A 72,089-nucleotide genomic window follows, 5' to 3' on the forward strand; every position below is an offset into this window, starting at 1 on the left:
TGGTGGTAGTGGCTTGAGCTCGGGTTTAGGAGGCTTATCTTCTTCCTGAGGAATTTTCAGAATTTCTTTTATTTCCTTTAGTTCCTCCAGATCAGGCTGAACATCTTTAAAGATGTCATCTAGCTCTGATTCAAGACTTTCAGTCATATTGACCTCCTCCATCAAAGAGTCAATAATATCAGTGCTCATGTAGTCATTTGATGTGTCTGGATGCTGCATAGCTTTGACAACATTAAACTTAAACTCATCCTCATTGACTCTCAGGGTTAATTCCCCTTTTTGGACATCAATGAGGGTCCGTCCAGTTGCTAGGAAAGGTCTTCCTAGAATGAGAGTTGCACTCTTGTGCTCCTCTATTTCCAGCACTACAAAGTTAGTGGGAAAGGCAAATGGGCCACCTTGACAATCATGTCCTCAATTATGCCTGATGGGTATTTAATGGAGCCATCAGCAAGTTGGAGACATATCCTGGTTGGTTTGACTTCTTCAGTCAAGCCAAGCTTTCTGATAGTGGATGCAGGTATTAGGTTGATACTTGCCCCAAGATTACATAGAGCTTTCTTGGTACAAGTACCCTCTAATGTGCATGGTATCATAAAGCTTCCAGGATCTTTAAGCTTCTCTAGTAAGCTCTTTAATATGACTGCACTGCATTCTTCTGTAAGAAAAACTTTTTCAGTTTTTCTCCAATCCTTCTTATGACTTAAGACCTCTTTCATGAACTTAGCATAAGAAGGTATTTGCTCAAGTGCCTCTGCAAACGGAATCTTTATTTCAAGAGTCCTTAGATAATCTGCAAAGCGGGCAAATTGCTTATCCTGTTCCGCTTGGCGGAGTTTCTGAGGATAAGGCATCTTGGCTTTATATTCTTCAACCTTAGTTGCTGCAGGTTTATTTCCTACAGAAGTGGTTGGAGAAGCCTGCTTAAGGGGGTTGTTATCAGCACTTGCAAGTGTCTGACCCCTTTGTGGCGTTTGAACACCAGGATTGGGTGCTTTTTGGGCGTTTAACGCCAGATTGCAACCCTTTTCTGGCGTTTGAACGCCAGAAGTGACTACCCATTGGGCGTTTAACGCCACTTTCTTACCCTTTTCTGGCGTTTGAACGCCAAAATCATTCCTCTCTGGGCTCTTACTGTCCTCAGAGGGATTTTGGGTAGTTGGTTGGTCATCCTCTGTCAGTTGTTCCTTTCTTAGCTTTCTGCTGCTTTGAGTTGATACATTCAATGTCTTCCCACTCCTTAATTTAACAGCTTGGCATTCTTCTGTTATCTGTTTAGATAGTTGCTGTCTTGTCTGATTCAATTGTGATTCTATGTTCTTGTTAGCAATTTTAGTTTCTTGGAGCATCTCTTTAAATTCTGCTAACTGTTTTGTCATCAGGTGTAATTGCTGATTAAGCTCAACCATCTATTCTTGAGGATTAGGATCAGTGGCTACTGCCATAACTTCTTCTTTTGTAGAGAACTCATTGCTAGAGTACAAATATTGATTTCTAGCAACAGTATCTTTAAGCTCTTGAGCCTCTTTAATCGTCTTCCTCATATGTATAGATCCACCAGATGAGTGGTCTAGAGACATCTGAGCTTTTTCTGTAAGCCCATAGTAGAAGATGTCTAACTGTACCCACTCTAAAAACATTTCAGAGGGGCATTTTCTTAGCATACCTCTATACCTCTCCCAGGCATTATAAAGGGATTCATTATCCTCTTGTTTAAAGCCTTGGATGTCCAGCCTTAGCTGTGTCATCCTTTTTGGAGGGTAAAATTGATTCAGGAATTTGTCTGATAACTGTTTCCATGTCTTTATGCTTGTTGTAGGTTGGTTATTCAACCACCTCTTAGCTTGATCTTTTACAGCAAATGGAAATAGTAATAGTCTGTAGACATCCTGATCCACCTCTTTATCACGTACTGTGTCAGCAATTTGTAAGAACTGTGCCAGAAACTCAGTAGGTTCTTCCTGTGAAAAACCGGAATACTGGCAATTTTGCTGCACCATGATAATGAGTTGAGGATTTAGCTCAAAGCTGCTTGCTTTAATGGGAGGTATACAGATGCTACTCCCATATGCAACTGTAATGGGGTTAGCATATGACCCTAGAGTCCTTCTGGACTGCTCACTTCCACTTAGGTCCATGATGGAGAAAGGGAGATGATGCGAATATTATTTTATTTTTATTTATTTATTTATTTATTTTTTTAGGAATAACCGAAAATAATAAAATAAAATAGAAAAGAAGATAAAATAAAATTTTGAAAACTAAAAGAAAATAAAATCAAAGCAAATTGAAAACTAAATTAATTAATTAATTAAAAATATTTTGGAATTAGCAATTAAAAAGATATGATTGAAAAAAAAAATTAAAAAGGTTTGATTTTTGAAAAAGATTTGAAAAGATCAATTTTTGAAATTAGAATTTTGACTTGACTAAAAAAAGATATGATTTTGAAAGAGATTTAATTTTTTTTTGAAGTGAGGAAAGAGAAAAACAACAAAAAGACACCAAACTTAAAATTTTAGATCAAAACAAAGAGAACAAACAAGCAAACTTTGAATGTTAAGATGAACACCAAGAACACTTTGAAGGTCAAGATGAACACCAAGAACAAATTTTTGAAAAAATTTTAAGTGAATAAAAGCACAAAAGACACCAAACTTAAAATTTTTAGAAAATCAAACACAAATTTTCGAAAACTTAAAGGAAAACACAAGGAAGACACCAAACTTAAAATATGAAACTAAAATCAAATAAAAGACTCTAAACCAACAAAAATAAAACAGTCCTAATCTAAGCAACAAGATAAACTGTCAGTTGTCCAAACTCGAACAATCCCCGGCAACGGCACCAAAAACTTGGTGCACGAAATTGCAATCACACTTTTGCAATTCCGCACAACTAACCAGCAAGTGCACTGGGTCGTCCAAGTAATACCTTACGTGAGTAAGGGTCGATCCCACGGAGATTGTCGGCTTGAAGCAAGCTATGGTTATCTTGTAACTCTTAATCAGGATATCAATAATTATCGGGGTTGATTATAAAAAGCAAAAGAACATGAAATAAATACTTGTTTTGCAGTAATGGGGAACAGGTTGAGGTTTTGGAGATGCTCTATCTTCTGAACCTCTGCTTTCCTACTGTCTTCTTCTTCAAGCACGCAAGGCTCCTTCCATGGCAAGCTGTATGTAGGGTTTCACCATTGTCAATGGCTACCTCCCATCCTCTCAGTGAAAATGTTCAACGCGCTCTATCACAGCACGGCTAATCATCTGTCGGTTCTCAATCGGGTTGGAATAGAATCCAGTGATTCTTTTGCGTCTGTCACTAACGCCCAACTCTCAGGAGTTTGAAGCTCGTCACAGTCATTCAATCCTTGAATCCTACTCAGAATACCACAGACAAGGTTTAGACCTTCTGGATTCTCTTGAATGCCGCCATCAATTCTAGCTTATACCACGAAGATCCTGATTAAAGAATCCAAGAGATATCTACTCAATCTAAGGTAGAACGGAGGTGGTTGTTAGGCACACGTTCATAGTTGAGAATGATGATGAGTGTCACGGATCATCACATTCATCAGGTTTAGGAACAAGTGATATCTTAGAATGGAAGCAAGCATGATTGAATGAAAAATAGTAGTAATTGCATTAATCCATCAAGACACAGCAGAGCTCCTCACCCCCAACCATGGGGTTTAGAGACTCATGCCGTAGAAGATACAATGAGAAACGTGTAAAGTATCATGAGATAGAGATACAATTTCAAAAGGTCCTATTAATAGTGAACTAGTAACCTAGGGTATACAGAAATGAGTAAATGACGTAAAAATCCACTTCCGGGGTCCACTTGGTGTGTGCTTGGGCTGAGCATTGAAGCTTTCATGTGTAGAGACTTTTTCTGGAGTTAAACGCCAGCTTTTATGCCAGTTTGGACGTTTAACTCCAATTTTTGTGCCAGTTCCGGCGTTAAACGCCGAGAATTCTGAAGCTAATTTGCAACGCCAGTTTGGGCCATCAAATCTCAGATAAAGTATGGACTATTATACATTTCTGGAAAGCCCAGGATGTCTACTTTCCAACGCAATTGAGAGCGCGCCAATTGGGCTTCTGTAGCTCCAGAAAATCCACTTCGAGTGCAGGGAGGTCAGAATCCAACAGCATCTGCAGTCCTTTTCAGCCTCTGAATCAGATTTTTGCTCAGGTCCCTCAATTTCAGCCAGAAAATACCTGAAATCACAGAAAAATACACAAACTCATAGTAAAGCCCAGAAAAGTGAATTTTAAATAAAAACTAATAAGAACATACTAAAAACTAACTAAAATATACTAAAAACATACTAAAAATAGTGCCAAAAAGCGTATAAATTATCCGCTCATCAGATTTGAAGATAAATTGAACAAGAAAAGATAAAGTTTGCAGAAATTGTAAAATTGAAAAGTAAAGACAATGGAAGGAACCCTACAGAAATCGAACTTGAATGCAGACTCAAAAATTCGCTAGGGATGTGAGTGTGCTTGAGTGTATTTCTGGAGAAAAGTTCCAACCTCTGTGCCGTACTACTTCCTGTTATTTATAGCCCTTTTTCCATAACTGATCATTAAAGAATTCGTGCCCCTTCACGTGAGGAGATTAAGGTAACCGTTCTCGCTCTTTTGCCCAAGAATATTACCAACAAATCCTTAAATTCAAAGAAGGCCCTTGATTCCCTTCATTCGTGTAACTGCTCGATTTACCAAAATATCAAAATCAAATCAATACCAAATAATCTCCACTTAATGCTTGCACGTGTATTTCTTTTAGTCCTTGCTTCCATCTCGACACTTTATCAACTTTTCGAATCGGCTTAACCTTTCGAAAATAATTATTTCGACTAACACCCACTCCTAGATATTACTTTTAAGTTTTAACTTCATAGCAGAATGGTTGTTCCATTTACTTATTAATTTTTGTGATGACTTTATAATTCTTAAAAGAAAATAAAATAATGGGTAAATTACTGAAATAAACCAACTGCGGCCCAAAATTGCTCGAATCCCTCAAAACAAAATTTTCTTTGTGAATGTCCCAAGATACACTTTTATATAAATCGAAATTAATAAATTTGATTTGCAGAAAATAGTACTAAATCGAATCAAGTAGATTCGAATTACATGCAACCTGAGAAAGGCCATAAATCGAAACAATAAAGTTCGAACTAGAAATGATCATAAATCAAAACAACTGCATTCGATTTTTAAATGCATGTAAATCGAACCAAATGAATTCAATTTACAAAGATTCAAGAACAACAAGGTGATTCGAATAAAATGGATTCGGTTTAGTGTTTGTTTCAATATGTGATTAAATCAAATCCATTTAATTCGATTTATACATAACTGATCTCTATATATTTAGTGTTTGTTTCAGAATACTCTTATTATTATTATTATTATTATTATTATTATTATTATTATTATTATTATTATTATTATTATTATATGATCAATTTTTTATTTACTTTATCCAAAGAGGATCAACAATTTATACATAATAATCTTATTATTGAGAGTACTTAAAAAAAATACTAAACTATGTTAATTTATATGTTATTTTTAATTTAACAAATAAATATTAATTTTGAAAAAGTATTGTAATTAAATATTTTATTTACTTTGCCCAAAAAAGTGTATTTACCTAAGTGTTTTATAGTACTAACATCTTTTTAAGTCATTTTTTAAAATTATTTTGTATGGAATAAAATATTTTCTTGTGGTATAATATAAATAAATTTATTAAAGAATATATTTACTCAAATTTCAAATACAATACTCTTCTAATCAATAATAATTTAAAAATTAAAAAATATTTTATTTCATATATTAATAAAATAAGCTAACAAAATATTTAATTACGAAATTTTTTTAAAATTAATATTTATTTATTAAATTAAAATTAACATATATTAAATAATATATTTTAGTATTTTTTTAAGTATTCTCGATAATAAGATTATTATATATGAATTATTGACTCTTTTCGTAAAACCCAATCAAACTGTAATTAATTAAATAATAAATTAAATAGGAGCGAATATGGTTAGAAAACTTGGCAATTAGAATTTAATAATTTAACTATGATATTTGGATTTGGTGAATTTTTTTGAGTTGGAAAACATAGTTTTTTGCGTAAAAACGCGCATTGGAATTTCGACTGGCAGTACCGGCTGAGATCTGTCTGGTACTGCAGCTAAGAAAATTGATTATAAGTAAATAATGTTAAGAAATTAAGAATTTTAATTAGGGAATGTAGAAATATTTAAAGTGCGATTTAAAGCGCTAATCTTAAAGGTTTTGGCCCAAAATTGGGCCAACAGACAAAAATAAGTGAATCGGGCCCAAGTGGGCCAAGATCCAACATATATAAATATTAGTTATGAGAATTTCAGCACATTTATCCTAAAGGAAGAGGGTAGGGGCGCAGCTTTGGAGAAGAGAGAAGAGAGGAGAAAACCTAATCTAAGTTCCAACTTTAAATCACCATAACTTGAGCTACGGAACTCCGATTGACAAGCCGTTTGCGGCCACGCGTCACTCATCTCATTCTCTATAATTCTATTTAAGTTTTGTGGTGAGTATTCTATTCATTTATGCCCATTTTTTCAAAATTCTCCATTATTACACGTTTTTGAGTAGTTAGTGTTGAAATCTTGTGATTTTGGTTGTTTAGGAATACTCTAACATGAATTCTAAGTGGATTCGATCCCTATTTCATATAGACTGAGGTAAGAAGTACTCAAACCCTTGTGATTCATCATTTTCATGAACCTTAGGTTGATGTATATATGTAAAATTGGTTATATTAGTGTATTTGGTGATTTTGGTGCACAATTAGGAGGTTGGTGTTACTTGAAGAGCTTTGGTGAGGCTTGGAGTTAAGAGTTGGTGGAGACTTCCAAAGAAGAGGCTCAATTAGTTTGGCTTCAAGAGGTACGGTTTAAGTTTCATTTAAGTACCGTGTGGTGTGATGAGAATTCCTAGGCTAGATGCTCCTAGGGTTAAGTTTGGATTGTGTGAATGGTTGGTGCTAATATGCATAGTTGATATGTAATGTAAATTAATGATTGGGTTGAGAATTGTGTGAATTTGTATGTTTGGTGTGTTGAGAATATGATGAATTGGATAACGAGTATTGGTTTGTGGAATATGCAATTAATTTGTGAATTTGGACCGGAGACCGTGAATTTTGGTCTGGAGGCCGGAAAGAGGTAAGGAAGGTAAGTTGATGTGTGTATTGTGTGATGATATAAGTAATTGGATGGATTTTAGATATTGAATGTGTGAATAATTGGTTTGGTTATTAAATAATATGATTTGAGGAATTGAAGTGTGCAATATGATGGTTTTGGGTGAAATTGTATAGATGAGGTAGGTTTGGTTTTTGTTGAGTATAATTATGTGAATGTGATTGGGTTGTAGTCATTTGCATGAGTGGAAATGAATTTGGCTTGCGAATATTGGAAAAATTGGTGATTTCTAGTTTTGGGTAAAAACTGATTTTTGACCAACTTTGGTGGTCCATAACTCGGTCCGCGGAGTTTGGAATTCTTCGAAATTAGACTTTTATGAAAGTTTATTCAACGATTTTTCTAACAGTTCAGAAATGGTGGAAAAAGGAATTTTCTAGAAGAAGTTATGTGTGTTGGAAGTTTGGGGTTTGAAACTGTGAATTCCTCAACTTTTTAACTTAGTACAATTTTTGGCAGAACACACTTCCACGCGTAGGCGTGGTCGACATGCATGCGTCGTTTTCAAATGTTCACTTCCCACGCATGCGCCTGGCCAACGCGTACGCGTCGATGTGCTGATCCAATTGTCCAGCCAAATTTCCGAGAGTTGTGCGAGAATTGCGCTGGCTTTGTGCATGGGGCACAAAACGCAGCCACGCGTACGAGTGGCTGACGCGCGGTCGTCGCTTGGATTTTCTCCCACCCACGCGTATGCAACGCGTCACTATCCTTTTTGGCTTTCCACACATGCGTATGGGTGACGCGCACGCGTGACCCTGTTTTCAGCAAAAGTTGGTTTTTGAGTTTTTAAAGCCGAATTTCAGACTTCTAAGCCTCTATTTTCATCCTCTGGGTCCTAAATCTTTATAGCATGCCTAGTGATGAAAAGAAGTTAGGACATGTGGTAACGTGTGGATGAAGTAAAGTAAGAGTCAATGATGAATGATGAGTAATGACAATTGTATGAGTTGCTGAGGATGATGGTGAGGGTGCTGTATATGTTATGAGCCGGATGTTTATGACAAGCATTGTGATGAGCAGATAATTTATACGCTTTTTGGCATTGTTTTTAGGTAGTTTTTAGTAAGTTCAAGCTACTTTTAGGGATGTTTTCATTAGTTTTTATGTTAAATTCACATTTCTGGACTTTACTATGAGTTTGTGTGTTTTTCTGTGATTTCAGGTAATTTCTGGCTGAAATTGAGGGACTTGAGCAAAACTCTGAAAAAGGCTGACAAAAGGACTGCTGATGCTGTTGGAATCTGACCTCCCTACACTCGAAATGGATTTTATGGAGCTACATAAATCCAATTGGCGCGCTCTCAATGGCGTTGGAAAGTAGACATCCAGAGCTTTCCAGCAATATATAATAGTCCATACTTTATTCGGAAATTAACGACGTAACTTGGCGTTGAACGCCAAGTACATGCTGCTGTCTGGAGTTAAACGCCAGAAAAACGTCATGATCCGGAGTTGAACGCCCAAAACACGTTATAACTTGGAGTTCAACTCCAAGAAAAGCCTCAGCTCGTGGATAGATCAAGCTCATCCCAAGCATACACCAAGTGGGCCCCATAAGTGGATTTATGCATCAATTACTTACTCATGTAAACCCTAGTAGCTAGTCTAGTATAAATAGGATAAGTTACTATTGCATTAGACATCTTTTGACAGTTTAATCTTTTGACTTTGTAGTCTTTGATCATTCGGTCTTTTGATCATGGAGAGGGCTGGCCATTCGGCCATGCCTGAACCTTTTACTTATGTATTTTCAACAGTGGAGTTTCTACACACCATAGATTAAGGGTGTGGAGCTCTGCTGTACCTCAAGTTTCAATACCATTATTATTACTTTTTATTCAATTATCTTCTATTCTTATTCCAAGATATACGTTACACTTAACTTTGATGAATGTGATGATCCGTGACACTCATCATCATTCTCACCTATGAACGCGCGTGACTGACAACCACTTCCGTTCTGCTTTAGGCCGGACGCATATCTCTTAGATTCCCCAATAGAATCTTCGTGGTATAAGCTAGATAGATGGCGGCATTCATGAGGATCCGGAAAGTCTATACCTTATCTATGGTATTCCGAGTAGGATTCTGTGATTGAATGACTGTGACGAGCTTCAAACTCCTGAAGGCTGGGCGTGATGACAACCGCAAAAGAATCAAGGGATTCTATTCCAACCTGATTGAGAACCGACAGATGATTAGCCGTGCTGTGACAGAGCATAGGAACGTTTTCCCTGAGAGGATGGGATGTAGCCATTGACAACGGTGATGCCCTACATACAGCGTGCCATGGAAAGGAGTAGGAAGGATTGGATGAATGTAATAAGAAAATAGAGATACGAGAGGAGTACAGCATCTTCACACACTTATCTGAAATTCCCACTATTGCTTTACATAAGTATTTCTATCCCTTTTTATTGTCTATTTATTTATTAATTTTCGAACTCATCATAAACCATTTTAATCTGCCTAACTGAGATTTACAAGGTGACCATAGCTTGCTTCATACCAACAATCTCTGTGGGATCGACCCTTACTCACGTAAGGTATTACTTGGATGACCCAGTACACTTGCTGGTTAAGTTGAACGGAGTTGTGTCCACACATAGTTGAAAAAGCAATGAATTTTACAAAATACATTAACAAAGGAATCACAATTTTGTCCACCAAGTTTTTGGCGTCGTTGCCGGGGATTGTTCGAGTATGGACAACTGACGGTTCATCTTGTTGCTCAGATTAGGTAATTTTCTTTTCAAAAATCTTTTTCAAAATTTTTCTTTTTCGTTTTTCCAAAAAAATATTTTCGAAAAAAAATTAATAAAAATCCAAAAAAAATCATAAAATCAAAAAAATCAAAAATATTTTGTGTTTCTTGTTTGAGTCTTGAGTCAATTTTTAAGTTTGGTGTCAATTGCATGCTTAAAAATTTTTCTTGCATTTTTTTTCGAAAATCTCATGCATTTATAGTGTTCTTCATGATCTTCAAGTTGTTCTTGACAAGTCTTCTTGTTTGATCTTGATGATTTCTTGTTTTGTGTTGTTTGTTGTTTTTCATATGCATTTTTTGTTTGTTAGAGTCCATGCATTAAAGATTTCTAAGTTTGGTGTCTTGCATGTTTTCTTTGCATCAAAAATTTTTCAAAATTATGTTCTTGATGTTCATCATGACCTTCAAAGTGTTCTTGGTGTTCATCTTAACATTCATAGTGTTCTTGCATGCATTATGTGTTTGATCCAAAATTTTCATATTTTGGGTCATTTTTATGTTTTTCTCTCTCATCTTTAAAATTTCAAAAATAAAAAAATATCTTTTCCTTATTTCCCTCCAAATTTTCAAAATTTTGGGTTAACTTGGTCAAAATTTTTTTAAAATTAGTTGTTTCTCACAAGTCAAGTCAAAATTTCAATTTTAAAAATCTTATCTTTTCAAAATCTTTTTCAAAAATTATATCTTTTTCATTTTTTTTCTATTTTTCAAAAATTCCAAAAATCTTTTTCAAAATATTTTCAAAATCTTTTTCCTATCTTTACATCTAATTTTCGAAAATTAGCTAACAATTAATGTGATTGGTTCAAAAATTTGAAGTTTGTTACTTGCTTGTTAAGCAAGGTTCAATCTTTAAATTCTAGAATCTTATCTTGTAGTTTCTTGTTAGTTAAGTCTTCTCAAAAATTAAATCTTTCTCAACAAATCTTTTATCTTTTATCTCATCTTTTTCAAAAATTTTATCTTTTTCAAAATTTGATTTCAAAATATCTTATCTAACTTCTTATCTTATTATCTTTTCAAATTTGATTTTAATATCTTTTTCAACTAACTCTTTGACTTTTTGTTTGTTTCTTATCTTTTTCAAAACCACCTAACTACTTTTCCCTCTCTAATTTTTGAAAATATCTCATCACTTTTTCAAAAATTCTTTTTGTTTTAATTTTTAATTTTAAACTTATCTTATCTTTAATTTTCGAAAATTACTAACCCCTTTTTCAAAATTGTTTTCAAAATTCTCCCTTTCTTTTCTCATTCTATTTATTTATTTAATTACTAACACTTCTCTTCACCCCTCTCTATCTAATATCCGAATCCCCTCATCTTCATTCTTCACTTTTCTTTTCTTTTTCTACTAACATAAAGGAATCTCTATACTGTGACATAGAGGATTCCCCTTTCTTTTCTTGTTTTCTTCTCTTTCATATGAGCAGGAACAAGGATAAAGGCACTCTTGTTGAAATTGACCCAGAACCTGAAAGGACTCTGAAGAGAAAATTAAGAGAAGCTAAGTTACAACAATCTAAAGGTAACCTTTCAGAAATATTAGAACAAGAGAAGGAGATGGCAGCCGAAAATAATAATAATGCAAGGAGAATGCTTGGTGACCTCACAAAGCCAACGTCCAAGTTTGATGGAAGAAGCATCTCCATTCCTGCCATTGGAGCCAATAACTTTGAGCTGAAACCTCAGCTAGTTGCCTTAATGCAACAAAACTACAAGTTTTATGGACTTCCATCTGAAGATCCTTATCAGTTTCTAGCTGAGTTCTTGCTGATCTGTGAGACTGTAAAGACGAATGGAGTTGATCCTGAAGTCTACAGACTCATGCTTTTCCCTTTTGCTGTAAGAGACAAAGCTAGAATATGGTTGGATTCACAACCTAAGGATAGCCTGGACTCCTGGGATAAGCTGGTCACTGCCTTCTTGGATAAATTCTTTCCTCCTCAAAAGCTGAGCAAGCTAAGAGTAGATATTCAAACCTTCAAACAAAAAGATGGTGAATCCCTCTATGAAGCTTGGGAAAGATACAAGCAGCTGACCAAAAGATGTCCATCTGACATGTTTTCAGAATGGACCATATTAGATATATTCTATTATGGTCTATCTGAATTTTCAAAAATGTCATTGGACCATTCTACAGGTGGATCTATTCACCTAAAGAAGACGCCTGAAGAGGCTCAAGAACTCATTGATATGGTTGCAAACAACCAATTCATGTACACCTCTGAGAGGAATTCCATGAATAATGGGATATCACAGAAGAAAGGAGTTCTTGAAATTGATGCTCTGAATGCCATATTGCCTCAGAACAAAGTGTTGACTCAGCAGGTCAACATGATCTCTCAAAGTCTGAATGGATGGCAACATGCATCCAACAGTACTAAAGAGGCAGCTTCTGAAGAAGCTTATGATCCTGAGAACCCTGCCATGGCAGAGGTTAATTACATGGGTGAACCTTATGGAAACACCTATAACTCATCATGGAGAAATCATCCAAATTTCTCATGGAAGGATCAACAAAAGCCTCAACAAGGCTTTAACAATGGTGGACGCAATAGGCTGAGCAATAGCAAGCCATATCCATCATCTTCTCAACAACAGACAGAGAATTCTGAACAAAACACTTCTAATTTAGCCAATCTAGTCTCTGATCTGTCAAAGGCCACTTTTAGTTTCATGAATAAAACAAGATCCTCCATCAGAAATCTGGAGGCACAAGTGGGCCAGCTGAGTAAGAAAGTCATTGAAACTCCTCCCAGTGTTCTCCCAAGCAATACAGAAGAGAATCCAAAAGGAGAGTGCAAGGCCATTGATGTGATCAATGTGGCCGAATGCACAAGGAAGGAGGAGGACGAAAATCCTAGTGAGGAAGACCTCCTGGGATGTCCTTCAAACAAGAAGGAGTTTCCTATTAAGGATCCAAAGGAATCTGAGGCTCATACAGAGACCATAGATATTCCATTAAATCTCCTTCTGCCATTCATGAGCTCTGAAGACTATTCTTCCTCTGAAGAGGATGAAGATGTGACTGGAGAGCAAGTTGCTCAATATTAGGAGCTATCATGAAGCTGAATGCCAAGCTGTTTGGTAATGAGACTTGGGAAAGTGAACCTCCCTTGCTCATTGTGAACTAGATACTTGGATTCAGCAAACTCTACCTCAAAAGAAACAAGATCCTGGCAAGTTCTTAGTACCTTGTACCATAGGCACCATGACCTTTGAAAAGGCTCTATGTGATCTGGGGTCAGGGATAAATCTTATGCCACTCTCTGTAATGGAGAAGCTAGGAATCATTGAGGTACAACCTGCCTTGTTCTCATTACAATTGGCAGACAAGTCATTGAGACAAGCTTATGGAATAGTGGAGGACGTGTTAGTAAAGGTTGAAGGCCTTTACATTCCTGCTGATTTCATAATCTTAGACACTAGGAAGGAAGAGGATGAATGCATCATCCTTGGAAGACCTTTCCTAGCCACAGCAGAAGCTGTGATAGATGTCAACAGAGGTAAATTAGTCCTTCAATTGAATGGGGACTACCTTGTGTTTAAGGCACATGGCCATCCCTCTGTGACAAAAGAGAGTAAGCATGAAGAGCTTCTCTCAGTTCAGAGTCAAGAAGAGCCCCCACAATCAAACTCTAAGTTTGGTGTTGTGAGGCCACAACCAAACTCTAAGTTTGGTGTTAAGATCCCATATCCAAACTCTAAGTTTGGTGTTGGGACTATACAACATTGACCTGATCACCTTGTGGCTCCATGAGAGCCACTGTCAAGCTATTGACATTAAAGAAGCGCTTGTTGGGAGGCAACCCAATTTTATTTATCTAATTTTTATTTTATTGTTATTTTATGTTTTATTAGGTACATGATCATGAGGAGTCACGAAAAAATCATAAAAAGTAAAAACAGAATCAAAAACAGCAGAAGAAAAAAATTCACACCCTGGAGGAAGCACATGCGGGCGTTCAACGCTAGTAAGATGCATCTAGCCGGCGTTCAACGCCAGAACAGAGCATCATTCTGGCGCTGAATGCCAGAAACAAGCAACATTCTGGCGCTGAACGCCAGGAATGTGCCTAGAGAAGAAAAGCTAGCGCTGAACGCCAGTAACAAGCATGAAACTGGCGTTCAACGCCAGAAACATGCTTTACATGAGCGTTGAACGCCCAGAATGTGCACCACACGGCGTTTAAATGCCAGAATGGTGTGCAAAGGCAATTTACATGCCTATTTGGTGCAGGGATGGAATTCCTTGACACCTCAGGATCTGTGGACCCCACAGGATCACCTCAGGATCTGTGGACCCCATAGGATCCCCACCTACTATATTCCCACCTTACCTCCTAATCCTATTTTTGTGATTACTCTTCCCCATGTCACACTTCCCAACACCCTTCACCAATCACCTCAATTCCTCTTCCCAATCACCCCTTTCACCACTCACATCCATCCACTCTTCCCCATAAACCCCACCTACCTTCAAAAATTCAAAACCATTTTCCCACCCATTCCCACCCTAAATGGCCGAATACACACTACCCCCTCTCCCTATATAAACCCTTCCATTCTACTTCATTTTCACACAACACAACCCCCTCTTCTTCACCTTGGCCGAACCTACATCTCTCCCTCTCTACCATATTCTCTTCTTCTTCTTCTTCTTCTCTTCTTTCTTCTATTGCTCGAGGACGAGCAATATTTTAAGTTTGGTGTGGTCAAAGCACAATCTTTTTTGTTTTCCACTACCATCAATGGCACCTAAGGCCGGAGAATCCTCTAGAAAAGGAAAAGGGAAGACAAAAGCTTCCACCTCCAAGTCATGGGAGATGGAAAGATTCATCTCCAAAAGCCATCAAGACCACTTCTATGATGTTGTGGAAAAGAAGAAGGTGATCCCTGAGGTCCCTTTCAAGCTCAAGAAGAATGAGTATCCGGAGATCCGACATGAAATCCGAAGAAGAGGTTGGGAAGTCTTAACCAACCCCATGCAACAAGTTGGAATCTTAATGGTTCAAGAGTTCTATGCCAATGCATGGATCACTAGGAACCATGATCAAAGTATGAACCTGAATCCAAAGAATTATCTCACAATGGTTAAGGGGAAATACTTAGATTTTAGTCCGGAAAATGTGAGGTTGGCGTTTCACTTGCCCATGATGCAAGAAGATGAACGCCCCTACACTAGAAGGGTCAACTTTAATCAAAGGTTGGACCAAGTCCTAATGGACATATGTATGGAAGGATCTCAATGGAAGAGAGACTCCAAAGGCAAGCCAGTTCAATTAAGAAGACTGGACCTCAAGCCTGTGGCTAGAGGATGGTTGGAGTTCATTCAACGCTCCATCATTCCTACTAGCAACCGATCTGAAGTTACTGTGGATCGGGCCATCATGATTCATAGCATCATGATTGGAGAGGAAGTAGAAGTTCATGAGGTCATCTCCAATGAAATATACAAAATAGCCGACAAGCCCTCCACCATGGCAAGGCTAGCTTTTCCTCGCCTTATTTGCCATCTATGTTACTCAGCTGGAGTTATCATAGAAGGAGACATCCCCATTGAAGAGGATAAGCCCATCACCAAGAAGAGGATGGAGCAAGCAAGAGAGATCCCTCACGGTTCTCAAGAGATGCATGAGGAAGCTCATCATCAAGAAATCCCTGAGATGCCTCAAGGGATGCACTTTCCTCCCAACAACTATTGGGAGCAACTCAACACCTCCTTAGAAGATTTGAGCCACAATGTGGAACAATTAAGGGTGGAACATCATGAGCACTCCATCATTCTCCATGAAATAAGAGAAGATCAAAGAGCAATGAGGGAGGAGCAACAAAGGCAAGGAAGGGACATAGATGAGCTTAAGGACATTGTTGGTCCTTCAAGAAGAAGACGCCACTAAAGTGGATTCATTCCTTGTTCTTATTTCTCTGTTTTTTTATTTTTTTATGTTATATGTCTATCTATGTTTTGTGTCTCTACTTCATGATCATTAGTATGTAGTAACTATGCCTTAAAGCTATGAATAAAATCCATTAATCCTTCACCTCTCTTAAATGAAAAATGTTTTAATTCAAAAGAACAAGAAGTACATGAATTTCGAGTTCATCATTGAATTTAATTTAATTATATTGATGTGATGACAATACTTTTTGTTTTCTGAATGAATGCTTGAACAGTGCATATTTTTGATCTTGTTGTTTATGAATGTTAAAATTGTTGGCTCTTGAAAGAATGATGAACAAAGAGAAATGTTATTGATGATCTGAAAAATCATGAAAATTGATTCTTGAAGCAAGAAAAAGCAGTGAAAAAAATGGCGAAAAAAAATAGAAAGAAAAAGAAAAAGCAAGCAGAAAAAGCCAATAGCCCTTAAAACCAAAAGGCAAGGGTAAAAAGGATCCAAGGCTTTGAGCATCAATGGATAGGAGGGCCCAAGGAAATCAAATCCAGGCCTAAGCGGCTAAATCAAGCTGTCCCTAACCATATGCTTGTGTCATGAAGGTCCAAGTGAAAAGCTTGAGACTGAGTGGTTAAAGTCGGGATCCAAAGCAAAAAAAGAGTGTGCTTAAGAGCTCTGGACACCACTAACTGGGGACTCTAGCAAAGCTGAGTCACAATCTGAAAAGGTTCACCCAGTCATGTGTCTGTGGCATTTATGTATCTGGTGGTAATACTGGAAAACAAAATGCTTAGGGCCACGGCCAAGACTCATAAGTAGCTGTGTTCAAGAATCAACATACTTAACTAGGAGAATCAATAACACTATCTGAAATTCTAAGTTCCTAGAGAAGCCAATCATTCTAAACTTCAAAGGAAAAAATGAGATGCCAAAACTGTTCAGAAGCAAAAAGCTACAAGTCCCGCTCATCTAATTAGAATTAATATTCATTGATATTTTGAAATTTATAGTATATTCTCTTCTTTTTATCCTAATTGATTTTCAGTTGCTTGGGGACAAGCAACAATTTAAGTTTGGTGTTGCGATGAGCGGATAATTTATACGCTTTTTGCCATTGTTTTTAGGTAGTTTTTAGTAAGTTCAAGCTACTTTTAGGGATGTTTTCATTAGTTTTTATGTAAAATTCACATTTCTGGACTTTACTATGAGTTTGTGTGTTTTTCTGTGATTTCAGGTAATTTCTGGCTGAAATTGAGGGACTTGAGCAAAACTCTGAAAAAGGCTGACAAAAGGACTGCTGATGCTGTTGGAATCTGACCTCCCTGCACTCGAAATGGATTTTCTGGAGCTACATAAATCCAATTGGCGCGCTCTCAATGGCGTTGGAAATTAGACATCCAGAGCTTTCCAGCAATATATAATAGTCCATACTTTATTCGGAAATTAACGACGTAACTTGGCGTTGAACGCCAAGTACATGCTGCTGTCTGGAGTTAAACGCCAGAAAAACGTCATGATCCGGAGTTGAACGCCCAAAACACGTTATAACTTGGAGTTCAACTCCAAGAAAAGCCTCAGCTCGTGGATAGATCAAGCTCAGCCCAAGCATACACCAAGTGGGCCCCGGAAGTGGATTTATGCATCAATTACTTACTCATGTAAACCCTAGTAGCTAGTCTAGTATAAATAGGATAAGTTACTATTGTATTAGACATCTTTTGACTTTGTAGTCTTTGATCATTCGGTCTTTTGATCATGGAGAGGGCTGGCCATTCAGCCATGCCTGAACCTTTTACTTATGTATTTTCAACAGTGGAGTTTCTACACACCATAGATTAAGGGTGTGGAGCTCTGCTGTACCTCAAGTTTCAATACCATTATTATTACTTTTTATTCAATTCTCTTCTATTCTTATTCCAAGATATACGTTACACTTAACTTTGATGAATGTGATGATCCGTGACACTCATCATCATTCTCACGTATGAATGCGCGTGACTGACAACCACTTCCGTTCTGCTTTAGGCCGGACGCATATCTCTTAGATTCCCCAACAGAATCTTCGTGGTATAAGCTAGATAAATGGCGGCATTCATGAGGATCCGGAAAGTCTAAACCTTGTCTATGGTATTCCGAGTAGGATTCTATGATTGAATGACTGTGACGAGCTTCAAACTCCTGAAGGCTGGGCGTGATGACAAGCGCAAAAGAATCAAGGGATTCTATTCCAACCTGATTGAGAACCGATAGATGATTAGCCGTGCTGTGACAGAGCATAGGAACGTTTTCACTGAGAGGATGGGATGTAGCCATTGACAACGGTGATGCCCTACATACAGCGTGCCATGAAAAGGAGTAGGAAGGATTGGATGAATGTAATAAGAAAATAGAGATACGAGAGGAGCACAGCATCTTCACACACTTATCTGAAATTCCCACTATTGCTTTACATAAGTATTTCTATCCCTTTTTATTGTCTATTTATTTATTAATTTTCGAACTCATCATAAACCATTTTAATCTGCCTAACTGAGATTTACAAGGTGACCATAGCTTGCTTCATACCAACAATCTCTGTGGGATCGACCCTTACTCACGTAAGGTACTACTTGGATGACCCAGTACACTTGCTGGTTAAGTTGAACGGAGTTGTGTCCACACATAGTTGAAAAAGCAATGAATTTTACAAAATACATTAACAAAGGAATCACAATTTCGTCCACCACATTGAAATATGGCTGAATATGTGCATGTATATGATTAATGATTAAATGATTATGATTGATTCAGGAAGCTTGAACATGTGGCGAGTATGCCGGAGATGCATATATGATTAATGAAAGTGGTAAATGAATAATGATGGAAAGTGTTGAATGTGACGTGTGACCCCAAGTAGTAAGCGGTGGCATTGTCCACTTGCTCCGGGTATGAGATGGGAAAAGAGGATTATGATGAATGAGTTTAATTATGGAGATTTGAATAAATGTGTATCTGTGATACCTAGGTAGTAACATGGGTTGTGGTTCGTCCCGCTTGCTCTGGTTCATTGTCTGAGAATTAATAATAATGAAGGGTGATTATAAATAAATGTGTATTTGTCATACCTAGGTAGTAGTAAGGGTGGTGGTTTGTCCCGCTTGCTCCAGGTTAATGTTTGAGATTTGATAACAATGATGATTGGTTTAAAATTGAATGAATGTATGTTTTGAGATCCTGGGCAGTAGCAAGGGTTGTGGTTCGTCCCACTTGCTCCAGGTTAGAGATTGTGACGCCTGGGTAGTAGCGGCAGTAGTGGTGAATCCACTCGCTCCAGGTTGAGCTTTTTAACACCCACCTGGGTAGTAGCCACAGTAGTGGTTATTCCACTGGCTCTAGGTTGAGTGGGTAGTAGCAAGGGGGTTATAGCTCAAACCTACTTGCTCCGTGATGGGTGTTTCTGTCCATGGTTAGCTACCAGGACGTGTCGGATTGGCTATATAACCGACAGATGATATCATCAGCCATATGGCAGGCATACATCATTTGCATATGTTTGAACTGTTTGGGTTTGCCTACTTGTTTGGATTGTTATACCATATATGCTATGTTACCTGATTATGTGCTACTTGTTCTACTTGTACTTTAATTGTGTGTTACTTGCCTGTATTGCTTGTGTTTGTACAACTGAGAGATCCCTCATGCTGGTGTCGGTGGCCGCTGAGGGCTGTTCTTGATGAGATGAATTGATGATGTGATTGAATAACGATGATGATTTTTGAATGAGATAATTTGAGTTCCCTGGATAGACGCAGTGAAGTGATTTCACTTGCTCCAGGTGAGAGTATGAAGTATTGATATAGAATTGTTGAGACAAAAATAATTGGTGATGGTTTTGTTTATGACCCTGATTCTAATTCGTTGGGGGAGTTAGAAAGAGTTCAAAAAAAACATGAAAGATATGATTTAGAGTTAGCATTCCCTTATGACAGTTGCATGTTTATAGATTTGTGAGAACATAGGGTGAATATTCGGTGAAAGGAAGTTTAGGATGCTTAGTGAGTTTTTATTGCAGTGCATTGTATTTATTTGGCACTTTTACCGTACTGAAAACCCATGGGTCGAGGGTTCTCATTCCGTATATATCTCTTGTTTTTCAGATACAGGTCAGGTGCTCAGAAGTGAGCTGTGGTTCATCTGAGAGATGGCGAAGATCTTTACATTCTCCACTTTATATTTTGCTTAGAATCTCTCCACCTTTATTTTGAAGAACTTATATTATGTATTGAACTCTTTTAAATTTGCCTATAGAGGCTCTTATGTTTCTTTTGGGAGAGATTAGGAGATAGTGTTGTCAACTACTTTCATACTGTACCCTAGCCGGCCTAAACTTTGTGGGTTGCGACTAGTGGCTATTTACTTATGTTATATATACCTATCTGTTGTTATCTCGTAATCCCCTTTATGCCTTTATCCTTATATCGTTTTTGATTTCATGCTTGATCTTTTAGTTGTCGAAACGTGAGTGATACGTCTTCGCGATTTTATTTTACTCCATTTCCAGGCTTCTCGATTAATACTCCTTTCGAAATTACCTATACTTATGTATTAAAAATCCACCTGAGAGTCGTACCACCGTAATATCATTGACTTATGACTCGAGCATAAGGGTTTGAATATTAGGGTGTTACACTTTTTGGACAAAGTAAATAAAAAATTGATCATATATAATAATAATAATAATAATAATAATAATAATAATAATAATAATAATAATAATAATAATATTGAGAGTATTTAAAAAGAGTACTAAAAGAGTACGTTGAGTAACTAAGTCCTTAATAAATATATAATTTATTTTTATTAAAATTAATAAATTTAATATAACTTTATATATTAATAAATATATAAATTTATTTAAAAGTTATATATTTATATTTATAATAAAATTTTAAAATTAAAAAGTTATTTATTAAATATAATTATTATTAGTTATGCTTATTAAAAATTATTGAAGGAGATGTTGCTTGTAAATTGAATCTATGGGTTTCGATTTCCATAAACCATTAAATCGAAGCTAATTTTTAGTTCGAAGCTTATTGTTTCGATTTATAGCTTTTTCAAGTTGCATGTAATTCAAATATACTTGATTCGATTTAGTACTATTTTCTGTAAATTAAATTTATTAAATTTGATCACTACAACAATATAGATTATTTTTTAGAGTTATATGTGTAAAAAAAATTAAAATTCGTCAAAAAATAAATTTTGACACTATTTTAACTATGAAAATATGTTAAAAAAAGTTTTGTCAAAAATAATATTTTTAACATATAAGTAATTGTGAAAAAAGTTTAAATCTTATTTTGATAAATATTGGTTGTTAAAAATAATTTGTTAGAAAAGTTTGAGAATATATTTTCTATGATACATTTTAACCGTCAAAAATACTATTTATTTTGACAATTATTAATCATAAAAAATTTTTAACAAAATTTTTTGACAAAGAATGAGATGAGATCTTGAAATTGAAGAATAAACTGAGATTTTGAAGATAAAGAATGAGTAGTATAATCCCAAACTGAGAGCAGTGTGATGCCAAAATTGACGAAGCCCAAAAAAGAAGAGGATGCCAAAATTGACGGAGCCTAAAGAAGAAAAGGAACAGTGGAGTAAATTGAAAACAAATGTGCGTCAAAATTGAGGAGTAATTTTCTACGGTCAAATTATTTATCAAGAAAACATAAAAAATTTGACATTTATGATATTTGTCAAAAATATATATTAATTTTTACTCTTAATATGGCTGTTAAAAAAGACAATGATAAAATAGCTCTCTTTTCTTGTAGTGGATTTATATAAAAATGTGTCTTGGGACATTCACGAAAAAAATTGTGTTTTGGAGGATCTGAGTAATTTTGGGCTGCACTTGGTTTATTTCAGTAATTTACCCTAAAATAATGAGTCTAGATGAAAATATCGAAGAAAAATAAAGAGCATTAAGGTCCAGTTTAGATAAATAACTTAATTAGATTCTTTTTGGCAAAATAACTTAAACAATAAATGACTACATTAGAACTAGCTTATAAATAAATTATTTTGTGTTTAAATTTTTAGTTCTAAAAGTGTTTATTTTATAAAAATATGATAAAAAATGATAATATTATACGAGAAGTCAATTTTTTTTAACTTTTCTATAAATTTTTAAATAATTTCTTAAAAAACTACATTTTAATTTAAAAATTATACCAAACATTAATATTATTATTTTTTATAAATTAAAAATATAAAAAATTACTTTTAAAACTTCCCCACGAACTCTAAATAAATCTCTGAATTACCATTCACTTTTGGTGAACATTCAATAATCTTGCGATTTTCGAACAATTTGGCGGTAGGAACAAATGAAGTACCCGAGGTTAGCATAATCTTCACCGCCATTTAATACTTTTTATACAATTTAATATTTAAGGTGAATATTACTTTTTTAAGAAGTATGAAACCTAAAAAAAATATCTATTTCGGTCTCTAATAATTAATTTTGTAAAATCAATTTGTCTTTTTGTTAATTATATCTTTTTAAAACATGTTTATGTGATTTATTAATTATTAATATATTTTTTATTTTTTTATAAATAAAAATAATTTAAGAATTATTAATATTTTTAATTTTACATAATAAATTTAGTTTATGTATTTAAAAAAAATAAATTTAATTCATATATTTAAAAGATAATAAAATTTTTAATAAAAAATTATTAATTTTAATTATTTTTTAATAAATAAATCAATAATTTAATATGTTAGATAAAAAATTAATTAATTTTACAAAAATAAAAAAATATTTTTTTATTAAAAATTTATTATTTTTTAAAATAATTGTCAAAAGTTCGTTTAAATATTTTTTCTAAAAATTTAATTAGAAAATTCCATTTGATCATCACCTAAACCATTAGCTCCAAGTAGTTCAGTTACAATTTGTCCACCTCGACTAAATAATGAATCTGATATTGCGCCACTACCAGACGTGGCTGCTGCTTGTTTAACTAGTGGGAGTGGATCTTCATAAACAATATTATTTTTTAGCATTTAAGATATGGCTAAGTGTTATAAAGTAATAATATTCAAAATCACCATTCCAAGGCTGTGTACTTCAATCTTCAAATTCTGGAGAGAGAGAAAAAAAAAGTTTCACCGGTGAATCTATACTATAGAAAACCTAATTTAAAATTAGCAAGTTTTACTTTTTTTATCAAGAAAGTTAGTATGAAATATAATCATAAATATATTTGAATTATACTATGGTAGTTCTACGGAAAAATATGTTCAGTCGAGTCAAACTTTGATTTTGATGAATTTGGCTCATATTATAAATTTGATGGTATAAATTTATGTCGTTGTTTTTTTTGAATCTTTTTCATGCTCAAACCTGATATGTTTAAAGTCTAACAAGTTAATGAATATATTAAAAGAACCTATTTCGTAAATTAAAGTTTAAATAATACACTTAAAAGATCTAAATTAATATTACATACATTCTAAAATTTATAATTCATAATTTATATAGCATAATTTATTTATACATTAATTTGTAGTCACATATCATAATCATATTTATAATTTATAAACTTTTTCTTTAACAAAAAATGTTAACAAAAGTCCAAACCCTATGACCTATGACCTAATCTTTTTAACTAATAGTCTTTTTAGAAAACTCAAACCTAACATGTTTAATCAAACGAGTCGAGCCAAATTTAAAACGAGTTGGGTCACGAACTCCCGTTAGGTAGTCAAGTCCACTTTCACCCCTAACTATGATGACTTTTATTCACACTTGTAACATATTCAGACAAAAATGACCTAACTAAATATTAAAAAAAAATAGAAACTAATAGATATATTTTTAAAATTGATCTGTATATTAAACTAAAAACTATGAACGTTAAAAAAAACTCAAAACTTTGTTAAGAAAAAAAATCAAAGAGTTAAAAATATGGAAAATTAGTGAGTTAATATTTAAAATGGGCCCTGAAATTTGATCCCGACGTAATTTAGCCCCTTAATCTTTCACTTGACTCAAATTGTACCCTGAAATTTTGACCCGTGCCTCAATTTGACCCTTTCGACGTTTTTCATCACCAGAAAGCTGACATGGCAATTTTAAATGACACATGGCACTGTAACGGTTAGATGACATGGTCAAATTGTTCAAGGCATCAATTTAACCCCTCACAATTGGAACATAAAACCTAGCACATCTCCAATTCTCCCAAATCGTAGTAGTCTCACCAATCTTAAAGTATGATGCTGGGTTCAAAGTGGCATCTCATGATAATTCTGATTGATGAATTAGTGCAGACTCCCCGTCAAACTATACGCATGCACAAACATCAAAAAAAGAAAAGATTAAACAAGGTACTTCTGCTTCTCGTTGCTTTAATAAGACAACGAATTAAGATTGTCAAAAATATATACAATTATAATGGTAATTTCATATACCTTTGCGGCTTTTTCTGTAGTGCAACTTGTACAGACAAGTCCACTTTACCTTTGTTGGGTTTTTCAAAATACTTTTATTGACATTCCCTGCATTACTCTATTGTTGGCTCGGTTTCTTAATCTCCAATGGAACTTTGTTATCACTGGATTGGAAGGTTGTCCCTTTAGCCGGAATAGGCCGCACCAAACCTAAACCATCCAATTTACTCGATGGCTTACTTTCCTTAGAACCTTTAAATGGAACTTCCTCCACCTCAACGTGTTTTACCTTCTTATAATACGATTTTTCAATATCAAAAAAAGTAGCATCAGGATTAGCTTTTCTTTCCATTATCTGAAACAAGTACCACAACGAATATAATTCATCAACAAGCATATACACAGAGCAAAATCAATAAATATAATTCTCTATACAAATCATTTTTTTCACCCAACCACCATGAAAATGAGCTTTGCTAGAACTACCTAAGCCTTGGCTGCTACTCCCCAACTCTTGGAGAACTACTATGATTTAGGAGAATTGGAGCTGTGCTAGGTTTTATGGTCAAATTGTGAGGGGTTAAATTGATGCCTTGAAAATTTTGACCACATCATCTAATCGTTACAATGCTACGTGTCATTTAAAATTGCTATGTCAGCTTTTCGGTGACAAAAAATGTCGAAGGACTAAATTGAGGCATGAGTCAAAATTTTAGAGTTTAATTTGAGTCAATTGAAAGTTTAAAGGATAAATTACGTCGAGTGTCAAATTTTAAGAGTCATTTTGAGTATTAACTCAAAATTAGCTAATGAGTATCTTAAGAATATTGATTTCTTTTATTATGAAATAAACAGGACTAACACTCAAACTACATCATCAAAATAAGGCGGGGTAAAAAAACCTCTTAGATCATCTAGGACAATATTAATGAGTTCAATCTAAGGTGTATATGTAATGTTGGTTAAAGAGATAATAAAGTCAAAACTTAACTTATGCTAGATATTCTGAATGTTTCCTTAGCTTTGGACTTCATTTTTTGTTGTTAATTTTTTTTATCCTGCAGTATCTCTTAATTTAGCAAACTAAAGATGAATTAATTGTAAATTTAAGTTGTATTTAGAAGTTTGTTATTAGTCAATAAATTACTACATGCACAAGGTTAAATTTGAATCCTTCACATTTAAATAGATCTTTGATGCTAACTCACTCAGATTTGGATCTTCTAAAGTTTGAATTTCACTTTAGAGAGTAAAGTGTGATCTTCTATCCTTGAATAGTTTCTCTTTCATATTTATTCTTTGTCCCACCTATAAAATAAATGGTGAAAAATCACACTTTACTCTCTAAAGTAAAATTCAAACTTTAGAGAATCCAAATCAAACTCACTCAACCCATGATGCTATTTAACACATGACCTAAACCACAAATATTTTCCAAGCCTTGAAAACAACCTTATCAGCTTTACATATTTAAACTCCACCATATTTCAATCTTGCTTCATCTTTTCGAAACTCTCTAAAATTTTGGGAAATGGATCAAATTGGACGAATAAGTCCACAACTAATATGATTTAACGCTCCGTATGCTTCTACAATACCCATATTTCACATCTAAAAGTTTTTTAATTTGAGTGTTAGAATCTTTTTGTAGGTACTACTATTCCTTACTGATAAAATGAACTATCACCGTACCAATCTAGAAGTCTTTTTGGAATTTTTTCCAAACAAATCTATTGTTCATGTAATCTGTTGAACACCCAGTATTTAATGTTTTCATAAATTTACATTACTTTATTAAAAAGTTAGATAAAATTCACCTAATTATTATATAAGATGTATATTTTATCAATTTAACTTTTGAATGACAATAATATATAATGAAAATTATTTATACCACATTTTATTGAAATTAAGGAGTCTACAATATTTCCATCATACTCTGGTTTGGGAGTATCTTCTTTCTCTAAGTTTTGGTCATCAATATCCTTAGATTTTGATAGGAGATCTTAATAAAATTTTGCATCTAGAAGAAGTAATAGGCAAATTTTTTTATGAAATCAATTCCAGTATCTTTGCTGATACGTTAGATGCTTGTGGTCTTCTTGACTTGCCTTGTACAGGTAGAAGTTTTACTTAGTATAGGAAAACTCATGGATGCTAAAATATTGCCAAAAAACTTGATAGGACAATTTTAGATGTTTCTTGGAGATACTCCTTTTCAGAAGCTTATTTAAAAGTTCTATCTAAGCTTCATTCAGATCACTGTCACATTCTTCTTAGATGCTTTGCTTTGGTATAACTAAAAAGAAATAAACCTTTCAAATTTTAACAAGTTTGGAGTACTCATCCTAGCTACAAGACAATAGTGCAATAGGCATGGAGTAGAAAAATGTCTCGAATAACTGATTATTTAGTTGATATGCAAAAGAGTTTGTTGGAGTTTAATACAGAGACCTTCGACAATATCTTTGTGAGGAAGCGAAACTTGGAAAAGAAGATAGATGACATTCAAAAACAGCTTGAATATTTAGATAGTCTATCTCTCAGAGCAAAGAAGAAAGAGTGCCTTGATTAATATAATGTTATCCTGTTTCAAGAAGAGATGTTGTGGGCTCAAAAATCAAGAAAAAAGTAAATTCTTTTGGGTGATAAAAACACAAACTTTTTTCACACACAAACATTTGTGAGAAAAAAATACTACAAAATTCATGGTTTATTTATCAACGATGGAACTTGGGTAACGGAGGCGGATATTCTTCAAAAAGAAGCAAGCGTTCTTTTAAAAATATTTTGTTCCACAAAAAATGTAGTGTTGGACAACATAGGTAAGTACCCATTGCCTTTTCTCCTTCATAAAGCATGTGAAGCTTTGACAGCTCTTTAAAGGTTTGAAGAGGTGAAGTCAATTCTGTTTAGTGTGAGTCCCCTTAAGGCTTTAGAACCTGATGGATTCCAAGCTATCTTCTTCAAGGAATATTGGAATATAGTGGAAAAAGATGTTTGGGTTTTGGTTAATAGTAATTTTTTGTGTGCTATCATTGATTCTTCAATTTTTAAAACTTTAATTGTTTTAATTCTAAAAGTTAATGCTCCAACTAGTTTGAATGAGTTCAGACCTATCAGTTTATGTAACGTAGTTTATAAGATTATTACAAGGTCTTGATTAATAGACTGCGTCCTTTTCTAACTGATGTTGTTGGCTTGTTGCAAGGTGGATTTATTCCGGGTAGAGGTTTTACAACAACATTATAGTTGCTCAAGAGGTCTTGCATTTTATAAAACATACCATGTCTAAGAAAAGCACTCTAGCCTTCAAGATTGACCTTGGAAAGACTTATGACCGAATTGATTGGAAATTATTAGAGTAGACTTTACAGCTTTTTGATTTTCTTACAGCTACTATCTACCTTATTATGTTTTATGTTCGATCATTCTTTTTATCTATTATGTGAAATGGCTCCAAACTTGAAAGATTTTCTCCTTGTAGAGATCTTAGACAAGGAGACCCTATATCTCCTTATTAATTCATTCTTTGAATGGAGTGAATAGCTTGTCTTATTAGTAAAAAGGTGGAAGATGGTTTGTGAGAGTCGGTGTAGTGTCTAAAGAAGGGACTCGAATTTCTCACCTTATGTTTGTTGATGATCTACTTTTTTTTTTTTTACAAAGCAACAAAATCCTAGGTTCAGCTTGCATTGTCATGAATGTGCTTCACCTCTTCAGCAAGGCCTCAGAATTGAAGGTGAATGTGGATAAATCAAAGGCTTTTTGCTCCAGAGGTATTTCAAACAGAAGAAGAGACCTATTTACTGCCATTTTATCTATTCGTTTTACTCAAAATCTGAAAAAATATTTGGGGGTAAACTTGAACCATGAGAGGGTTAATAAAGTTTCTTTTCAAGGATTTTTAGACAAGATTCGGTCTAGACTAGCCGGATGAAAAAATAAGCTTCTTAATAAGGCAGGCAGACTTTATCTCTTTAATTCTGTTGTTGCATCTATTTCTGTTTATCATATGCAAATTGCTTTCTTTCCTGATTATGCCTGCAATAAGATAAAACCTATGATGCGTCAATTCTTGTGGAAGAGAAATACTGAGAAGAGAGGCTTTAACTTGGTTAACTGAAAAATTGTTGTTACTCTCAAGAGGTACCGTGGTCTTGGTGTCAGGGATGCTCGCTGTGTTAACATTGCTCTCTTAAAAAAACTGGTTTTACATCTTTTATATAGCAAAGAGAAGCTCTAAGTTCAAATGATGATAGTTAAGTATTTATTTAATACTTCACTTTGGGAGCTTCCTTCTGTCCATAACCCATCTCATACTTGGCGTAGTATTTAGAAAGCTAGCAAATTGCTTAAAGAAGGGTATTCTTGGTGTATTGGACTATTGGAGCAATCTTTCTAGTTCGACAAATGAAAACCAGAGAGTCCTTTGACAGTGAATGTTCTTTATGTTCATATTAGTGATTCAAATTTCAAGGTGTAAGATGTTTGGAGAGATGGTAAGTGGTGTTTAGAGAAGTGTTATTCTTCTATTCCTAATAATGTGCGAGTTGAGCTCAGCAAATACAATCCTATTGCTCAATGTGGACTACAAGCTGGTTGGATCTGAAAATATTCTAACTTTTATATAGCCAAGAATTGGTATGATTGGGTTGCGCATAAGATCTTTAATTGGTAGCATAACAATAATTGGCAGTGGGTATGGAGATTAAAAATTTCAGAGAAGATCAAATTTCTTATATAGCTTGCTCTTCATGAGGCTTTGCCTACTGTATTTTTCTGAGCTAAAAGAGATCTTACTAATTTTGATATTTGTCCTTGTTACTACAATAGAATAGATTTTATTTTTTATTGTTTGCATGACTGCAGTATGGCTAAAAATATTTGGCATATGATTGATTTTTCCTCTCAATATTTTTTTCTTGAATTATAACTTACAAGATTGGTTTGCTTTAAATGTTAAGAAGGATGATTTCTTTTTCTTGTCTGCTGTGTAGTGGATTTGGCGAAGTCGCAATAAGGATATTTTTAATTCTGATCAACCTTGATCTCCAACTAAACTTCAAATCCTTATATATAATTCTTGTCAAGATTTTAATAAATCAGTTTATACCCGAGAAGTTGGTGCCCCTCCTTCTTTGTTAATTGATTGAGTAGTTCCATTAGTGAATAAGCTCAAGATAAACTGTGATGTCAGTTTTATGGGAGATTTTGGTTTAGCAGATTTTAGTTGTATTTTGAGAAATTTAGCTGGCAGGTGCGTAAAATGTTGTGTTGGTTCTCTTCCATCTAGCTCAGTTCTTAGAGAGGAGCTTTTGCTATTTGGCAGAGTTTGACTCTGGTTTGAGAGATGGGTCTTCGTGATGTCATTTGTGAAACGGATTGTCTCGAGACTGTTCTTTTTATACAAACTACAAATGTCTCTGTTCATGTTTTGGATAAAGATATTGTAAAAAAAATTCAACATATATTAATTAGAGACTGACATACTTCTCTTAATTTAATATTGTGTTAAAATATATTAAAAGACACATAAAAGTCACAATAAAAACTAAAGTTAAAATACCGATACCCCCCCCCCCTTCCCTTTTTTTTGACACACATAAGGTGGCTGTCAATATGCATGTCAATGGTGGTTGGGGTTCAGAAATGGATCAAAATAATCCCTCAAGATAATCATATCATATCATATCAACTTTGCTATAGTCTACATGCATATGTACGTGTCACGGTTCCAATCCCTTTCGAAAAGTGGACTAACACATTATAACACTACCCCTGGTTTTACCTTGACCCAAGCCACTATAAATATATGACCCTCCAATGTTTTGATTCATAACTCATTATTAACCCTTCTATCACTAATAGCTATTCGTTCTTGCTTCTCATATATACTTTATTTGCATTACCAAAAATGGAACTTAGTTTAAAGCACCAAGTTGGGCTTATGTGTGTTATATTACTCTTACCTTCGCTATGCAGCTCACAGGATTCTTTCACTGATTCCAGAGCAACCTATTATGGCAGCCCTGATTGCTATGGCAATCCAAGTACAATTAATTTATTTAGATACAAATGCATTCTAATATGTTAATTTAGTTGAAGCAACGTTTATTTTAAATAAGGAAGAGTACCATTTTCTCAGTAGCAAGAGAAAATTTAAGAATTCTATTTTTGTGGAAGTGAAATGTGTACTATGTAATATCAGTGTTTGGCATAACATTATTATATTACTTTAGCAATCATTATATACATGTGATTACTCATTTGATTTATTTATAAATATAAATATATATTTATAGGGGGAGCTTGTGGCTTTGGAGAATATGGAAGGACAGTCAATGATGGCAGTGTTGCAGCGGTGTCTAGGCTATGGAGGAATGGAACTGGCTGTGGTGCATGCTACCAGGTACTCTTCTTTCTCTTTTTACTTAGAAAAAGTTGCTTTTTTCCATACATATTACAAATCTACTAGATATACAGAGAGAGAAATCAACATGTGTGAGTCTCTCTTTTTTATTTTTTTATTATTTTTTTCTCTTGCAATGAATACACTCTGTATTTTATGCACAATTTGCTATTTATGTATAAATATATTATTTCATTATTGAACTTGTAAATGTTTGTACCTGTAATTCACGGTTTGAAAATCAGCCCGGTTTTTAACCTTGATTCACACAATATTTGATGTCCTTAATTAGTTAGAATGATTCATGATATGCATATTTGTCCTTAGCCACCAAGTATTGAATGATTCAGGCAAGGTGCAAATTAGAGCAATACTGCGACGAGGAGGGAACCTACGTGGTGGTAACAGACTACGGCGAAGGAGACAGAACAGACTTCGTTTTGAGCCCACGCGCCTACAAGAAGTTGGGACGAAACGATGAAGCTGCAGCAGAGCTATTCAAATATGGTGTGGTTGACATTGAATACCGAAGGGTCCCTTGCAGATATGAAGGCTACAACATTGTCTTTAAGGTCCATGAACGAAGCAAGAATCCTGAATACTTTGCTGTTGTCATTCTCTATGTTAATGGTGCTTATGATGTAACTGCTGTTCAGTTGTGGCAGGTACGTAATTACATATATGTTTTAATTTGGCTGCACCTATACTTGTTTTTCTTCACTAATGTAGCGATATCTCTATGTTGAGATATGAATTTTGTCATTCATAATATTAGTATTAGTTAGTTATGATCCGGCTTCACCTCAAAACAAACTTATTATATTTAAAGTTTTTAGGTTTTAAGTTTGAATCCATGTGTTTTGAAGCTAGATCTAAAATATATCTTTACTAGATATATACTACAATCAGCCACTAGTATAAAATACATATAAAACTATATTTTTAGTAGTTGATTTTAGTGTATACATAGTATTGCTGTTTAAAATACTTTTGGTTGATCGAGCATTCTAACTAATTGATATTATATAATTATTATTTGAAGATTATATAATAAATTGTAAGAATTTTATATATAAATGTTTTACATCACAAATCACATTTTTGCATTGAAATTATTCATTTTCATTGATTTATCGTAAATTATTCATTGAAATTAATTTCTAATTCTAAAATTTAGCTAAACTATATGTAATAGTGTAATACTTAAACTCATGTATGATCTAAATGCCGAGCTAACTTGGCTTGTCGTAATCATTTTTCAAATTATTATTGAATTGGAATTGATGTCTAAAAAATGGCCTAATAAAAAAAAATCCTTACTTATGAGAATGCACCCATTAAACTACTAAACTTGTGTTCTTGCTATGATTTTAATTAATTTCTTGATTATGTGGTGGAATGGAGCAGGAAGATTGCCAAGAATGGACAGAAATGAGGAGGGTTTATGGGGCAGTGTTTGATTATGCCAATCCACCAAGTGGTGAAATCAATTTGAGGTTCCAAGTGAGTGGCAGTGCAGGTATCTATTGGGTGCAATCCCAGAATGCTATTCCTAGTGATTGGACTGCTGGAGCTGCTTATGATTCACAGGTTCAGCTTACTTAAAAAATAAATAAATAAATAAATAAAATAAACAAAAGAGGAAAAACTTTTGGTATCTTATTGTTGAGATGCCAGGATCAAGATAACAAATCGATAGGCACTACTAGTATTCAATTGTTTACTCTTACGGATGTTGATGTTAATGTTAGTAGTGTGTCCTCTTTGTGTTTAGGGACTAGAATAAATGAGGATTCATGTACTTTTCTTATGAAAAATTCATGGAATATGAATAATATAAAAGCATTAGCCTTTCTCCTTTATTGCTGTTTTGCTGTAACAAATAAATAATTGCCTTGATGTTGTTTTAAGTTAATTTGATATTGACAGGTAGGAAAGCTGGTAAAATGTTGGAGTTCATAAAGGGTAAATTTGTTCAACAGAAATGCTATTTGTGCAATCCTTGAAATAGTGACCAAGTCTTACAAACTACAAATAGATTGTAATTTCTGAAAAATGAAAATTTGTAAATTGTGGATTCATGACATCTGATGACAACAAATGGTAAAATCACAAAAATTGCTGCATCAGCCATATTGTCTAAGCTATTTGTTCAATCAGATATGTACATAAAAGAAAAAAAGATCACTATCAAAATCAACTTTCAACTGTAATAAAATTTCAATAAGAAAGCTACGGTCACTTCTCTAGTCTATACTTCATTGATTATCCTAACTAGGCCTTAAAATCAATACATCCTACCAGTGCATTCCATGGAACCACAATAGCAATTCTTCCTCTTGATGTTCCCATGAGAGTCAAAAACCTCATCTATCTTGTAATTGTAATCATAAGTCAACTCTTGCAATGGTGGAATATTTTCAGTCGCAAACAGCATTATGTGGGGAATCCTCTTATCATCATGATCATAAAGCACACTCTGTGCATACAGATTAGGTGAGCAACTATGGTTGATGAATCTTCCAACATTACCATAGTGTGCAGCATCAATGGTGAATCCACCATCCTCCACAACTTCACAAGAAGAATTTGAGTGTGCATCAGGCATAACCACTGAGAGTTCATCCCAAAGGGCATGGCTCTTTTGGTTATTATTGCCGATATCGAAAAGATACTCATCATTGTCAACTCTTTCTTCAGCTTCATCCTCTCCAAGAAGCTCCCCCATATACTCACAGATAAAACTCCCTGAAGGGATTGAATTCAATGATCTCACACCCCAACCTCTTGAATCGGTTTTGAAGACTTCAAGTTGGAACTTCACGCCATGTTGGCTAACTCTATTGTGGCATGTTGAAGGGCACTTGCAAGAAAGTCCACACTCATAGATTAGAGGCTTTGCTTCTACAATGGCCCCATCATGGTTGAATGGGATATCACCACCATTTTTCGCAGCACAAGGACATTTCTCTGATTCTGAACATGTTCCAACACAATTACAGCCTTTCCGAGGAATAGGATTGCACCAATTTGGATATATCATTCTTGTAACATACACAAATGATGGAACATTTTGGTCATCTATGGTGTTGAGAGCATGAATTGGAATTAGCTCTTTCCCATTTGAAATGTCATGAACAAATAGACCTTCTCTATCTCTCAAATTTTCAGATTTCTTTACTTCTTTCCAAGAAGGCTCCGGTTGATCTGGGATCCTTTGCAGCCGATATCTAAGAACCGGCGAACCGTGCAGCCCCTCATCCTGCCAACAATTCTCAACCACATATTGTCCATCATAGACATATTTCTTATCCTTTCCGTGCATTGATTCAGTGGCCCTTATCACCCTAACAGGATTCTTTTCCTCAATGCTGTTCCTTAAAGCACGGTTGCACTGCTCAAGCTTCTGATCTTCGACTTCTTTATCAGTATTATTTCCAACCAAACTTGTGTATATCAAGACATTTGAATCATCTAACTCGTCCTCATAGCCTCCCAATGTGATAACACTCATGGCGAGGGTCTTCCCATTATGCTTAACATAATCTATGTCGCTTTGAATCCGCTGATGTAGGCCAACCATGGCAAGCTCTACCCTATACTGAAATTCGTCGCCAACTTCGACCCCAGGGACAGATCCCAATATCCTGTTGGTGTTAAGATATTTCCCTTTGCCCATAAGGATCTCAGCTGCTCGTAAATCAACACTCCTAAAGCTACTTGCCTTACCTTCTAGCTTCGCTTCTTCTTCGTGTACAAGCTTTCTATAAACCGCCTGAAAAAGGCGCAATGTTTCCCTTACCTTATTTCTAGTCACACTTGAATCATTGTCCAGATGACCATTGAAATCAATCAAATCATGTTGATCAAAGGCCGGATTCTTTACCTTGGAACCATGTGATTTGTTGACAACTTGAAATTCATCAATGTTTTCAGAATTATCATTCCCCGTTTTCTTCTTTAAAGGCTTCTTTGACCGATTCAACGAGAATCTAGTCCTGGTATTCGCATTAGACATGTCAACATGCAACCGAAAACCGACTTTCTTTCCCTTTTTTCTTGCAGCATTCCTCCAAGGACATTCAGATTCAGACATCAGTGCTAGCACCACCCTGCGAGATGAAACCTTCAAATTATAAGAATTCATTTCAACCTTATCCCGGTTGCCATCCTTAGGAACCGTAACACATGTTCGAATTACATCAAGCTCCTCCTCTTTTTCTACACCATTCCCACCAGAATCACCTTGAACTAGATCCAGTACCTTTCCACCATCACAATGAACATTCTTTTCCACCTGTTCTTCTGCATCAATTGCTGTTTCACCCTCACCTTCACTAAGATGTGAAGAAGCATCTGGTCCACACAAAGGAGGAAAGTCTCTAAAAGCCGGAACCCGTTTATACTGGTTCCCAGGGACAACCTTTGCAGCATCACCGTGTGCGGTTCTTGAAGGGTTTGAGCCACACCCTTTCGGAAAATCACGGACGGCAGGAACTTTGTGCCGCTTATCCACCATCACTAGTTTCTAATCTTGACAACAAAATCTTTTTTTTTTTTTTTATCTCAATACAGGAACTTTGGTGTCACTCAATTCGGTACCCAAACTCCACCCTGTTCCTGATTATCAATACAAAAACGATCACGGATTATGAATTAATACAAGATTCTTTCTTCTCCTGGGAAAAAAAATAGTAAAGAAAATTTATGAAATATTCCAATAGGTATCAATCAATTGTGCTTCCTAATTTCCCGTAATAACAACGTAAATAAAGAACATGATTTATTCATTTATTATAAGTAAAAATAACTCATGGAAGAGAAGGAAGAAAGGGAACCTTCCAAGTTGCAGTTGCCGTGTGCACAACAGAGATTGAAGTGAAGTGTTGTTTTGTGTGTTTTTTATATAGAAACAAAGGTACACAGATTTTATGCTAACAACGGAAACAACTTTGAAATGGAGTGTTAGGCATTACTTCGAGTTCGAGGCAATTAAGTTCTAGAATATTCCCTTACTTGCAACGACGGTGGTTACCGTGAATGATGGGGCCGCAACATGTATCCTGTCTGCGAGTCGGATGAAATTATCAGTCCGATTCGTAACGAGTTAAATATAACAATCCAAATTTCAAAAATTAAATAAGGAGTTATTTATAATTTATTATATTTATTAATAATTTTATTTTAAAAAATTATTTTTTAAAAATAATTAAATTAAATTTTATGATTATTTGAGTTTAAAAATTATTAGGATTAGACCTTATTTATAATTTATTATATTTATTAATAATTTTATTTTAAAAAATTATTTTTTAAAAATAATTAAATTAAATTTTATGATTATTTGAGTTTAAAAATTATTAGGATTTCTAAAATTTTTTAAATAGTTGAGTATTTTTATATTAAAAATTTAAAATTTTAGTAATTAAAAATAATAAAAATTTTATATAATTTAAATTGAATAATTAAAATTTTTGATTAATTTTATGAATTAAAAAATTATTTATTTATTTTTATTTTAAATTAGAGTACTTAATTAAAAATAATTTGTAAATAAAAGAATAAATAGTATTCTTAAAATTAATTATATTAGATTAAATTTAATTTTAAATTAATAATCTACCCAAATTTTAAATTCTCAATACCTTAATTTTTTTTTATCCAACACATATACACAACACTAATTCCTTTCATATTCACACACACGTTTCACTCTAAACCACTCCCTCACATATAAAAACACGCTACACGGGCGCAGAAGGAAAACCAGAGAAGAGAGAAAGAGGCTGAGAACCTACAAGGACAATGTTCTCACTTTCCTATAGATTTTTTTTTACGATAGGTTCAGGAATCTTTGGCGCGAAACCGCGACCAAATTACAGAGCTTTATGTACATATGTATTCGTATTTTCTGTATTTACTTTAGTCTTAAATTTATCCCTTCGTTGTTTACTGGTGCACGCAACTGACTCCACACGTTTCGCATAGATAGACCGGCAAGTATACCGGGTCGTCCAAGTAATACCTTAGGTGAGTGAGGATCGATTCCAAGGAGATTGTTGGTTTGAGCAAGCAGTGGTTACCTTGCAGATCTTAGTCAGGCGGATAAAAAATACAGTTGTCACAAGAAAATTCATAAAACAGATAAATAAATAAAACGTTACTAGATAGGTATGAAATCAATGGTATGAGAACGGTTGAGGCTTCAGAGATGCTTCTTTCTTCTGGATCAACTTTTCTCACCATCTATTCCAACTTCTGATTGATTCATTCCATGGCAGGCTGTATATGATTAACACCGGGTCAGCGGTCATTAATCTCCTCTGCCTCAGATCAAATGCTGGATCAGCGGTCATCCAATCTGAATGGGGGTGAAGCTTTAGCAGTACATTCCCTTGGTGATCCTACTTAAAGTACCACAGACAAGGTCGGATCTTCCGGATCAGAGAACGATGCTCCTTTGGTTCTAGTCTATACCACAAAGGCCCTAATCGCTCCGCACCTCGACTGAACTGATGTCTCGAGAAGTCCCCAACGAAGCCGTGGATTAGCCATCTAAGAGATGTATAATCAAGTTTGTGGTTCAATACTATCCCGTCAAGGACTCGCAAGAACCGATGTAGAATGAGGATGATTGTCACGGGTCATCCGATTCATAAGGTTGAAGAATGAAGATACATCTTAGAATAGAATCAAGCATAGATTGAAGTAAAATAGTGATATTATTAATACATAAGAATCAGCAGAGCTCTTAACCTTAACCTTAGGAGGTTAGTGACTCATACTGTACAATATGATGTTCGAAAATAAAGTGGGGGAAGAAGAAGATCCTAAACAATGATGATCTCCTCATATATATACTAATCTGCTAACTAAAAATTACAGAAATATGACAGACTAGACTTAGAGGTGCGAAAATCCACTTTCCGGGCCACTTGGTGAGTGTTTGGGCTGATTTTGGAGTGTCTCCATGAGCTAGTACCCCTTAGGGGTGTTGAACGCTGGCTTGGGACTCCCTTATGGGCGTTGGACGCTAGCTACCCTCTTTTGGGCATTGGACGCCAGGAATGGGGCTGGTGGCTGGCGTTGAACGCCAGTTTTGAGCCTTCATTTCCAAAGCAAAGTATAGACTATTATATATTTCTAGAAAGCCCTAGATTTTAGATTTTCATAGCCGTTGAGATCGCGCCATTTGGACTTCTGTAGCTCCAGAAATGCTTCTTCGAGTGCACGGAGGTCAGATCTTGACAGCATCTGCAGTCCTTTCTTTGTCTCTGAATCAGACTTTGCCAAAACTCCTCAATTTTATCCAGAAAATACCTGAAATCATTATAAAATACAAAAACTCAAAGTAGAATCCAAAAATATGAATTTTGCTCTAAAACCTATGAAAGCATAATAAAACTTAAACAAAACATATTAAAAACTATATGAAAATGATGCTAAAAAGCGTATAAAATATCCATTCATCAGAACACCAAACTTAAATTGTTGCTTGTCCTCAAGCAACCAAAAACAAGTAGGATTAAAAAGAAGAAAATGATACAATAAATCTCAGAGTTCTCAATAAAGCTCAGTTTCAATTAGATGAGCGGGACTAGTAGCTTTTTGCTTCTGAATAGTTTTGGCATCTCACTTTCTATTGAAGCTCAGAATAGTTGGCATCTTTAGGAACTCAGAATTCAGATGATATTATTAACTCTCCTAATTTAGTTCTTTTTTATTCTTGAACACATATTCTTTTGAGTCTTGGCCGGGACCCTAAGCACTTTGTTTTCCAATATTACCACCGGATACATAAATGGCACAGACATTTAAATGGGTGAACCCTTTAGGATTGTGATTCAGCTTTGCTAGAATCCCCAGCCAGTGGTGTCCAGAGTTCTTAACTGCTTAGTCTCAAGCTTTTCACTTAACTGCTCAGTCTCAAACTTTTTACTTGACACCTTCACACCACAAGCATATAGTTAGGGAAGCAACTCAATTGAACTGTTTAGGCTAAGATTTTGTTTCTTTTAGGCCCCTTAACCATTGATGCTCAAAGCCTTGGATCCTTGCTCTTGCCTTTTGGTTTAAAGAGCTATTGGCTTTTTGCTCTTGCCTTTTGGTTTAAAGAGTTATTGGCTTTTTCTTTTCCTTTCTCTGCTTTTTTTTTCGCATATACATTTTTTTGTTTTTGCTGTTTTTTCTTACTTTAAGAATCAATTTTTTGGATTTTCAGATCACCAATAATACATCACTTTTATCATCATTCTTTCAAGATCCAACATTCTGAACTCCAACATCAAATATGCACTGTTTATTCATGCATTTAGAAAGCAAAAGCAATGCCACCACATCAAATAATTGAACTATTCTTAATATATAACTCGAAATTCATGCATCTTACTTTTTTTTCAATTAAAATTTTCTTTTAAGTAAGGTGAGAGATGCATGGAATATTTCATAGCTTTAAGACATAAAGATGATCATGCACTAAAAACAGACAATCAAACAAAATAAATGGAAAACAGAAAAATAACATAGGCAACAGAGGTTTAAGGAAACGAATCCACCTTAGTGATGGTGGCTACTACTCCTTTTGGAGGATCCAATGGAGTGATTGATTTCTTCTATGTCATTCTCCTGCCTTTATTTCTCTTCCTTCATGGCTCTTTGATCTTCTCTCATGGCCCTTTGGTCTTCTCTTATTTCATAGAGGATGGTAGAGTGCTCTTGATGTCCCATCCTTAGTTAGTCCATGTTGGAGCTTAATTCTTCTAGAAAAGTGTGCAATTGGTCCTAGTAGTCTTAGGTCCATATAATTTACCTCTTTCATAGTGGGTTGATCTGGATCAAAAGCATCTCCATCATAGGAGGTGTCTTGAGTGCTGCCAGCTGCAACTTGCATTTTAGTCAAATGCTGAGAGATCATATTGATTTGTTGGGTCAAGATCTTGTTCTGAGCCAATATGGCATTCAGAGTGTCAACTTCCAGGAGTCCTTTCTTTTGAGCTACCCCATTGTTCACAGGGTTTCTCTCAGAAGTATACATGAATTGGTTGTTTGTAACCATTTCAATGAGTCCCTATGCCTCTTCAGGCATTTTCTTCAAGTAGAGTGATCCACCTGCAGAATGGTCCAAAGACATCTTGGACATCTCATATAGACCATCATAGAAAATTCCTAGGATAGTCCATTCTGAGAGCATGTCAGGAGGGCATCTCTTGATCAGTTTCTTGTATCTTTCCCAAGCTTCATAGAGGGATTCACCCTCTTTTTGTCTGAAAGTTTGAACTTTTCACCCTTAGCTTGCTCATCTTTTAAAGTGAAAAGAACTTGGCCAAAAAAGTATTGACCAACTTTTTCCAAGAGTCTATGCTTTCTTTAGGTTGAGAATCCAACCATATCCTAGCTCTCTCTAACAACAAAAGGGAAAAGCATAAGCTTGTAGACCTCAGGATCCACTCCGTTGGTCTTAACAGTATCACAGATTTGCGAGAATTCAGATAAGAATTGATGTGGATCTTCCAGTGAAAGTCTATGAAATTTTCAATTCTGTTACATTAGAGAGACTAACTAAGGATTAAGCTCAAAGTTATTTGCTCTAATGGCAGGTATGGAGATACTTCTTCCATAGAAGTTAGAAGTGAGTGCAGTAAAGTCACCAAGAACCTTCCTTGCATCTCCTCCATTATTTTGTTCGGCTGCCATGTTTGTATTTTCAGCTTCTTGTTCGAAAAATTCTGTGAGATCTCTTCCGGAGTATTGTGCTTTAACTTGTTGCAAACGCTTCCTTAGGGTCCTCTCAGGTTCAGGATCAAGATCAACGAGAGGTTCTTTATCTCTGTTCCTGCTCATAAACAAGAAAAGAAAACAAGAAAGAAAGAGAATGGAAGTTTCTATGTCAAAGAATAGAGAACTCCCTGTGAGATGTGAAAAAGAAAGAAGAATGAGAGTAGAGAAATGAGAAAAAGAATTCGAATAAAGGGGGTAAAGATTTCGAAAATTAAGAAGTAAAAAGAGAAACTATAATTAAAATATTTTTGTTTTTATTTTTTTATTTTTTTAATTTAAAAAACAAGAAGAAAATTAAAATCTAATTAACTAAAAAGATTTGAAAAATGAAATATGATTTTCGAAAAAGAAGAGAGAGAAAGAAGTAGGAAATTTTCGAAAATAGGAGAGAGAGGAATTAGTTAGGAAGTTTTGAAAAAGATAGAAAGAGAAAACAAGTAACTAATTAAGAAAAATTTGAAAATAATATAAGATAGGAGATTTGAAAAAGATTTGATTTTAAAAGTTTTGAAATTTGATTTTTGAAAAATATTTAAATTTTGAATTTTGAAGTTTGAAATTTGAAATTTTAAATTTTAAATTTTGAAATTGAGTTTTTAAAATTTGAATTTGAAATAAGATAAGATTGAGATTTGAAAATAAGTTAAAAAATATAAGATATGGTGAAGATTTGAAAAAGATTTGAATTTAAAATTTAAAATTAAGATAATGATTTGAAATTTAAAGAAAGATAAACCAAAGATAAGATAAAGATTTGAAAAAATTTTGAAATTTAAAATTTAAAAGAAAGATAAGATAAGAAGGAATCAAATTAAAAGAAAAAATTTGAAAAAATTTAAAAATATAAGATTTGAAATTTGACTATACTAACAAGAAAATACTAAACTTTAAAATTTTTAAATCAAAATAAAAAAGAAACAAGATTTTCGAAAATTTGAATGAAGATAGAAAATATATTTTTTATTTTTTCAAATTAATGAAGAAAGGGAAAAACAACCAAAAGACACCAAATTTAAGATTTTTAAATCAAAGACACCAATTTTTCGAAAATTAAAAAGAAAAACCCCAAAAGACACCAAACTTAAAATTTTTAAGATCAAAACAAGAAAAGAAACAAGAACAAGTTGAATACCAAGAAAGAACACTACGACTATTTCGAAAATTCAAAGAAAACAAAGCACACACAAAAGACACCAAACTTAAGGACTGACATTAGACTCAAATAAAAGACACTTTTTTTTTGAAAATTTTTGGAAATGGACACCAAAAAAGTTCGAAACTTTAACAAGAACAAGAATAAAAGACTCAAACAAAAGATAAAGATTAATAAAGAAAAGAAAAGGTTTTGAAAATTTTTTGAAAAGAAAACAAAGGACTCAAACAAAATAGTAAAATGTACCTAATCTAGGCAACAAGGTAATCCGATAGTTTGTCAAATCTGAACAATCCCCGGCAACGGCGCCAAAAACTTAGTGCACGAAACTGACTCCGCAGGTTTCGCATAGATAGACCGGCAAGTATACCAGGTCGTCCATGTAATACCTCAGGTGAGTGAAGGTCGATCCCGCGAAGATTGTTGGTTTGAGCAAGCAGTTGTTACCTTGCAGATCTTAGTCAGGCGGATAGAAAACATAGTTGTCACGAGAAAATGCATAAAACAGATAAATAAATAAAACGTTACTAGATAGGTATGAAATCAATGGTATGAGAAATGAGAACGGTTGAGGCTTCGGAGATGCTTCTTCTTTCAGGATCAACTTTTCTCACCATCTACTCAAACTTCTGATTGATTCATTCCATGGCAGGCTGTATATGATTAACACCGGGTTAGCTGTCATTAATCTTCTTTGCTTTAGATCAAACACGGGGTCAGCAGTCATCCAATCTGAATGGGGGTGAAGCTTTAGCAGTCCATTCCCTTGGTAATCCTACTCAAAGCGCCATAGACAAGGTCGGATCTTCCGGATCAGAGAACACTACTCTTGGTTCTAGTCTATACCATAGTGGCCCTAATCGCCCTGCACCTTTGCTGAACTGATGTCTCGAGAAGTCCCCTTAGTCGTCTAAGAGATATATAATGAAGCTTGTGGTTCAATACTATCCCGTCAAGGACTCACAAAAACCCATGTAGAATGAAGATGACTGTCACGGGTCATCCGATTCATAAGGTTGAAGAACGAATATACATCTTAGAATAGAATCAAGCATAGATTGAAGTAGAATAGTGATATTATTAATTCATAAGAATCAGCAGAGCTCCTAACCTTATCCTTTGGAGGTTAGTGACTCATACTGTACAATATGATGTTCGAAAATAAAGTGGGGGAAGAAGAAGATCCTAAACAAGGGCGATCACCTTCTATATATACTAATCTGCTAACTAAAAATTACAAAAATATGACAGACTAGACTTAGAGGTGCAAAAATCTACTTTCTGGGCCCACTTGGTGAGTGTTTGGGTTGAGTTTGGAGTGTCTTCATGAGCTAGTACCCCTTAGGGGCGTTGAACGCTGGCTTGGAACTCCCTTTTGGGCGTTGGACGCCAGCTACCCCCGTTTGGGCGTTGGACGCCAGGAATGGGGCTGGTGGCTAGCATTGAACGCCGATTTTGGGCCTTCATTTCCAAAGTAAAGTATAGACTATTATATATTTTTGGAAAGCCCTAGATGTTAGCTTTTCATAGTTTTTGGGAGCATGCCATTTGGACTTCTGTAGCTCCAGAAATGCTCCTTCAAGTGCACAAAGGTCAGATCCTAATAGCATCTGCAGTCCTTTCTCTATCTCTGAATTAGACTTTGCCAAAACTCTTCCATTTCAGCCAAAAAATACCTGAAATCGTCATAAAACACACAAACTCAAAGTAGAATCCAAAAATATGAATTTTGCACTAAAACCTATGAAAACATAATAAAACTTAAAAAAAATATACTGAAAACTATATGAAAATGATGCCAAAAAGCGTTTAAAATATCCGCTCATCATTTACTATTTTGGATTTTAGAGGGATATATAATGATGGAAATTTACTGTATAACTACAATAACTCTTTCGGCAAGTATATTGAATTATCGTCAAGTAAAAACTCATTGAGAGTGAGGTCGATCCCACGATGATTGATCGATTAAACAACTTTAGTTAGCAGAGTAAATTAGTTAAGCTAATCAAGAATAAGTGTTGAGTGCAGAAATCTAAATGGCAGAATTATAAATGACTTGGAAACTAAAGGAAGCAGTAAAGTGCGAAATGGTAAAAAGCATAAAGATAAATTGCTGAAATGTAAATGACAGAAATGTAAACGACTGAATTGTAAAAGGGAATGGGTTGATTGACAAAAATTAAATAAAGCTATAAAGAATAGGGAAGATAAGAATGGGAAAAGTTCATTGGGGTTTGGAGATATTGCTTTCTCTGGATTAATTTTAGATCATCTCATCTTTAATCGTACAACTCATTGACCTATTGGCAATCATGATTGATTGAATCCCAATTCCTTGGTAATTCAATCTCTCAAATCTTGATAATCAGCCAATTCCTTGGTCTAATTTCTCATGAAGAGAGATAAACTTGGTCTCTGATTTTACCACACATCCTCATAGATCCAAGTAATTGGGCAGATTTAATGTCACCATATCCAATCCCAAAACCCAGATCTACTCAATATGAAAAGGGATTTCCAGCATGATTTTATGTTTCCTCTTCCAAGGTTCCCATGAAACCCAAGTTGCATTCAATCCCTTTTCCAAGATAATTGGATGCTAAGCATGAAGAACGAAATCCCTTCTAGCAAATCAAAGAGAGATGAAGAGAAGAAGGAATTCACTATCATTAATCCATCAAGTACAACAGAGCTCCCTCCCCCAATGAGAGGGAGTTTAGCTACTTATAGCTTAGAGAGAGAGTACAGGAGATGGAAGAAGATGAAAGTAAAGTAAAAAGTGAAGTAAAAGTTCCAAGCCCCCTTTCAGTACTCTTCAAGGGGTATTTATACTACTCATATTACTAGAAATGAGAAATTACGAAAAGAAAGAAAATTACAATTGAAACTAAAGGAAATAACCATTCATTGATGACATGTGGTGGCGTGTGAGCGGCATGCCACGCCCAGAGTGAAGGTTGGCTTGGCGTACCATACCCAAGTCTCAAGTGGCCCACCCATGATGGTGAAGCTGGCTTGGCGTGCCACGCCCAAGTCTCAAGTGGCACGCCCCATGGTGCAGTCTTCCATCTTCTTCTCTGGCAATTTGAACTAGTGTGCCACGCCCAAACCTGGCATGCTACGCCCTCATTAAAATCTTCAATCTTCTTCTCTAGAGGGTTGGCCTGGCATGCCACGCCCTTGTTGGTGCACCAATGTTCCTTTCTGGTCCAGTGAGCTGGCGTGCCATGCCCATGGTGCGAGCAAGGTTGGCGTGCCACGCCCAAAATACCAAGTGGCACACCCATTGATGGTTAGCTTGGCGTGCCACGCACAGAGTCTCAAGTGGCTCGCCCTCGATGAGGTCTTGACCCTTTTCTTCTGGTTAATTATACTAGCGTGCCACGCCTTAGACCTGGCATGCCACGCCCTTGTTAGAGTCTTCAACCTCCCTCTCTGGTTAAGTGAACTGGCGTGCCACGCCCAGGACTCAAGTGGCACGCCCATGATGATAGTTTTGGCTCACAAGCTTGGCGTGCTGATGCGTGAGCATCTTTTCTATCTTTTCCTAGTGAATTTGCATCTAATTTGTTGAGTTTAACCAAGAATTAATTATATTTTAGCCACTATGGATGCTATTTTGAGCTTTGCGCAATACTGTTTATTTTAGGTAGCATTCGGCTAGATTTGATTGAGTTTCTGCAGCACGAGAATCAAAGGAGATGGCTGCGAGGAGCGACGCGCACACGTGCCTGACGCGTGCGCGTGATTTGGAGGTATCCATGGCGACGCGTTCACGTGACTGACGTGTACGCTTGATTTGAAGATTTGCTCAGCGACGCGTGCGCGTGACCGACGCGTCCGTGTGACTTGCGAAGAAGACCATCGACGCGTATGCGTGACTGACGCATATGCGTGACATGCACCACATGCAGAAAAATGTTGGGGGCGATTTCTGGGCTGTTTTGACCCAGTTTTCAGCTCAGAAAACACAGATTAGAAGTTGCAGAATGGACAAAACAAGTGGTCCCCACCCATCAGCTGAAGACTTATTTTTAGGAAAAGATATTATTTTTAATTTTAGATAATTTAAATTTATTAGGATTAGTTATAAATAGGAATTTAGATGCTATCAGATTAGAACGCTGTACATTTTATCAAAATTCTAGTTTTCTTCTCTGAACCATGAGCAACTAATCCTTCATTGTTAAGGTTAGGAGCTCTGTCTATTTGTATGGATTGATTTTATTGCTTTTTCTATTTTAATTTATGCATGGATTTATAATTTAAGAATTATTTTCGCTCTTTATCTTATGAATTTGGGTGGATCGGAAGTATAACCCTCTTTCTATTTGAGTTCTTGTATAACTTGGAAAAGCTCTATACTTGAACAACAGCTTGAAAACAACTTCTCCTAAATTTTAATTATCTGAATTTAACAGGATACGTGACATATAATCCTTTTATTTCTTGGGTAATTAGAGTTTTTGTGGCATATAAACTAGAAATTGATTATCACCCTCTAATTGGAATTAATTGACCAAGGAATTGGCAGTTAATAAATTTTAGAGGAGACTAGGAATGTCTAAGGAATTAGGGTCTAGTCACATACAGTTTGCCATAAATTAAATCCTGCATAATTAAATTAGTTAGTAAGAAAAGTTAATCCGGAAAAATAGATAACGCTGAAACCTTAACTGTTTTCTCCATATTTTATTCCCAACTCATTGCTGCTTGCTTTCTGAAATTCTTAATTTACTGTTTAATGCTCTTTGAATACCAAAACACTCTTTTCTGTTTGTCTAACTAAGCCAATCAATCAATCATTGTTGCTTGATCCATTAATCCTCGAGGAATCGACCCTTACTCACGTAAAGTATTACTTGGTACGACCCGGTGCACTTGCCAGTTAGTCTGTGGTTGTTAAATTACTGTACCAAGTTTTTGGTACCGTTGCCGAGGATTAATTGTGATTGACAACTACTCGTTGTTTGATTGCTTAGATTAGATAATTTTTCTTTTAATTAGTTTTATTTTGATATTATTAATAATTTTTTTCCAAGTTCTTCTTTTTCTTTATTTTTCCTTTATTTTTTTCCGTTTTCCATTTCCCCGTCCCGTGCACCCCTTTTACTTCTTTTTATTATTTTTTATTTTTTTTAATTTTTTTAAAAAACTTTTGTTCCTTCGTGATTTATTGTTCCTTTTTTTATTTTTTATTTTTTATTTTTATTTTCTTTTATTTCATTTTGTTTCTTCCCATTAATTTTTATATTTTTATATTTTATTAGTTTTATTTTAATTTTGACTTTAATTTCAAAAAAAATATAATTTAATATTAATATTTTTTTTAATTTCTGAAATTAAGTTTGGTGTTCCCTAGTTAGTCTTATTTTAATTTTTCTTATTTAATTTGCCTAATAATTTCGAAAAATTTTAGTCTTAATTTTACTAATAATTTTTAAATTTTAGCATTTGTTTGTTTTATTCAATATTTTTATCTCTTTATTCAGGTTATCTCACTGGAAATTTTCCGTACTCTGACGTAGAGATTTTCATTCTTTCTTGTTTTCTGCTTGTTTATGCACAGGAACAGAGACAAAGAACATCTCTTAGACTTTGATCCTGAACCTGAAAGGACTTTCAGGCGGCGTTTACAACAAGCAAGACTTACAAGGCTGCATAATTCACTATGGATCCGAATAATATTGATAATGCCAATGCGGCAAACCCGAATGGGAATGAACAACAAAGAAGAGTACTTGGTTCTTTCTTTGCTCCTACAGCAGATCTGTATGGAAAGAGCATTGTGGTGCCTCCTATAGTTGCGAACAACTTTGAGTTGAAGCCACAATTAGTCACCCTGTTACAACAAAACTGCCAGTATCACAGTCTTCCCCACGAAGACCCAAATCAATTTATTTGTAGTTTTCTACAAATTTTTGATACTGTGAAGTCAAATGGAGTAAACCCAGATGTGTACAAACTCATGCTCTTTCCATTTGCTCTGAGGGATGGAACAAAGCTATGGCTAGATTCCCAACCCAAGCAGAGTTTGGATACTTGGAACAATGTGGTTACTGAGTTTCTCACTAAATTTTTCCCACCAAAGAAGCTGACTAAGCTTAGGGTGGAGGTTCAGACCTTCAGGCAGAAGGATGGTGAGACTCTGTATGAAGCTTGAGAGAGATACAAGCTACTGATTAGGCAATGCCCTCTAGACATATTCTCCAAATGGACTCAACTAGATATCTTTTATGAAGGCTTGGGTGAAATGTCCAAGATGTGCTTAGACAATTCTGTAGGAGGTTCATTGCACAAGAAGAAGACACCGGAGGAGACAATTGAGCTTATTGAATTGGTTGCTAGCAACCAATATTTATACTCATCTAACAGGAATCCTGTGAACTCTGAGGCTCCTCAGAAGAAGGGTGTCATGGAAGTGGAAGCTCTTAATGCTATTCTTGCTCAGAACAAGCTTATGTCTCAGCAAATAAATCTACTTACTCAACACATGGGTGGCATACAAGTCTCAGCTATCAACACCCAAAATCCACCTCAAGAGATCTCCTATGACATGGGAGGAAATTTAGTGCAAAATGATAATTATGATTATGCTCAATCCTCTTCTGAACAGGTCAATTACATGGGGAGTGGTTCCAGAAATCCCAATAAAAACCTTATTTTCAGATATACAATCAAGGATGGAGAAATCACCCAAATTTTGGGTGGAGAGACCAACTTCAGAGACCTCAGAATTTCAACAATAATTCTCAGGGCGGCTTTCAACAGAATAATTGCAATAACCGCCAATCTCAGCCTCAGCAGGGTAACTCTAAATCCAAGGAAGATTCTAATTGGGAGATGAGGAGGAGTTTTATGTAGGAAACCAGAACCTCTATTAGAAACTTGGAAGTGCAAATGGGCCAGCTGAGCAAGAAAATACCTGAGAGGTCTGCAAGCACATTTCCAGGTGATACAATGGTGAACCCAAGAGAAAACTACAAGGTTATTCAATTGAGAAGTGGTAAGACAGCTGGCTCTAAGACAAAGGCCAATGAAGAGCTAGTTGAAAAGAAAGCTCTAGAGGAGAAAAAGGAAAAAGTGGAGCACGTCTCTCCAAAGCGTACAGACAACCCATTCCCTGACTCTCTAAACATGTATCCTACATTGCCAAAGGCTCCTGAATACAAGCCAGAAATGCCATATCCTCAGAGACTTCAGAAGGCTTCCAAAGAAAAGCAGTTCTCTAAATTTTTAGATGTCTTCAAGAAGCTACAGATCAACATTCCCTTTGCAGAGGCTCTTGAGCAAATGCCTCTCTATACTAAATTTATGAAAGAACTGTTGACCCACAAGAGGAATTAGAAGGAACAAAAAACAATGGTGTTAACCAAGGAATGTAGTGCAATTATTCAACACAACCTTTCTGAGAAGATGTCCGACCCTGGGAGCTTTGTCATTCCTTGCACCATTGGAGATGTCACCATTCAGAGAGCTTTATATGACCTTGGAGCTAGCATCAATCTCATGCCACTTTCAGTGATGAAAAAGCTTCAGATTGAGGAGGTAAAAACCACTCGTATTTCTCTTCAACTTGTTGATCTTTCTATTAAATTACCCATGGGTGTTGTTGAGAATTTACTTGTTAAAGTAGGATCATTCATCTTTCCTGTTGATTTTGTTATATTAGACATAGAAGAAGAGGTAAAATCCTCTATTATACTTGGTAGACCCTTTTTAGCTACAGGTAGAGCTCTGATTGATGTACAAAACGGTGAATTAACCCTGAGGGTCAATGAAGAACAGGTGGTCCTTCATGTTTTTGAAGCTCTCAAGCACCCTAATGATTCTGAAGGGTGTATGAAAATATATGTTATTGAACCACTTGTTCAAGAAGTACTGAAAGCTGAGGTGCTTGATGACATTCTGGATCCTATCTCTGAGTATGAATTAGTTGAAGTTGATAATTCACCACCCCAGAAGACTATGGTTCACACGCGTAGAGCAGAGGAAGAAGCCCCCAAGATTGAGCTCAAATCCTTACCCCCTTCTCTGAAATATGTGTTCTTGGGTGAGAATGACTCATATCCAGTGATTATTAGCTCTTCCCTGAAGCCTGAAAAGGAAGATGTGCTTCTTTTAGTGCTCAAGAGTCATAAAACAGCTCTTGGGTGGACCATTAGTGACTTGAAGGGAATTAGTCCAACCAAGTGTATGCACAAGATCCTCCTTGAAGATGATGCTAAAACAGTTGTGCAACCACAAAGGAGACTCAATCTAACCATGAAAGAGGTAGTCCAAAAAGAGGTAATGAAACTATGGAAAGCAGGAATTATTTATCCTATTTCTGATAGTTCTTGGGTAAGTCCTGTGCAGGTAGTTCCCAAGAAAGGAGGGATGACAGTGATCAAGAATGAAAAGAATGAGCTTATCCCCACAAGAACAGTCACAGGATGGAGAATGTGTATAGACTACAGGAGGCTCAACACTGCTACAAGGAAGGATCATTTCCCCTGCCTTTCATTGATCAGATGCTTGAGAGGTTAGCTGGTCATGCATTTTATTATTTTCTAGATGGATATTCTGGATATAATCAAATTGAGTGGACCCTCAAGATCAGGAGAAGACAACATTCACATGCCCCTTTGGAGTATTTGCCTACAGAAGAATACCTTTTGGACTTTGCAATGCTCTAGCAACTTTTTAGAGATGTATGCTTTCAATTTTTTCTGATATGGTTGAAAAGTTTATTGAGGTATTTATGGATGACTTTTTTGTTTTTGGTAATTCTTTTGAATCCTGCCTTAAGCATTTATCTCTTGTCTTGTAACGGTGTCAAGAATCAAACCTTGTTTTAAATTGGGAAAAATGTCATTTTATGGTTACAGAAGGTATTGTTCTTGGACACCGGATTTCAAGTAAGGGAATTGAGGTTGATAGAGCAAAGGTGGATGTAATTGAAAAATTACCACCACCAACTAATGTTAAGGCAGTCAGGAGTTTCTTGGGTCATGCAAGATTTTATAGAAGATTTATAAAGGATTTCTCTAAAATTGCTAAACCTTTAAGCAACATGTTGGTTGCTGATGTTCCTTTTGTCTTTGATTCTGATTGTTTGCATGCTTTTGAAACTCTAAAAGCAAACTTTACCTCTGCTCCCATTATAGCTCCCCTGACCGGGATCTACCATTTGAAATAATGTGTGATGCTAGTGACTTTGCTATAGGAGCTGTTTTAGGACAGAGGCATAGTAAGCTTGTACATGTCATTTACTATGCCAGTCATGTGTTAAATTATGCCCAAAAAAATTACACAACTACAAAAAAGGAATTATTAGCTGTTGTGTACGCTGTTGATAAGTTTAGGTCCTATTTACTTGCTTCTAAGGTTATTATTTGTACTGATCATGCTGCTTTGAAGTACCTTCTAACCAAACAGGATTCTAAACCAAGATTAATTAGATGGGTGCTGCTCCTTCAGGAGTTTGATATTGAGATAAAAGACAGGAAAGGGTCAGAGAATCAAGTAGCTGACCATCTTTCCATAATTGAGCCTGAAGCAGGAGTACAACCACCCACAGCTATGAACGTTTCCGGATGAACAATTGTTCCTCATTCAGCAGGCTCCATGGTTTGCAGACATTGCAAATTATAAGGCCATGAATTTTATCCCAAGGGAGTACAGTAGGCAACAAGTGAAGAAGCTATTGACTGATGCAAAGTACTACATTTGAGAAAAATCATACCTTTTTAAAAGGTGTTCAGATGGAATCATCCGAAGGTATGTCCCAGATGAAGAAAAACAACAGATTCTTTGGCACTGTCATGGTTCTGAGTATGGAGGCCACTTTGGTGGTGAAAGGACAGCTACAAAGGTCCTTCAGAGTGAGTTTTACTGGCCAGCTCTCTTCAGGGACTCAAGAGCATTTGTATAGCATTGTGACAGATGTGAAAAGCCATGAATCTCCCTGCCAACCATGAAATGCCACAACAGGGGATTCTTGAGGTTGAGTTATTTGATGTGTGGGGTATTGATTTCATGGGACCTTTTCCACCCTCACATTCAAATAACTATATTCTAGTGGCAGTTGACTATGTGTCCAAGTAGGTAGAAGCTGTGGCTTTGCCCACCAATGATGCCAAAGTGGTAATGAGCTTTCTTCAGAGATATATCTTTAGCTGGTTTGGTGTCCCAAAGACACTCATTAGTGATGGAGGAAGCTATTTCTGCAACAGACAGTTGGACTCTCTTCTGCAGAGATATGGAGTCCGTCATAAAGTGGCAACCCCTTATCACCCTCAGACGAGTGCACAGGTTGAAGTTTTCAACAGGGAACGTAAGAGGATTCTAGAGAAGATCGTCAGTGTTTCAAGAAAGGACTGGTCTAGGAAGCTTGATGATGCTCTCTGGGCATACCAGACAGCGTACAAGACTCCCATTGGCAAGTCCCCTTATCAGTTGGTCTATGGCAAAGCCTGTCACTTGCCAGTTGAGCTAGAGTATAAAGCTTACTGGGCAATCAGGTATCTGAATCTTGATTCAGAAGCTGCAGGAATCAAGCGAATGCTTCAGTTGAATGAGCTTGATGAATTCAGATATTCAGCCTATGAGAATGCCAAGCTCTATAAGGAGAGAACCAAGCTACTGCATGACAAAAAGATTGCCATCAGAGTCTTTGAGCTAGGACAAAGAGTTCTTCTATATAATTCAAGGCTCAAATTCTTTCCCGGGAAGCTGAAATTCCAATGGTCAGGACCATTTGTGGTTACCAGAGCTTCACCATATGGTCATATGGAAATACAGGAAGAGAATTCTGATAGAAAATTTACAGTGAATGGCCAGAGGTTGAAGCACTATCTTGGAGGCGAGATTGATCGCCAGAGGTCCACTCAGTTGCTGAACTAGCAGAGCTGACTATTGGTGGACGAAATTGTGATCACTACAACTTCGCACAACTAACCAGCAAGTGTACTGGGTCGTCCAAGTAATAAACCTTACGCGAGTAAGGGTCGATCCCACAGAGATTGTTGGTATGAAGCAAGCTATGGTCACCTCGTAAATCTTAGTCAGGCAAACTCAAATGGTTAAACATAAAGATAAAGATAGAGATACTTATGTAATTCATTTGTAGGAATTTCAGACAAGCGTATGAAGATGTTTGGTCCCTTCCGTCTCTCTGCTTTCCTACTGTCTTCATCCAATCCTTCTTACTCCTTTCCATGGCAAGCTGTATGCAAGGGTTTCACCGTTGTCAGTGGCTACCTCCCATCCTCTCAGTGGAAATGTTCAACGCACCCTGTCACGGCACGGCTATCCAGCTGTCGGTTCTCGATCATGTCGGAATAGAATCCAGTGATTCTTTTGCGTCTGTCACTAACGCCCCACAATCGCGAGTTTGAAGCTCGTCACAGTCATTCGATCATTGAATCCTACTCAGAATACCACATACAAGGTTTAGACCTTCCGGATTCTCTTGAATGCCGCCATCAGTTCTAGCTTATACCACGAAGATTCCGGTTAAAGAATCCAAGAGATATCCACCCAATCTAAGGTAGAACGGAGGTGGTTGTCAGGCACACGTTCATAGGTGAAAATGATGATGAGTGTCACCGATCATCACATTTATCAAGTTGAAGAACAAGTGATATCTTAGAACAAGAACAAGCGGAATTGAATAGAAGAACAATAGTAATTGCATTAATACTCGAGGTACAGCAGAGCTCCACACCTTAATCTATGGTGTGTAGAAACTCCACCGTTGAAAATACATAAGAACAAGGTCTAGGCATGGCCGTGAGGCCAGCCTCCTAATGATCTAAGATCTAAGGTGATCAAAAGATTCCAAAGATCCGAAGATGAAAATACAATAGTAAAAGGTCCTACTTATAGAGAACTAGTAGCCTAGGGTTTACAGAGATGAGTAAATGACATAAAAATCCACTTCCGGGCCCACTTGGTGTGTGCTTGGGCTGAGCATTGCAGTATTTTCGTGTAGAGACTCTTCTTGGAGTTAAACGCCAGCTTTGGTGCCAGTTTGGGCGTTTAACTCCCATCCTTGTGCCAGTTCCGGCGTTTAACGCTGGGAATTCTGATGGTGACTTTGAACGCCAGTTTGGGCCATCAAATCTTGGACAAAGTATGAACTATCATATATTGCTAGAAAGCCCAGGATGTCTACTTTCCAACGCCGTTGAGAGCGCGCCAATTGGGCTTCTGTAGCTCCAGAAAATCCACTTCGAGTGCAGGGAGGTCAGAATCCAACAGCATCTGCAGTCCTTTTTAGTCTCTGAATCAGATTTTTGCTCAGGTCCCTCAATTTCAGCCAGAAAATACCTGAAATCACAGAAAAACACACAAACTCATAGTAAAGTCCAGAAAAGTGAATTTTAACTAAAAACTAATAAAAATATACTAAAAACTAACTAGATCATACTAAAAACATACTAAAAACAATGCCAAAAAGTGTACAAATTATCCGCTCATCACAACACCAAACTTAAATTGTTGCTTGTCCTCAAGCAACTGAAAATCAAATAAGATAAAAAGAAGAGAATATACAATGAATTCCAAAAACATCTATGAAGATCAGCATTAATTAGATGAGCGGGGCTTTTAGCTTTTTGCCTCTGAACAGTTTTGGCATCTCACTCTATCCTTTGAAATTCAGAATGATTGGCTTCTTTAGGAACTTAGAATCCAGATAGTGTTATTGATTCTCCTAGTTAAGTACGATGATTCTTGAACACAGCTACTTATTGAGTCTTGGCCGTGGCCCAAAGCACTCTGTCTTCCAGTATTACCACCGGATATATACATGCCACAGACACATAATTGGGTGAACCTTTTCAGATTGTGACTCAGCTTTGCTAGAGTCCCCAATTAGAGGTGTCCAGGGTTCTTAAGCACACTCTTTTTGCCTTGGATCACAACGTTTATTTTTTTCTTTTCTCTTTCTTTTTTTTCGTTTTCTTTTCTCCTTTTTTTCGTTTTTCTTCTTCTCTCTTTTTTTTTGTATTCACTGCTTTTTCTTGCTTCAAGAATCATTTTTATGATTTTTCAGATCCTCAGTAACATGTCTCCTTTTTCATCATTCTTTCAAGAGCCAACATTCATGAACCACAAATTCAAAAGACATATGCACTATTTAAGCATACATTCAGAAAACAAGAGTATTGCCACCACATCAAAATAATTAAACTGTTGTAAAATTCAAAATTCATGCAATTCTTTTCTTTTTCAATTAAGAACATTTTTCATTCAAGAAAGGTGATGGATTCATAGGACATTCATAACTTTAAGGCATAGACACTAAGACACTAATGATCACAAGACACAAACATAGATAAACATAAGCATAATTTTCGAAAAACAGAAAAATAAAGAACAAGGAAATTAAAGAACGGGTCCACCTTAGTGATGGCGGCTTGTTCTTCCTCTTGAAGATCCCATGGAGTGCTTGAGCTCCTCAATGTCTCTTCCTTGCCTTTGTTGCTCCTCTCTCATGATTCTTTGATCTTCTCTAATTTCATGGAGGAGAATGGATTGTTCTTAGTGCTCCACCCTTAGTTGTCCCATGTTGGAACTCAATTCTCCTAGGGAGGTGTTTAGTTGCTCCCAATAGTTTTGTGGAGGAAAGTGCATCCCTTGAGGCATCTCAGGGATTTGATGATGAGAGGGGTCTCTTGTTTGCTCCATCCTCTTCTTAGTGATGGGCTTGTCCTCATCAATGGGGATGTCTCCCTCTATGTCAACTCCAACTGAATAACAGAGGTGACAAATGAGATGAGGAAAGGCTAACCTTGCCAAGGTAGAGGACTTGTCCGCCACCTTATAAAGCTCTTGGGATATAACCTCATGAACTTCTATTTCTTCTCCAATCATGATGCTATGAATTATGATAGCCCGGTCTATAGTAACTTCGGACCGGTTGCTAGTTGGAATGATTGAGCGTTGGATAAACTCCAACCATCCTCTAGCCACGGGCTTGAGGTCATGCCTTCTCAGTTGAACCAGCTTTCCTCTTGAATCTCTCTTCCATTGGGCGCCCTCTTCACAAATGCATGTGAGGACTTGGTCCAACCTTTGATCAAAGTTGACCCTTCTAGTGTAAGGATGTTCATCTCCTTGCATCATGGGCAAGTTGAATGCCAACCTTACATTTTTCGGACTAAAATTCAAGTATTTCCCCCGAACCATAGTAAGCCAATTCTTTGGGTCCGGGTTCACACTTTGATCATGGTTCTTGGTGATCCATGCATTGGCATAGAACTCTTGAACCATTAAGATTCCGACTTGTTGAATGGGGTTGGTAAGAACTTCCCAACCTCTTCTTCGGATCTCATGTCGGATCTCCGGATATTCACTCTTTTTGAGTTTGAAAGGGACCTCGGGGATCACCTTCTTCAAGGTGAAGTGGTCTTGATGCACCCTTGCGATGAATCTCTCCATCTTCCATGACTCGGAAGTGAAAGCTTTTGCCTTCCCTTTCCACTTTCTAGAGGTTTCTCCGGCCTTGGATGCCATAAATAGTTATGGAAAAACAAAAAGCAATGCTTTTACCACACCAAACCTAAAAGGTTTGCTCGTCCTCGAGCAAAAGAAGAAAGAAGAGGGTAGAAGAAGAAGAAATAGAGGAGATGGAGATGGCTTTGTGGTTCGGCCAAAAAGGGGGAGAAGTAGTGTTTAGGTTGTGTGAAAATGAAGGAGTGAAGATGGGTTTATATAGGGGTGGGGGGAGGGGTCGGTTTCGGCTATGGGAGGGTGGGTTTGGGAGGGAAAGTGGTTTGAATTTGAATGGTGAGGTAGGTGGGGTTTTATGAAGGATGGATGTGAGTGGTAAAGAGAAAGATGGGATTTGATAGGTGAAGGGTTTTTGGGGAAGAGGAGTTGAGGTGATTGGTGAATGGGTGAAGAAGAGAGAGAGTGGTGGGGTAGGTGGGGATCCTGTGGGGTCCACAGATCCTGAGGTGTCAAGGAAAAGTCATCCCTGCACCAAGTGGCGAGCAAAAATGCCCTTTGTTCCAATTCTGGCGTTAAACGCCAGGCTGGTGCCCATTTCTGGCGTTTAACGCCAAGTTCTTGCCCTTCTCTGGTGTTTAACGCCAGTCTGGTGCCCCTTTCTGGCGTTAAACGCCCAGAATGGTGCCAGACTGGGCGTTAAACGCCCATCTGCTAGCCTTACTGGCGTTTAAACGCCAGCAGGTTCTTCCTCAAGGGTGTGCTGTTTTTCTTTCTATTTTTCTTTCTGTTTTTGCTTTTTCAATTGATTTTGTGACTTCTCATGATCATCAACCTACAGAAAACATAAAATAACAAAGGAAAATAGATAAAATATAACATTGGGTTGCCTCCCAACAAGTGCTTCTTTAATGTCAGTAGCTTGACAGAGGGCTCTCATGGAGCCTCACAGATGCTCAGAGCAATGTTGGAACCTCCCAACACCAAACTTAGAGTTTGAATGTGGGGGTTCAACACCAAACTTAGAAGTTGGTTGTGGCCTCCCAACACCAAACTTAGAGTTTGACTGTGGGGGCTCTGTTTGGCTCTGTTTTGAGAGGAGCTCTTCATGCTTCCTCTCCATGGTGACAGAGGGATATCCTTGAGCCTTGAACACAAAGGATTCTTCATTCACTTGAATGATCAATTCTCCTCTATCAACATCAATCACAGCCTTTGCTGTGGCTAGGAAGGGTCTGCCAAGGATGATGGATTCATCCATGCACTTCCCAGTCTTTAGGACTATGAAGTCAGCAGGGATGTAATGGTCTTCAACTTTTACCAGAACATCCTCTACAAGTCCATAGGCTTGTTTTCTTGAGTTGTCTGCCATCTCTAGTGAGATTTTTGCAGCTTTCACCTCAAAGATCCTTAGCTTCTCCATTACAGAGAGAGGCATGAGGTTTACACTTGACCCTAGGTCACACAAGGCCTTCTTAAAGGTCATGGTGCCTATGGTACAAGGTATTGAAAACTTCCCAGGATCCTGTCTCTTTTGAGGTAATTTCTGCCTAGACAAGTCATCCAGTTCTTTGGTGAGCAAAGGAGGTTCATCATCCCAAGTCTCATTTCCAAATAACTTGTCATTTAGCTTTATGATTGCTCCAAGGTATTTAGCAACTTGCTCTTCGGTGACATACTCATCCTCTTCAAAGGAAGAATACTCATCAGAGCTCATGAATGGCAGAAGTAAGTCCAATGGGATCTCTATGGCCTCATTTTGAGCCTCAGATTCCCATGGTTCCTCATTGGGGAACTCATTGGAGGCCAGTGGACGTCTATTGAGGTCTTCCTCAGTGGCGTTCACTGCCTCGTCCTCCTCTCCAAATTCGGCCATGTTGATGGCTTTACACTCTCCTTTTGGATTTTCTTCTGTATTGCTTGGAAGAGTACTAGGGGGAGTTCAGTAATTTTCTTGCTCAGCTGACCCACTTGTCCCTCCAAATTTCTAATGGAGGATCTTGTTTCAGTCATGAAACTTTGAGTGGTTTTGATTAGATCAGAAACCATGGTTGCTAAGTCAGAGGTGTTCTGCTTAGAATTCTCTGTCTGTTGCTGAGAAGATGGTGGAAAAGGCTTGCCATTGCTAAACCTGTTTCTTCCACCATTATTGTTGTTGAAACCTTGTTGAGGTCTCTGTTGATCCTTCCATGAAAGATTTGGATGATTTCTCCATGAAGGATTAATAAGTGTTTCCATAGGGTTCTCCCATGTAATTCACCTCTTCCATTGAAGGGTTCTCAGGATCATAAGCTTCTTCTTCAGATGAAGCTTCCTTAGTACTGCCTGGTGCATTTTGCATTCCAGACAGACTTTGAGAAATCATATTGACTTGCTGAGTCAATATCTTGTTCTGAGCCAATATGGCATTCAGAGTGTCAATCTCAAGAACTCCTTTCTTCTGATTAGTCCCATTGTTCACAGGATTCCTTTCAGAAGTGTACATGAATTGGTTATTTGCAACCATTTCAATTAGTTCTTGAGCTTCTGTAGGCGTCTTCTTCAGATGAAGAGATCCTCCAGCAGAGCTATCCAAAGACATCTTGGACAGTTCAGACAGACCATCATAGAAAATTCCTATGATGCTCCATTCAGAAAGCATGTCAGAGGGACACTTTCTGATTAATTGTTTGTATCTTTCCCAAGCTTCATACAGGATTCTCCTTCCTTCTGTCTGAAGGTCTGGACTTCCACTCCAAGCTTACTCAATTTTTGAGGTGGAAAGAACTTTGCCAAGAAGGCATTGACTAGCTTTTCCCAAGAGTTCAGGCTTTCTTTAGGTTGTGAGTCCAACCATATCCTAGCTCTGTCTCTTACAGCAAAAGGGAATAGCATAAGTCTGTAGACCTCAGGGTCAACCCCATTAGTCTTGACAGTGTGACAGATTTGCAAGAATTCAGCTAAAAACTGATGAGGATCTTCCAATGGAAGTCCATGGAACTTGCAATTATATTGCATTAGAGAAACTAATTGAGGCTTAAGCTCAAAGTTGTTTGCTCCAATGGCAGGGATAGAGATGCTTCTCCCATAGAAGTCAGGAGTAGGTGCAGTAAAGTCACCCAGCACCTTCCTTGCATTGTTGGCATTGTTGTTGTTTTCGGCTGCCATGTTTTCTTCTTCTTTGAAGATTTCTGTTAGGTCCTCTACAGAGAGTTGTGCCTTAGCTTCTCTTAGCTTTCACTTCAAGGTCCTTTCAGGTTCAGGGTCAGCCTCAACAAGAATGCTTTTGTCTTTGCTCCTGCTCATACGAAAGAGAAGAGAACAAGAAAATGTGGAATCCTCTATGTCACAGTATAGAGATTCCTTGAGGTGTCAGAGGAAAAGAAAAATAGAAGGAAGAGGTCGAAGAAGAATGTGAGAAGAGGGGAAGAATTTTCAAAAATTAAGTAAGAGATTTTAAAAACATTTTGAAAAATACTAATTAATTTTCGAAAATAAAAGTGGGAAAGAAATCAAGTGATTTTTGAAAAAGATTTTGATTGAAAAACTATTTTTGAAAAAGATGTGATTAAAAAGATATGATTGGTTTTAAAAAAAAGATGTGATTGAGAAGATATGATTTTAAAAACATTTTTTTAAAAAGATTTGATTTTAAAAATTAATAACTTGGCTAACAAGAAAAGATATGAGTCAAACATTAAACCTTTCTCAACAGAAAAGGCAACATACTTGAAATGTTGAATTAAATCATTAATTGATAGCAAGTATCTTTAAAAATGGAAAGAAGTTGATTTTGAAAAAGATTTGATTGAAAAGATTTGATTTGAAAAAGATTTGATTTTGAAAAGATTTTGAAAACTAAAAAAAATTTGATTTGAAAACAAAATCTTCCCTCTTGTGCCATCCTGGCGTTAAACGCCCAGAATGGTGCACATTCTGGCGTTTAACGCCCAAACCACTACCCTTTTGGGCGTTAAATGCCCAGCCAGGCACCCTGGCTGGCGTTTAAACGCCAGTTTGTCCTTCTTCACTGGGCGTTTTGAACGCCCAGCTTTTTCTGTATAATTCCTCTGCTGTATGTTCTGAATCTTCAATTCTCTGTATTATTGACTTGAAAAGACACAAATTAAAAATATTTTTGGATTTTTAATGATGAGGACTAATCAAAATGCAACTAAGATCAAATAACAATGCATGCAAGACACCAAACTTAGCAGTTTGTATACTACTGACACTAACAAAATGAGAATGCATATGAGACACATAAACACTCAAGTCAAGAGGATTTAAAAATCAGAGCAATGAAACCATCAAGAACAACTTGAAGATTAATGAAGACACATGCATGAATGCAAGAAGAGCAGAAACATGCAATTGACACCAAACTTAAAATGAGACTCTAGACTCAAACAAGAAATATTTTTGGATTTTTTTGATTTTGTACCTTTTTTTGTGCTTTTTCGAAAATTAAGGGGAAAAGAAAATAAAGATATCAAAATTCTTAATGAGAATTCCAGGAATCATGCAATGTTAGTCTAAGACTCCGGTCCAGGAATTAGACATGGCTTCATAGCCAGCCAAGCTTTCAAAGAAAGCTCCGGTCCAAAACACTAGACATGGCCAACGGCCAGCCAAGCCTTAGCAGATCACTGCTCCAACAGCAAGATTGATAGAAATCAACAAGCTCTTGTAATGATAAGTTGAAACCTCGGTCCAATAAAATTAGACATGGCTTCACAGCCAGCCAGACTTCAACAGATCATCATGAAACTCTAGAATTCATTCTTAAGAATTCTGAAAAAAAATACCTAATCTAAGCAACAAGATGAACCGTCAGTTGTCCATACTCGAACAATCCCCGGCAACGGCGCCAAAAACTTGGTGGACGAAATTGTGATCACTATAACTTCGCACAACTAACCAGCAAGTGTACTGGGTCGTCCAAGTAATAAACCTTACGCGAGTAAGGGTCGATCCCACAGAGATTGTTGGTATGAAGCAAGCTATGGTCACCTCATAAATCTTAGTCAGGCAAACTCAAATGGTTATGAATGATGAATAAAACATAAAGATAAAGATAGAGATACTTATGTAATTCATTGGTAGGAATTTCAGACAAGCGTATGAAGATGCTTGGTCCCTTCCGTCTCTCTGCTTTCCTACTGTCTTCATCCAATCCTTCTTACTCCTTTCCATGGCAAGCTGTATGCAAGGGTTTCACCGTTGTCAGTGGCTACCTCCCATCCTCTCAGTGGAAATGTTCAACGCACCCTGTCACGGCACGGCTATCCAGCTGTCGGTTCTCGATCATGTCGGAATAGAATCCAGTGATTCTTTTGCGTCTGTCACTAACGCCCCACAATCGCGAGTTTGAAGCTCGTCATAGTCATTCGATCATTGAATCCTACTCAGAATACCACAGACAAGGTTTAGACCTTCCAGATTCTCTTGAATGCCGCCATCAGTTCTAGCTTATAACACGAAGATTCTGGTTAAAGAATCCAAGAGATATCCACCCAATCTAAGGTAGAACGGAGGTGGTTGTCAGGCACACGTTCATAGGTGAGAATGATGATGACTGTCACGGATCATCACATTCATCAAGTTGAAGAACAAGTGATATCTTAGAACAAGAACAAGTGGAATTGAATAGAAGAACAATAGTAATTGCATTAATACTCGAGGTACAGCAGAGCTCCACACCTTAATCTATGGTGTGTAGAAACTCCACCGTTGAAAATACATAAGAACAAGGTCTAGGCATGGCCGTGAGTCCAGCCTCCCAATGATCTAAGATCTAAGGTGATCAAAAGATTCCAAAGATCCGAAGATGAAAATACAATAGTAAAAGGTCCTACTTATAGAGAACTAGTAGCCTAGGGTTTACAGAGATGAGTAAATGACATAAAAATCCACTTCCGGGCCCACTTGGTGTGTGCTTGGGCTGAGCATTGCAGCATTTTCGTGTTGAGACTCTTCTTAGAGTTAAACGCCAGCTTTGGTGCCAGTTTGGGTGTTTAACTCCCATCCTTGTGCCAGTTCCGGCGTTTAACGCTGGGAATTCTGATGGTGACTTTGAACGCCGGTTTGGGCCATCAAATCTTGGGCAAAGTATGGACTATCATATATTGCTGGAAATCCCAGGATGTCTACTTTCCAAAGCCGTTGAGAGCACGCCAATTGAAATTCTGTAGCTCCAGAAAATCCACTTCGAGTGCAGGGAGGTCAGAATCCAACAGCATCTGTAGTCCTTTTTAGTCTCTGAATTAGATTTTTGCTCAGGTCCCTCAATTTCAGCCAGAAAATACCTGAAATCACAGAAAAACACACAAACTCATAGTAAAGTCCAGAAAAGTGAATTTTAACTAAAAACTAATAAAAATATACTAAAAACTAACTAGATCATACTAAAAACATACTAAAAACAATGCCAAAAAGTGTACAAATTATCCGCTCATCAACTGTCAAGCTAGTGACGTTAAAAAAGCGCTTGTCGGGAGGCAACCCGATAAATTCGTATCCTTAGCTATTTTTCCTAATAGTAGTTTTTCTTTTTCTGAGTTTTTATTGTTTCTCTGATCATGCAACTATGTTATTCCAGGAACCGAACACCTCAAGCTAAAAAAAGGAGCACACAACGCGTAAGCTTCATTGACCTGAACGCGTCAATCATGTGTGCGTGAAAAATGAAATTCGACAGAGAGTTGCACGGGAGTGGCGCTGGACCCATGCTTGGCGCACAAACATGACCGCGCGTACGCTTACCCCACGCGTGTGCATCGTTTGCACTTATCGCCATCCACGCGTGCGCGTCATTGACGCGTACGCGTGACCTGCAAAATCGACGTGAAGGAGTGTTTGGGCAGAGAGTTGTGCTGCCTTGGGGCAGGAAGCGTGCTAGAGGCACAAATTTACTCACGCGTACACGTCCCTGACGCGTGCACGTCATTTGCAAAAATGGTTCTCCACACGTGCGCGTGCATGACGCAAACGCGTCATATGAAATTATTGGTTCCCAAGCCACGCGAATAGAGAGTTGTGCGTGCGCACGGCTGGCTTCACGCGAATCGCACAAAATACATGGCACGCGGACGCGTGCCTGATGCTAACGTCATTTAGAAAATTTGCCACCCACGCGTACGCGTCGCCGTCGCCGCACAACTACACTTGTTCACCACACAGTTTTCACTTTTCTTTCTCTCTCTCCCAATTTTAATTCTCTCTTGTTCTTTTATCTTTATATTTTTCTTTCCTCTCACTATTTGTTTTTATTTCAGTTCTTCTTTGCTTGAGGATAAGCAAACCTTTAAGTTTGGTGTTGACGCTGCTCTTATAGGTTTTCTAGCACAAAAAGGAGGTGAATCATCTTCACGGAGGAGCACAACCTAAAGAATAACGCGACCACTAGGATCACTAAGGTGGTTGAGTTCCTTTCATTTTTTTTATTCCTCCCCTCTTTTTCTATGTTATGTTCTGATTTTCTGCTATTTTTCTTTGTTTGTTGCATGATCCTTTATTAGTTAGAATCCTAGGACTAGTTTAGTTTTCTCTTAATTGCTTTAATTCTGAAAAGATGTCTCATGTATTACTCACTGAACTTGAATTCAAATCAAAAAAAATTTAATTATGTATTGCATGAGAAATTGAGTTTAATTTTAAGAATAGTCTTATTTACTTAAAGGTGGTGGTATTTTCTGTGATTTTTGAATGCATGATATGAACAATGCATATTTGAATTTGAATCAAGGGATGTTGATGTATAAGGAACCGGAATTTAGAGAATTATTATGACTTCTCTGAAACAAACAAAAATTTAATCCTTGAAGCAAAAGAAACAGCAAAAGAAAAAAAAAAATAAATAAATAATAATAAAAGTAAGGTCCAAGACTCTGAGTATCAATGACTAGGGAGGTTAGACATGATTAAAAGCTCAAAGAGTTGTTTCCCTAGTCATATGCTTGTGGTGTGATTGTGTCAAGTAATCCTTGAGACAGAACACTTAGAGTCGAGACCAAGTGCGTTTAACAGAGTATGCCAAAGGCTTTGAGCACCACTATCTGGGAGTAACTGAAAGAAAAATCAGGACTCAAAGAGAGTCTCCCAGTTAAGTGCTTGTGGTGTTTCTGTGTCAAGTAACCCTTGAGACAAAACATTTAAAGTCACGGCTAGGCTCAAGGTGCAAAGCACCAAAGAGAAAAATAAATTAAAGTCAATTTTGTTGTGTTCAAGGATTAAACTGAAATGTAAAGATCAGAGAATTCATAATATTATCCGGACTCTAATTCCGAATGACAATGACATCCTACTGATTCAAAGGAGAGTGAGATGCCAAACCTATCCAAGATTACAGTTATAAACCCACTATAAAAAGAGACATGAGCTTAATCAAACTCTCATTCTCATGCAAATTCACATCCTAAGCCTATGTTAGTTTTGGTTGCTTGAGGACAAACAACAGTTCAAGTTTGGTGTTGTGATGCGTGAGCATCTTTTCTATCTTTTTCTAGTGAATTTGCATCTAATTGGTTGAATTTAATCAAGAATTAATTATATTTTAGCCACTATGGATGCTATTTTGAGCTTTGTGCAATACTGTTTATTTTAGGTAGCATTCGGCTAGATTTGATGGAGTTTCTGTAGCACGAGAATCAAGGGAGATGGCTGCGACGAGCGACGTGCACGCGTGCCTGACACGTGCGCGTGATTTGGAGGTATCCATCGTGACGCGTGCGTGTGACAGACGCGTACGCGTGATTTGAAGATTTGTTCAGCGACGCGTGCGCGTGATTTGAAGATTTGCTCAGCAACGCGTGCGCGTGACTGACGCGTCCGCGTGACTTGCGAAGAAGACCATCGACGCGTACGCGTGACATGCGCTACGTGCAGAAAAATGATGGAGGCGATTTCTGGGCTATTTTGACCCAGTTTCCAGCCTAGAAAACACATATTAGAAGCTGCAGAATGGACAAAACAAGTGGTCCCCACCCATCAGCTGAAGGCTTGTTAATTAATTCGAATTTAAATTCAAATCTTATTTTTAGGAAAAGATATTATTTTTAATTTTAGATAATTAAATTTTAAATTTATTAGGATTAGTTATAAATAGGAATTTAGATACCATCAGATTGGAACGCTGTACATTTTACCAGAATCCTAGTTTTCTTCTCTGAACCATGAGCAACTAATGCTTCATTGTTAAGGTTAGGAGCTCTGTCTATTTGTTTGGATTGATTTTATTGCTTTTTCTATTTTAATTTATGCATGGATTTATAATTTAAGAATTGTTTTCACTCTTTATCTTATGAATTTGGGAGGAACGGAAGTATGACCCTCTTTCTATTTGAGTTCTTGTATAAATTGGAAAAGCTCTATACTTGAACAACAGCTTGAAAACAACTTTTCCTAAATTTTAATTATCTGAATTTAACAGGATATGTGACATATAATCCTTTTATTTCTTGGGTAATTAGAGTTTTTGTGGCATATAAACTAGAAATTGATTATCACCCTCTAATTAGAATTAATTGACCAAGGAATTGGCAGTTAATGAATTTTAGAGGAGACTAGGAAGGTCTAAGGAATTAAGGTCTAGTCACATACAGTTTGCTATAAATTAAATCCTGCATAATTAAATTAGTTAGTAAGAAAAGTTAATCCGGAAAAATAGATAACTCTGAAACCTTAAATGTTTTCTCCAAATTTTATTCCCAACTCATTGCTACTTGCTCTCTAAAATTCTTAATTTACTGTTTAATGCTTTTTGAATACCAAAACACTATTTTCTGTTTGTCTAACTAAGCCAATCAATCAATCATTGTTTCTTGATCCATCAATTTTCGTGGGATCGACCCTTACTCACGTAAGGTATTACTTGGTACGACCCGATGCACTTGCCGGTTAGTCTGTGGTTGTTAGATTACCGCACCACGTGCCACGCCCCTAGTACCAAGTGGCACGCCCATTGAAGATGCTCCTTCCTTTCTCTTCTGGAAACAATAGTTGGCGTGCCACACCCATTGTGAATCATCAAATACTTCTTTCTGGTCCATATGCCTGGCGTGCCACGCCCAGCAATGGCATGCCACGCCCATGGTACAACTCAGTAATTCTTCTCTGGATCAAGTAACTTGCGTGCCACGCCTGACCTTGGCATGCCACGCCTATAGTGAACTTTGAAGCTCCCTCTTTTGGACAATATAGTTGGCGTGCCACTCCCAGCAGTGGGTGCCACGCCCATTGTGATGCTAGGAGATCCTTCTCTGGATACTCTGCCTAGCGTGCCACGCCTGCCTTTGTCGTGCCACGCCCATCTTGAAACCTGGAACAACCTCTTTGTGAATTAGACTTGGCGTGCGATGCCCATTGTAACCCTTTAAAGATCCTCTTTGGACAATATGCTTGGCCTGCCACGCCCAGCAGTGTCATGTCACACCCATGATAAACCTTCAACATTCTTCCTTGGAAAAGATAACTAGCATGCCACCCCTGGCCTTGGTGTGTCACGCCTAGTGTAGTTCTTCAAAGACTCTCTTCTGGAAATTATAACTGGCGTACCACGCCTGGCCTTGGCGTGCCACACCCATTGTGATTCTTCAAAGGCTCTCTTCTGGTGATTATAGCTGGCATGCCACACCCAGTAGTGGCGTGCCACGCTTAGTCAAAGATCCTGGAATTTGCTTGAAGTGGCACGCCCCATACACACGTCCAGCACCTTTGCTTGTTTTCTTCCTCTTTTGTTGCTCTTTTCGCCTGAAATTCAAGCAAGAACTCATTTCAAAGCCATGTGCTTTACATTCATGATATAGCTCTTGTCAATGTATTAAATGAATGAAAATTCATCACTTCTCTAGCCCTTTTTTATGAGAGAAAGAGGTAGATGATGCAAGTCATCAATAGGACTTGTATTTGAGAATATTTGAATAAGTCTATGTATATAATGCTATTTGAATATATACTTATGTGATTAAGTGGTTTAAAGTAAAGACTTTTCATTTTTTTAAGTAAAATTCCGGTTTGTATTTGCGAAAGCTCAATATTAAATAAATATAGTATGAAATTAAAGGAGTAGAGATAGGTAATGGCTGGACTTTTAGTGCGATCATAAGGTTAGAATCCAAAACGGAGTTAGACTTATATCCTAGCATAAGATTAAATAAATAAGTTTTCAACCTAATTTCAATATTACTTTTTCCAAAACAATATTTAGAATCTAAGATGGAGTTAGAATATTTTCCAAAAACTCTAAATCTTTAGGAATTAAAAATGAAAACGCAAGCATGAAATAGATCAAAGCATAAATCTCAAATAAAGCAAACCACTTAAATTAATAATCCATAAAAAGATAAACAGATCTTCTAACCTTAACCGAGGAAATTAATAACTCATAGTGTGATTGAAAATGAAAAATAATGAAATGAAAACGGTTAAAAGTCCCGTAAAAGTGTATTAGAAACATTTTATACTTAATCCTATAACAAAACCTAAAATTTAAATTCAAAATTCAATAAAATAAAATCAAATCTTCCCTACTTGTTCTTCAACTATCTGTGTCAAATCGGGCCTAGACGTTGGAGCTCAAAAATCTTGTTTGAGCTAAAAAATTTTCATGTTTTTTTTTTGTGTCAAATTTCTATGCTATTTTTTCTTCATCTACACTTCACTTGTGGTATTACCACCTTACCCACAACTCTTTATAAAAATTGCATCCTCTTATGTCTAAAGACATTTTAAGTCAAGTCAATAATGAGTCTTTTAATTACATTTTTTGTCAAACTGTGAAACAACCAACTTTATCTTGTTATAATAATTCATATATTGCTTGTTCTCCTTTTTATCTTTCCACGTTGTTGTTTGGGACCCTGCTTCCACAGCTTCTATGGGAGGGGCTCGATTATTCACGTTTTTCTTAGGTTTATTTGATGACTAATTGGCACGAGCTGCCTTAAATTTATATTAACTTTGTCACTATGATTAAAACACAAGTTTTCAATGTCATTAAAGTTTTTTGATATAATAATGCTATGGAATATCGTCACTTCAAACCTTTAAATTTTCTTGATGAACATGGTACTTTATTTGAATTTTCTTGCTCTAGTACGTCTCAACAAAATGGAAGAGATGAACGTAAATACCATCACATTCTTGACTCTATTCATGCAGTGCTTCCTTCTTCTTCATGTCCTGGGCATACTTGGGGGTGAAGCTGTTCTCACTACTGCCCATATTATCAATAGACTTTATTCTTTTGTCATTGGTAACATTACTCCCATTGAGCGTTGTTCCGAGGGTTACCTGAAACTGTAGGTCGATCTCGGATGAGATCTACTGTGGCGGCCGGAGTTGTTGCGTCCGATTTGTTGGACTTGGCAGTGCTGCTGATCCTTCGTCATCAGAGGGTGGTGGTACCTGCAAGATACTCCGATGCTTAAGTTAGCACGTGCTTTAGGCAGGATTTTATGTAGAATCAGAGTATGAGTTATACCTAGGTGCTCCAGTGTCTTTATAGTAGTGTAGAGTGACCTTTCTTTGAGATAAGATAGTTATCTTATCTTATCCTTTGAGTGAAGTCATCTTATCTTTCAGGGAAACCGCCCTATCTTTCTAGGCTTTTGCTGCCTTTAGATTGGGCTTTGGGCCTGCTTGGGCCTCTATGGAAATTTGGCCGAACTTTTTTAATAAGAGGTCGGTGGTGAGCGTTCTGAAGAAGTCGGTCACTCGTGTCTTTAATCAGCCCGGGTCGCATAGCTCGACCCAGGATATGAACAGTGCCCCTGCTCGAGCTCGATCTTACCCTTGAGGTCGTGTCTTTTGGACTTTGACCCCTTTGAGGAAGTCGTGCTCGAGCATTTTGCCTCAGTCGATCTCTTGTAGAATTCCTGTTAGGGCTGCCTCTACCTTGAATGCAAGGCATTTTCTTCTTTTAATTGTAGCGTGCGTTTGTATTTTTTTGGAAACGTGCGAGGGTTTTAAAGCCCATTAAATCCTCTTTGCCATTTCCTTTTTCCCTCTTCGCATTTCATTTTGAATTTCTAAAGACTTGCTTTCAGTTTCTTCTTCTCCTTTCTTTTCGCCCTTTGCTTCGTTATCCGCTGAGGTGCTTCGTTTCATCCGTTTTCTCATGCCCCAAAGCTTTCTACCTTCTCAGTTCGAGAGTCTTCGTTCGTTGCATCTGTTTGTGCGGCCCTCATCGTCTCCTCTGCAGATTGGTTTTTTTCTTTGGCGACCATTTTCTCTGCATGTTGTTTATTGTCGCGTATTTCGCAATGCTTTGATTTTTGTTTGGGTTTTGATCAAGAAAAGTTTGAGTCTTTCTGCGAAAGATTGCATCTTTACGCCTGCTCGTTTGCTGTGATGTGTGCCTTTTATGTTTCTGGTAGTTTTTGCTTCCTTAGGGCTTTATTGTCGTTGTTCCTATCTTTTTTCCTCCTTATATGACTTCTTTCTGTACATATCTTTTTGTTTGAACTATTTATAGAGAAAGGTTGTAGCTTCGAAGATAAACTGTTAATAGAAAAAGGTTGTAGCTTTTGATGATTTTCGTTGATGATGATTGCTTTCTTGCTGCTTGTATAGAGTGGTGTTACTAGGAAAGGATTTATTTCTTTGTGTTTTTTATTGAGAGGTGTTAGGGCATAGACTGTCGACTTTTCCTTTTTCTGGCGTTCTTGCCTTGTTGTTGCCTCCAAAGGGTGCCCCTAGACTTTAGTGTGAGTCTTGGGATCTCCCTTTTGCTACCGTAGCTGATACTTGTTGTTTATTTTTATTTGTCTGAGTTGTTTCCTTATTTGCCCGAGTTGTTTCGTAGTAATCTGATTTTTCTTTTTTTTTTTACTGTAGGAATAGTTGGTCTATGTCTTCCCACAAAAATATTGTTGAGATGTCTACTAAGATTCCTGACGGCATGTCTAACTGGCTGGACTCCAAAGTTTTTATGTGTGTTACTGTCACTGACCCCGTGTACTGTGTGAGACTTAGGAGGTTTCATAGAATTTGTAGTAATAGGGATGAGGAGAAGAATTATGAGTTAGTGTCGCCTGACCGTGAGGAGAGGGTTAGTTTTCCTCCATTGACTTAGGGGGAACGACTCTTTTTCTATGCATACGACTACTTTTTTAGTCAAATGGGTATTACCATCCCTTTTTCTGCCTTTGAGACCGACCTGCTATGGTCATGTAACGTGGCCCCTTCTCAGCTCCATCTGAACTCTTGGGCCTTCATTAAGATTTTTTAGCTACTGTGTTAGGAGCTGGGTGTCCAACCTTCCATATCTCTTTTCCTTTATCTGTTCATGTTGACCAAACCTGGAGTAGCCAAGAAAAAGGCTTCTTGGGTCTCGTTCTGAGCTACCCAAGGAAAAAAGGTTTTTTCTATGTATGATGAATCCTTTCGGAACTTTAAGAACTACTACTTTAAAGTCCGAGCTGTTGAAGACGTCCACCCTTTCTTTTTAGATGAAAATAATGAGCCAACTTTTCCTTTGTGTTGGCAAAAAGATGTAAGGGCTACTAAGTATTCCTGTGAGAGCCTGGATGAGGTTGAACAGGCCTTTGTAGGTGTTTTAGAGGAGAATTGGGGGGAGCCTCCTCATCTCGACATAAAGAAGTTTCTAAGAGATCCTTCCCTCCTTTGTGCTGAACTGGGTAGTGGCCAACTTCTTTTTCTATAATTTTACTTTGTAGCTGAATTTTACCCCTTTCTGTTTGTGACTTGTTTTCTTGGTTTCTGTTTGCAAAGATGGTGAAATCTACGGACTCCATGAAAGCCTTTCGTAGGGAGAAGAAGGCAACCGCTGCTCAAAACATCTCGACGAAGGGTTCTGGAGAAGGATCTTCTCAAGTTCCTCCGAAGAAGCTGACCTCGGACACTTCTGGACCGAGGAAGGTCATTCCGACTCCTCCATTTCTTGTGGCTCCTTCTGACCCAAATCAGCTGACTTCCGGTGCTACCTCTTCTCCTACTGCTGGTCCTCCTTCGAAAAAGCAAAAGATTGTTGGTCTTTATGACTTGGATGCCCAGAATTTTGACGTCGTAGGGTTTGTTGACAATCAAATTGCTCCTTATGGTCAACTTCCAATGGATGATGTGTCCATCCTTCGTCACTTGGATTTCATCACCAGCAATAGTATTCGAATGGCCCATATGGGTGCGGCTTTGTTCCGTACGGTCCAGAATTCTCCGGTCCATGTGACTAAAGCCTTTATGAAGGATGCCTAGTCCGAATTCAATAGAATCAAGGGTTTGAAGGATGAGCTTGATGCTAAGGTAGTTAAGCTGGAGCTAGATGTGGAGAGGGAGAAGTCCTAGGCTACTGGTGCTGAGGCTACTGCAAACCTAGCTGAGGAAGCGACGAAAAAGTATAAGGAAAGCTATACTTGCACTTATGGCGAGCTGTTGGAGGCCAGGGAGAGGATTGAGTCTGCCCAGGCCAACTATGCCGAGCTGCAAGGTCATCTGGTGGGCTGTGTGACTGATGCCTATGAGAATTTGAAGGCTCAAGTCCGAGTTCTTGCCCCTGAGTTCGACTTGGCTCTCTTCAGTATGGATAATGTAGTGGAGGATGGCAAGATTGTGCTTGCCCTAGATGATGAAGATGAGGAACCTCCCCATGCGCCGCTAGCCAAAGCTTCTGCCGCTTCGACTTCTTTAACTCCTTTAGCTGAGGTCGGCCGTCCTGAGACTGATCTTGATGTTCAAATTTTGAATTGGGAGGATGGGACTGTGGATGCAACCCCTTTGAAGACCATTCCTCCTCCTTCAGCCAAGGATGCTGCTACCGGGGAGACTTTGGACCCCTTATGATCTCTGTGTATTTGTATAGTCCAGCTTGTGGACTTTTGAACTTTAGTTTTTGTAACTTTTTATATGGTTGGCCTTTTGACATTTAGTTGCTTCTATGCAACTTCATTTTGGAAAAACAA

The 72,089-nt window shown here is 36.8% G+C and overlaps 2 protein-coding genes and 2 non-coding genes across 5 annotated transcripts; 2 read left to right on the forward strand and 2 right to left on the reverse strand.

The window, feature by feature from the left end:
* Positions 1 to 12,011: 12,011 nt before the first annotated feature.
* LOC112717033 (small nucleolar RNA R71) lies at positions 12,012 to 12,115 on the reverse strand. The gene has a single exon (XR_003160547.1). It is a non-coding gene; the product is annotated as a small nucleolar RNA R71 (small nucleolar RNA).
* Positions 12,116 to 30,242: 18,127 nt separating this feature from the next.
* Positions 30,243 to 32,683, forward strand: LOC112802022 (expansin-like B1). The gene is made up of 4 exons (XM_025845016.2): positions 30,243 to 30,462; positions 30,715 to 30,821; positions 31,172 to 31,486; positions 32,229 to 32,683. Exons 1-4 carry the CDS (start codon positions 30,327 to 30,329, stop codon positions 32,424 to 32,426), a joined length of 756 nt encoding a protein of 251 aa, XP_025700801.1. The 5' UTR covers positions 30,243 to 30,326; the 3' UTR covers positions 32,427 to 32,683.
* A 99-nt stretch (positions 32,684 to 32,782) lies between these two features.
* Positions 32,783 to 35,930, reverse strand: LOC112801997 (histone-lysine N-methyltransferase, H3 lysine-9 specific SUVH6). Of its 2 annotated transcripts, none has more exons than XM_025844986.3 (2): positions 35,660 to 35,930; positions 32,783 to 35,435 (listed from the first exon to the last, which is right to left on the reverse strand). In XM_025844986.3, exon 2 carries the CDS (start codon positions 35,338 to 35,340, stop codon positions 33,109 to 33,111), a length of 2,232 nt encoding a protein of 743 aa, XP_025700771.1. In that variant the 5' UTR covers positions 35,341 to 35,435; positions 35,660 to 35,930; the 3' UTR covers positions 32,783 to 33,108. The 2 variants fall into 2 exon arrangements, with proteins under 2 accessions (XP_025700771.1, XP_025700755.1); XM_025844970.3 differs by having other exon boundaries at positions 32,783 to 35,441.
* A 4,075-nt stretch (positions 35,931 to 40,005) lies between these two features.
* Positions 40,006 to 40,114, forward strand: LOC112711565 (small nucleolar RNA R71). Its single transcript, XR_003157525.1, has one exon. It is a non-coding gene; the product is annotated as a small nucleolar RNA R71 (small nucleolar RNA).
* The last annotated feature ends 31,975 nt before the right edge of the window (positions 40,115 to 72,089 follow it).

Source organism: Arachis hypogaea, chromosome 1 (assembly GCF_003086295.3).
Source record: "Arachis hypogaea cultivar Tifrunner chromosome 1, arahy.Tifrunner.gnm2.J5K5, whole genome shotgun sequence".
Lineage (NCBI taxonomy): Eukaryota > Viridiplantae > Streptophyta > Magnoliopsida > Fabales > Fabaceae > Arachis > Arachis hypogaea.

What these genes read in the sequence shown, in the direction of transcription:
- LOC112802022 (XM_025845016.2), top strand. Translation starts at nt 30,327, where the DNA reads ATGGAACTTAGTTTAAAGCACCAAGTTGGGCTTATGTGTGTTATATTA. An exon ending in GCTGTGGTGCATGCTACCAG is followed by an intron (nt 30,822 to 31,171) that starts GTACTCTTCTTT and finishes TGAATGATTCAG; the next exon opens with GCAAGGTGCAAATTAGAGCA. An exon ending in CTGCTGTTCAGTTGTGGCAG is followed by an intron (nt 31,487 to 32,228) that starts GTACGTAATTAC and finishes GGAATGGAGCAG; the next exon opens with GAAGATTGCCAAGAATGGAC.
- LOC112801997 (XM_025844986.3), bottom strand. Translation starts at nt 35,340, where the DNA reads ATGGTGGATAAGCGGCACAAAGTTCCTGCCGTCCGTGATTTTCCGAAA.